Raw genomic sequence first — 72089 nt, forward strand, 5'->3', positions numbered from 1 at the left:
TCGACGGTATAGGCAAATACATCTTCAAATTCTCTTAACAGCTTGATCAAAGCGTCCTTGATCTCAGAATTCAGGAAGGACCCAATTTTCAATGTTCTCTCTGGACGATCTGGCCTTAAACAAATTTCCACCGGACTTTCTACCGGCTCCGGACGTTCTAGTCCCAGACTCATTATAGCCATGATCTCCTCAGATGAACTTCTCTCTTTAATAGCCAAGCACTTTCTTTTCTTGCTGGGAAGAGCATGGACGGCTTGCTCTCAGGGAGAGGTAGCTCTTGAACCTTCTCAACTTCTTGCTTTAGCTCAACAATCTGACCTTTTACCTTCTCGGCCGAATCATCCTCCGGACCTTTGGACGCTCTGCCTTCTCTTTCCATGATGATGGTTTAAGAGTGGTGAGGTAGCATTCTCTAGCAGCTTGCTGATCTCCATAGAGAGATCCAATCTTCCCCCTATCACACTCAAACTTCATTAGCATTAATGGGTCACATAACAGCCTTGATGTGATTTAAGGTAGGTCGTCCGAGAATGACATTATAAGCGTCAAGTCTCGTACTACCAAAAATTTCACAAAGAGCGTCCTTGCAGCATCTTTTCTCCAACCCTGACGGGTAGGTGACGGTCCCCATGGGATGGATGATCCCTCGCCGAAACCATTATAGGATGATTACAGGAACCAAGTCATTTTTATCAAACTTCAACCGAGATAAACAATCAGCACTGATTATATCAGTAGAACTTCCGGTATCAATCAGAAATCGCCGAGGTTGGCAATCTTCATTCCACAACTAGGGGTCATCATGCGGCGTCCTTATCTTCCTCGGTCCAGCTCGCTGACCACTATTTTGGGAAAGGATCAGACTCGGCCTGGTTAGTGAGCATAACCTGACTGAGTTCCCTTAAATAGTTTTTGTGGCGCGATTTGTTGGACCTCCGGCCGCAAATCCTCCTGAGATGACCATTACTACATCATCATCCGTGCTATCCCCGTCCATCTTTCTTCCTTGACGGTTATCTCTTTTCTGGAACTTCCTTCCTGACGAAGGTAGGTAATTGTTCATCTTACCTTTTCGAGCCAAATCTTCTAATGCTCTCTTCAAGTGTTTGCATTCATTGGTTTCATGTCCACAATCCTTGTGAAAATGACAATACAAGCTTTTGTCTCTATTACGATAGGGCGTCTTCATTTCGGCCGACGCCTTTAGCTCATGCTGATCTTTAATTTCCATGAGAATGGAATATTGATCTTTGTTGAACTCTATGGTTCAACTGAGGCCGCCGGCTCAGATTGCCTACTTCTCTTGGACGAGGTGGTCAAAGAAGTCATTGCCTAAGTTTCAGCTTTCTTGGGCGGATTCTTTTTTTGCTGAACACTTCTTCTACCTTCTTCACCTCTGGCTGTTTTGCCTCAGCACAAACCTCCGTGGCATGAATGAATGCTTCAGCTTCCTTCAAAGCTTCCGTCAAAGTGGTGATTTTCTTCTTGACCAAATCAAACTTAAAGCTTCCTGGTCTTAAACCTCTGATGAAGGCGTCAAACGCCACCCCTGCATTCAGATCTTGGATCTGCAATGCCTCTAGGTTGAATCTCTTCACATAACCTCTCAAGGCCTCTTTAGGACCCTGAATCACCTTTCCCAAGTGCATGCTTGTTTTTTGTTCTTGACGGTTAGCCACAAAGTGACTAGTGAACAGGATACTGAGTTGAGTAAAATTGTTCACTGAGTTAGGCGGCAAATTGTTAAACCATTTCTGTGCTACTCCCTTCAACGTAGCTGGGAAATTCTTACACCATGTAGCATCGTCCACCCCTTGGACATACATCTGATGCTTATAGGCTGATAGATGATCGTCTGGATCTGTTGTTCCATCAAAAGGTTCAATGGTTGGGAGCTTAACCTTTGGGAAAGGAGGGACTCCATAATTCTGACCGAGAAAGGAGTTGGCCAGTTGATCTGGAGTGCCCCAACCTGACCCTCAATGGGTATGTGCTCCCGGCGATACTCCTTTAGTACCGGATTAGAAGAGGTGTTAGCTAAGGCCTGACGCCTATACACCATTGGCTGCAAAACTGTTTTCTCTTGCCTAGGCTGAAAAGCTGATGGTCCATGGCTTCGCGCCACTATTCTGGACAGGAGTCTCAATGACGGATCCTTCATATAAGGAGTGGAACTAGAGACCAAGCGCTGCTGAGCTGCCGCCCTCTTGGCTTCCAGATACTCCCTAGCATCAGTCTCCATCTTGTGGCCAGTAGGAGGAATATTGTCTCCTGGACGGACTACCAACCTCCAGTCCATCTTCCTCCTGGAGTCACTAACGTCTGGCTGTTTTCCCTTGGAAAGCGGCCTAGTCAACTCTGGCCGAGGTGGCCGACTAGTCCCTGGACGACCCTCTTGGGATCTCCCTTTGAGTGGCGCTGCTGCCTCTCCTCCTGGACTTAGCTGAAAGAACAACATATTGCTCTTAATCTGTTCTTCCATGACAGCGGCCATTCTGGCCTGGAAATCATTCAGCACATTCTCCAAGTGACCAGCTGTCACTGGACGGTCAAGGTTTTCAGATGGACGACAGCATGGTCGTGATCCCGTCCATGGGGTGGCCTCTCATCATCCACAGTGTCTTCCACCTGAACTCTAAAACTTTTGTTCCTTGCGACATTCGATGAGTGACAGTCCGTCATTGTTGCGTCTCCCCACAAACGGCGTCAAATGTTACGTAGCATAAAATTAGTAATTAAATATCACAACTCTCAATGATAGGTTCTAAAACTGGAGACTTGTGCAACAATGATTGGCTCAAATCCCGATGCAAACTTCTGACCAACAACCTGCAAAAAAGGGACCCACCCTGGAGGTTTGGGTGGTATTTCCCCCTCCGATGCTTAAGTCAGACAACAGGGATATGAAGAAACTTTTAGAGAGAGAAAGTAGAGAGAGAGAGAGAGAAGAATTTATGGCAGAATAACAGTACTATGCTCTGAAAAGCGTACCTTTCACCCTGAAATCAATGACTATTTATACTGTTTGAAATGACTGTTGTACCTTGATGTCACCCTAATTGGGAGCATCTGATTGGCTAAGCAATAATATCAGGACACGTGGCAAGCGCTGATTGGTTAGTACATTTTACCTTTTAGCTGAATCAGGCTTTACTTCAGTGGGCCTAAGTACAATTTTAGGGCCATAAGGGAGCTTTTCAGTACACCTTTTCCTCAGAAAGGTGTACTTTAGCCCACATAACCTGCAGGCCTTTGTACTTTCCTTGGCCTAAACAGATGCCACATGTAGGGCTGAGATAGCGCCACGTGTCATAAGGATAGCCGTTGATTTTTAGGTTACACCAAATTGGGTTAATCATAAGATTATATGAGGTTACTCGTAGATTAAATGATATTACTATTATGAATTAGTTGGGTTTCTCATATGATAAAAATGGGATTACTCATATTATAAAACAGGATTACTTTTGTGAGCAATTTGGATTATTTGATCAAATAGGGTCATCATATGATTAAATAAGGTTATATTGTGAACTAATGAGGTTACTCGTATGAAAAAACGAAGTTACTTTTGTGAACAAATGAGGTTACTCATTTGAATAAATGAGGTTACTGATCAGTTTACTTTTATGAATGAATGAGGTTACTCTTATAAGCAAATGCGGTCACTTTTATGACTTTTTAGGGTTACTCGTATGATTAAATAAGGTTGCTTATATGATTTATTGAAGTTACTTGTATAAATAAATAAGGTTACTAGCTAGTATGAATTAATTGGGTTACTCATAAGATTAAATGAGGTTACTCATAGATTAAATGACATTACTAGTAGCAATTAATTGAGTTATTCGTATGATAAAAATGGGATTACTTACATAATAAAATGTGTTACTTTTGTGAATAATTTGGGTTAATTGATCAAATAGGGTCATCATATGATTAGATAAGGTTAATATTGTGAACGAATGAGGTTACTCGTATGAAAAACTGAAGTTGCTTTTATGAATAAATGAGGTTACTAATCAATTTACTTTTATGAATGAATGAGGTTACTCGTTTGAATAAACGCGGTTACTTTTGTGAACATTTGGTGTTACTCGTATGATTAAATGAGATTATTCGTATGATTTATATTAAAGTTACTTGTATAAATGAATGAGGTTACTAGTATGAATTAATTGGGTTACTTACGAAATTAAATGAGGTTATTCATAGATTAAATGACATTACTATTATGAATTAATTGGCTTACTCAAATGATAAAAATGGGGTTACTCCACTACAACAAATTGCCACTTGTGCCACGGTAAGCATCGTGGCCCAAGTTAAAGAAACCCGTGGCTATGTAATCTAGCCACGGGAATTTTGGAATGTACTCCCGTGGCGCAAGTGGCCGTGGCTAAGATTTTGCCACGGGAAAATAGAGGGTGTGGCGTAAAATGAAATGTATGCCACGAATACTCCCGTAGCTAAATATATCCTTTGCCACGAGTAATACTGTGGCTGCAAAGCCTTTGACTCAAGTACTATTGTGGCTAAAATAATCCTTTGCCATGAATTTTACTGTGGCTAACAAATCTTTGACTACAATTTTCTCTCATGGCTAACCAATTCAATATGCATAAGATCTCCCGTGACAAGAAAGAGAGTATACGATTTTATATATGTTACCAATTTCATATGCCAAATATATATTATTGTGCAAATAAATATATAGTAAACCATAATTTTTAATATGGAATAACGAAATATTATTATTAATATAAAATTTCTAATATCTTTACATTAAAATGTACTTGAATAAAAAGTTCCATTGGCAACTAAATAAAAACACAATATTCTCCAATCTTTTTACATAGAAAAATTATAAACTACATAGTACTTTGATTACAACTAAGAATGTGTCTTGTACTTGATAATATGTACCCTCTTTCTCCAATCTGTAACAAATCAAAAGAAATTGTTAAAATACAATAGTGACATCCATTAGTCTTGCTTTGATCGAACACAAATTAAGAACCAAACAAAATACATTAACAATATTAGTGTCAGGTCAAAGAAGAATAGCTGTAAGCAATATCAGTTGCGCAAATAAGCTTCCCATTCAATCTCTTACCTACACCCTGTCTTGCTAAGACAAGGGTTCTTGAATAAAATGTCTGCAGAAACTATTGACAAGTGACAACCCCCAATTATTTAAAAGCATTGCTAAGATGGGCAATTTTACAAGTAAATAATTAAGAAAGACTAATTTAAGAACAACAGTTTCTTACCAAACATAAGATACAAAGAGAAATTTGGTTTGTTGTTTCAGGTTGACCATATTCATGTACTATTAATAGATGTGTTATGGCTAGCAATTCTTGTCATGCCTTTTAGTTCACATGGTTTTGCTCGGGCATGATAAGAAATACAGCATGCACTGATATGCAACTTTAGCAATAGATCAAAAACAAACAATACCAGTTGATTTGGTAGCTGGAAAGCAGAACTAATGTGTTTAAGCATCCCCCATTGTCTAATTCATAGTACTTCACAACAACAAGAAATTTGTATATAAATAAAATATATAAAATGACCACATTTGATCCCTCTTCTCATTTTGGCAACTGATAATCTGTTACATAGTACTTGAACTGTCATGCGCTAGGAAATTTTATCATAAATATGTTTTTCTCTTATAGAGTATTAGCATATAGTAATGGCTAGTGCTATAATCATGTTAAGCTCTAATTAAGTAAAATGGGAAACACGAGTGATCCCAAGTCTACAGCCAATTTCCACATCAAATGGGCAACAAAAATATGAGAAAACTTCAAGAGCCCATTTTCCACATTATAGTGAGATATTTGTATGTAAGCAACCTCAGCCAATCCTCTGTAGAATTCATTTCTGCTCGTTTCAAATTTCAATGCACTGACAGCAATCAGTCAACCCCATCTTCTGTAACTGAGTTTCCTAGAAGCTCAATCACTATTAAGTGGTATTAGGATCTTCTCCACTACTTTTACTCCATTTCTATCTTCAAACCAAAGCATCTAGCAAGCAAAATATCCCCAAAAACCCCCTGGCCCTAATATACCTCGAGCATTCTCTAGCATTGATCTAAGAAATGGTCAGTTCCTATCAAGGAACCCAAAAACCCTGTGGAATTAGTCTACTAACTGTGTTAGTAAAGCCTGTTAGCTCTAAGAAGTGCACAGCCCCCTCCCCTGCACCCTTCCTACTGCACAGCCCCCTCCCCTCCCCTGCACACAGCACTGCACAGCCCCCTCCCCTGCACCCTTCCCACTGCACAACCCCCTCCCCTCCCCACTTCCCACTGCACAGCCCCCTCCACTCCCCTCCCCTGCACACAGCACTGCACAGCCCCCTCCCCTCCCTGCATACTTCCTCACTCCTGCCCCTCCAAAACAGCACAACAAACTTATTTGTGCTTGACTACTAGATAAACTTACAAATCATTGAAAAGTTTGTTTGGGGGGATGCTATTATCACATATTTTTATTTATACTTAAAATTAAAGTAATTTTTAATGACACTTGAAATTCAAAGTCTTATTAAAGGAGAAAAAACATTAGCTTGTTTTTATTTTATCTCATTTACCTTAACAACCAGCCCCTTTCACAGCCAATAAAACCCACAACATTCACCCCATAAAACCACTTCATTTCCACTAGAATACCCTCTAAACATCTACAATAATAACACCAATTATACAGCAGCAAATATCACCCCAAAACCTGCAACGACACCAATGTATTACCTCCAAAACCAGCAGCAAAAAGCAGTGGCAAACCACCCCTAAGCAACCCTTAAACTTACCCCTAAACAACCTCGAATATTTCTATTATTATGAAAGATAAGTACTTACTTTAAGCCGAAGAACCATCACTCGAGGAATCATTATCTTCAAACGTATCCAGCCCAAAAGTTTGCAGTATACGCTTGAACTTGTTCTCCCAAACCTTATTGTTTGCAGCAATTTTCCGATTTACCTCATTCCTGGTATAAAAATCATTAAAAACCTTTAAAATACAAACTTTCTGAAATTCCAGCATTTATAAAAATTTATAAATCTTCTGAAAATACATTTAATGCATATAAAAATCATATTCTAATCAAAACTCATATTTATACTTTAAATATATAGTTTCTAGTGATTTAAAACCCTAAAAACCATATTTTTCACAATAAAACTGAAAACAATAAATCTGAAATTATTATTTTTATACATATGAAAACCGAAAATATATTGTTCATATAAAATAATAATTTAAAATCATAAACATGCAAATAACAATAAAATAATGTAAAAATTAATACTTTAATGGAATCTTAGAGAAGAAGAAAAGAAAACAACCACAACAAAGAGGAGGAAAGAGGCGCCGGCAGCCTGTGGCAGCAGCAAGGGTGGCGGCAGCAAGAATCTTGGCTTCAAGAAAATATTTGTGACGTTTCTTGTTCAACAAGAAACGTTACTTAGCGAAGAAGAAACGATTTTTGAGAGGAATATGAACTCACGGCACAAAGGAAGAGGAGAGAGAGAATGTCGAGTGAGAGGAGGAAAAATATGAATAGCGTGATGTATATAAAATAATTGGGTTGGATAAAATAATTGGGTTTTAGGATATTTACAAAAAAACTAATCCTTTTAGGTTTAGGAGAAGAGATAAGATTTAAAAAGATTTGATGACTAATAAGATGATCAACTTAGGACTTTAATCATCAATAGGACTCTTTTCCTTTTTATCCTTTTAGGAGTTTCGATTCCATTAAACTTCTTTTTAAATAAATACTTTTAATACTTAAAGCTTTTATTAAGACATGCTTAATTAAAACATTTTCAATTTTATTAAGCTATGAAAATATTTTTAGTTGACTTTTAAAAATAGTCAACCCTTTTAAAAGTAAATCATTTTCCAAACTCATTTGGATTTAAATATAACTACATAAATACTTTAATATATTTTGAAAATCCTTTAAAAATGTGGGGGATTACAGTCTACCCCCCTTAAAAGAAGTTTCGTCCCGAAACTTAACACAAAACCCTCGTACTTTCAAAAGTTTGAACTAAACATTTCGAAAACTTTTGGAGAAAAGGTAGTGCCTCTCGTGCACTTTCCCATTTTTAAAACACTTGTGTTACTTATGAACAATTTCCTTATGCGGAGACTACTTCTTTTGCACTTAACATGTGCAAATTGCCCAACATAGGCATACATATGCATGAAAATCTCATAAAATACACAAAAGCGCGAAATTTATCGCATTCTACCCCCCTTAAAGAAAACGAGTTACGCCCTCGTAACTCACCTCAAGGAATAGGTCTGGATACTTTTTCTTATATCCTCTTCGGCTTCCCACGTTGCCTCTTCTGACTCGTGGTTAGACCAAAGAACTTTGACAATATGAACATCCTTGTTACGCGTACTACGCACTTTCCTGTCGAGAATCTTGACAGGTCTTTCCTCATAAGTGAGGCTACTATCTATCTGAACTCTTTCAGGCTCTAACACGTGGCGCTCATCAGGGATATAGCGCTTCAGTTGGGATATATGAAACACATCATGCATCTTTTCAAACTCCATTGGCAATGCCAATCTATAAGCTACTTTCCCAATGCGCTCCAAATCTCATATGGGCCTACATATTTAGCACTCAGCTTGCCCTTTTTCCCAAATCTCATAACGCCTTTGGTGGGTGATACTTTCAGGAATACTTTATCACCTACAGCGAACTCATCTTCGCGCCGTTTTAAGTCTGCATAACTCTTCTGCCTATCTTGCGCAGCTTGAATTCGAGCCTGAATCAATCTAACATTCTTGACGGTCTCCTCAATAAATTCCGTCCCCAACACTATATTCTCACTATAGTCATTCCAGCAAATGGGACTTCTACACTTCCGTCCATATAACGCCTCAAAAGGTGCCATCTTTATACTCGCATGGTAACTATTGTTATAGGAAAACTCAATCAAATCTAATTGGTCCTCCCAACTTCCTTGAAAATCTATAGCACAAGCTCGCAACATATCCTCCATAGTTTGGTTAGTCCTCTCAGTCTGACCATCGGTCGCAGGGTGAAAGGCGGTACTCATCTTTAATGTTGTCCCAAGGTTTGATTGGACCTTTTTCCAAAACTTAGATAGAAATCTAGAGTCACGATCCGAGATAATGTCCTTTGGAACTCCGTGCAATCTCACTACATGCTTGATATAGGTTGTAGGAGTTGCTTCTTCTTCCATGTCTCCTTAATAGGTATGAAAACAGCGGACTTGGTCAGTCTATCCACTATAACCCAAATGGTATCATTTCCACTCCTCGACTTGGGTAAGGCAGTCACAAAGTCCATAGAAATCGAATCCCACTTCCATCCAGGAACCTCTAGTGGTTGGACTTTCCCCATGGGTCTCTTATGGTCTATCTTCACTTTCTGACAGGTTAGACACTTAGACACATATTCAGCTACTTCTCGCTTCATGTTCGGCCACCAATAAATCACCTTAAGATCCTTATACAACTTGTCACCCCCAGGGTGCACAGAATACAGATTATTATGCCCCTCATCCATAAGACGTCTCTTAAGGTCATTGCACTTCTGTGGTACACACCATCTCCCTTTAAACCTTAGACTCCCATCATCATGAATCTTGAAGTCTACTTCCTTACCTTGCTTCATTTTCTCTTTAATCTTATCTAGATGCTCATCCCCGACTTGACCCTCAATGATCTCATCGAAAACTGACACTCCCAAAGAAAGATTACTAAGTCTAGCCTTCACTTTCCCCAGGATTTAAAATTTCTAGGTTCAACCTTTGCATATCTCTACACAACTCCTCAGGGACTATCAAAGCACTCAAGCTATGACTCGATTTTCGACTCAAGGCATCAGAACCACATTTGCTTTCCCCTCATGATACTGGATGTCTAGATCATAATCCTTAATCAACTCTAGCCATCTTCTTTGCCTCATATTCAAGTCTTTTTGGGTAAATATGTACTTCAAGCTCTTATGGTCGTAAATATCTTGCAAGTTGCTCCATAAAGATAATGTCTCCAAATCTTCAATGCAAACACTATGGCAGCTAACTCTAGATCATGGGTAGGGTAATTAGCCTCATAAGGTTTCAATTGACGCGACGCATAAGCTATTACCTTACCATTTGTTGCAACACACAACCCAAACCATTCTTTGAAGCATCACTATAGACCTCAAATCCCTCATTCCCATCAGGTAGGGTTAAGACAGGTGCAGTGGTTAAACGATCCTTCAAGATCTGAAAAGCTTCCTCACACTTCTCATTCCACTCAAACTTGGACTCCTTTTTCATCAAATTAGTCATAGGTCTTGCTATCTTCGAGAAATCTCTCACAAATCTCCTATAATAGCCAGCTAAACCCAAGAAACTCCTAATGTCAGACACACTCTTTGGAGTTGGCCACTCACTCACAGCTTGAATCTTAGCAGGATCTACAGAGACTCCTTCCTTAGACACAAAATGACCCAAGAATGCTACTTTCTCCAAACGAAACTCACACTTAGAGAACTTGGCATATAGTTGGTTCTTCCTCAAGGTTTCCAAGATAGTCCTCAAATGTTCATCATGCTCGGTTTCATTCCTCGAATATATCAAAATGTCATCAATGAAAACCACTAGAACTTATCTAAAAACTCATGAAAGATTCTATTCATCAAGTCCATAAATATAGCAGGAGCATTTGTTAACCCAAATGGCATTACAGTGAACTCGTAGTGACCATAACGCGTTCTAAAGGCAGTCTTAGGTACATCCTTATCAGCTACCCTCAATTGGTGATATCCTGAACGTAAGTCAATCTTCGAGAACACACTAGCTCCATTTAACTGATCGAATAGGTCATCTATTCTAGGCAAAGGGTACTTGTTCTTAATGGTAACATTGTTCAACTCCCTATAGTCTATACATAATCTCATACTCCCATCCTTTTTCTTTACGAACAAAACAGGAGCTCCCCAAGGCGACGCGCTAGGTCTGATATAACATTTATCTAAGAGTTCTTGCAATTGCGTCTTTAACTCACTCATCTCAGGAGGTGCCATTCTATAAGGTGCCTTAGATATAGGTGCGGTTCCAGGAACTAAGTCTATGGTAAACTCAACAGCTCTTGCAGGCGACATACCTGAAATTTCACTCGGAAATACGTCCATAAACTCATTCACTATTGGAATATCCTCAAGTTTTGACTCGACTTACTTTACTCACATCTTGCACACTACAGAAAAACAGCTCACACCCCTTTCTCATCAACTTCTGCACTTGCAGAGCAGAGATCACTCCAAAGTTCTTAGGTTTCCCAAATCGTCTATATGAGGTAAATTTTCCCGAAGGGTTTCTCAATACTACTTTTTGAACTTCACAATCGATCCTGGCCTTGTAATGACTCAACCAGTTCATCCCAAGAATCACATCTAAATCTCCTAAGTTAAACTCGATAAACTCGGATGGAAAGACACTCCCTCCTATCTTCAAAGGTAAGTTCTTAAACAACTTGGCACACCTTATGATTTCTCCAATAGGTATGCTAATAGGCAAATCAAGCACTTCAAAATCTACTAAACCCCAATTGAATTTTCCTCAGTCAAGCCTTGCTCAAATAACAGCCTTTAACTCCTCAATGCGCTATTACCTCAAGTGCAAACTAGACAATGCTATAACTTGCTATAATACTTAGAGATGGTCATACTTCTCATCCTAAGGTTGATGAACTCTTGAGCTTTTAGTTTCCTCATAAAAGTAGGGTAAAACTTTTCTCTTAAAGCAGCAATAAAGGATTCCCAATTAAATTCTTCCATAATACTGAGTCTAGTCTCATTCTCTTTCTACTATAAGTCAGTCTCATCTTTCAGATATAGCATAACTTGACCTACTTTCACACTCTCAGGACAGTTCACAGCCCCAAAAATCTTTTAAAACGCCCTAATCTGACTCTCTAAGAGGATAGGGTCAGCTTACCCCTTAAGGTATGGCGGTTTAATCTTAGCTAGTCTCTCAAACATGTCCCAGCAAAATCGGGATTCTCAGGTCTCTTTTGAGTCAATTTCTTTGCTAATAGGCGAATAGCAGAAGATAAGGCATCATCATTGTTTGACGCTCTACTTCGCAACTGAAATCTACGTAACTCTATTTTGGGTTCCAGCATAACTTACTGTCCTCTAATAAGGCAATAATTGATTTGATCATTAAAGATCGCATCAACAAACAATTTCACTAAGTTCCAACATGAAGTGTTCTCTAATAATCACATAATCGTTCATGTAAAATATATTCACATCAACGTGCAAGTAGAAACAAGCAAGCAAGAATATAATCACATGATCAAAAGAATAAAAAAAATATTCCCATCACGTGCCCAGAATAAATTCTTACTCACTCATATAAAGAAATAATAACTTCTATTCCTCAATCGATAATAAGAATATTTTTCCAATCCAAAATAACCAACTTATTCCTCAATAATATAAAGAATACTCAATAAGGAAATTTAAACCATTATAGCTTGACTACTTTCCAACAACTAATCTTAAAGCATAAATAAATACTCTATAGAGTTACATTATCATTCATATCCTTATTTCCTTTATACGGAGTAAACATTTCATCTCCAAAGTCTTCACTATAATAATAGTAGTAACAATAATAGCTTGAGTTCCTAGATCTAGTAGATCTTCAAATACTTTTGGATTGATGTCCATTTCATCCATCTCTAAAACACTCACATCGCTTAGATAAAGTCTCCAAATAACATTGTAGATGTCCTTTCAGGTTTGCACTCTAGTACAATCAAACTCTTGAATTACTTCATATATCGCTAACAGGGATACCTACTTTTAACCCATAATGCATAATGATCTCCAGGCTAATGTAACTATAACTTTGAGGCTCATGACATCGAACATTCTCATCATCACTCAATATAATTAGGTTATGATGGCTTCCTATCTATTAACTTTGCCTGACAATTCTATTAACTTGTCTGGCAGACATGGTTAGGGATCTACAACAAATAAACCATAATGGTTTAGCACTCTCTCTAACGTGTTCCCACTAAAAAATCATAAGGGTAAACAAAACAAAGGCATGTAAACATAACACTTTGCAGGCAAGAAAATATAACAGTTAGCAGGGAAGAAAAACATTCATGCATCGTTAGCAGGGAAGAAAAAATAATAATGCACTTATTTGCAGGGAAGAAAATAATGATGATGCTGAACTAACTTCTCAATGCAGACATATAATGTTTCTATCTTATATGCCCTTCTTATACTACCCATTCTCACAATGCAATACTATACCTTAAAGGCATGAAAACTAATGCAGACACTTTTTATAAATAACATCACTTTTGTGAAAAAAATTCGGACCCCAAGGTTACACGAAAAATTTCACTCGAAAAGAAAATATATATTTTTTTTTTGCGGACTCAACAAATTTTCGGAAAAAAAAAAATTTCGAACTCGTAAAATTTTCGGGAAAAATTTCGAACCTCGAATTTCCGTGAAAGGAAATTTTCGGTGCATATCAAGAAAATTTTGGTTCTTAAAAAAAAAATTTATGAAACCTAGGAGCAATACTAAGGTTTCCTTCAAATAACCAATAAGCTAGGTAACTTAAGAAGCTAAAGTCACTTAAAAATAATGAAAGTTTAATACATAAAAACGATTTTAAAGACGTTTAAAAGGGTTTGGGACGTTTTTAAAGTTGCTGTAAATTTTTAGTTCAAAGTATTTACTTTGTTATTTTATTTTCTAGGCGGAGAATTCATAGTAGGGGACTTTTAGATCGAAAAAGTGGCCTACCGTTTCGTTTACACAAGGTACGTACATAGTCTACGTGCTATATGGTTTAGAAACATGCCTTAGGGATGTTTTTATTTATTAGTATCATGTATAGGACCTTGTTGTTCATATATATGAGTTACTGAAATTGTTTTACATGATATTTTGCCTATGTGCTACATGTAAACTAGAAGTAGTTATGAATATGTATGTTTGTATGGAAGTTTGATGCAAGCAGATAAGTTCAGTTCATGTATTAATTCGTGAGTGAATTAATGTAAGTAAGTTGAATCATGTGTTACATAGATTCATGAGTTTCATTTATTTATCTTATAAGAACCGTGGATCTTATTTGGTAAATATGAGTTATACCTATATAAAGGTACAGTTTACTGTTGGCTAGGTTCAACAGGCAAGTTAGTAAAGAATAAAAGAAGTTAAAAGAGTCTTGAATGGTAAGTTGTGAACACTTGTTGATTCTAAGATTAAAAACGAGTTTTGTGATGTTATGTGATTATTAGTTGTGAGTGTTATGTGCTTGGTTGGTGTCAACACAAGTATAAAATGAATGCAACGTAAAGTGAAACGAGAATAGTGTTATATGCTTATTATTATTTATTTCTACAAGTTGTGTTGTAGTATCATGCTTAGGATTATTTATGTCTGATATGTAGTACTCAGCTTTGCTGATTACGTGCTTGTTTGTGTGTGTGATCATGGCTTTGCCTATTGATCCTGTGATGATCCTTCTGGTGAGCAGAGTCAGTATTGCATTGACATTACAGGTTTGCAGATGCATCACATTGGGAATCTGGAATGGAGAGGCTTATACTTAGCATAGTTTAAGTTGTTTTCGTAGGGACATCTTTACTTAAGTTTGAGGTTTTTAGTTGGTGTGTTTTAGTTTCCAAACAGTTGTCATTTATTTCATAAGTTTAATAAAGTTGATTTTATTTTAGTAAATTGTTTTCCGCTGCAAAATTCTGAGTAAGCCGAAACGTTATCACACGGGCGATAATGCCTGGGTAATTCTCTAGATTGTTATAAAAGTATTTTCCAGAAAGAGAGAATTATCGGGGTGTTACATAATCAAACGAGTAACCTCATTTAATCAAACGTGTAACCCCAAAGGTTCACAAAAGTAATCACATTTGCTTATAAGAGTAATCACATTTATTTATAGGAGTGACACCCTTTTATTGTTAAAAAGTAACCACATACTCATAGAAAGTAACTCCATTTGGTCGTAAGAGTAACTCCATATGTTCATAAGAGTAACTCTATTTATTTATAAGTGTTTGTGCATAAGGGTCAACTTCAAAATGTCATATCTCAAAGCACACTTAATATTTTTGGAATATTCAAGTTGGAGATGAAAAATTGGCTCGATAGCTTTCCAACCCTTGGTCAAAAGCTTGATTCTAATGAGAAATGAGTGAGATATGACCATTTGAAAAATCAGCTGACGGACTAATAAGTAATAACGTGTCGCGGGGCCAGTGTAACTTTCTGCTGTGTGGCTGGCCGCATATAAGAATTTGTGAAAAATGGTAGAGGGACGGGGGTACGTAAATATACTCATTTGCTAAACGTCGCCCTGGATTTTCCTACTAACGCCCTGTATTTTAGTACACAAATACATGAGTTGTATTTTAATACTTTCACTCCCTCACTCTCCCACTCCCACTCTCCTTCACTCTCTTGACCCTCCCTCACTTCTCACTCTCTCTCTCCATCTCCACTCTCTCTCCATCTCCAAAGAGTATCAATGAAGTTCTCCGGCGAACGGCGGCAGTGATTGGCGGCGGCGCGAATTCCGGCAACACGGCGACAGTGACTGGCGGCGGCGCATTTCCGGCCTCCGGCAAAACCTTCGCGAACATCCAGGCGTGGCGGCAGCGAGTTTCACGGCAAGCATTTCAGGCCTCCAGTTTTTTTCTAAATTTTTTTTGAATTTTTTTTAAGGAGGCGTCCACCATGGACGCCCCACCACCGGTGGAGGCGCCCATGACAGGCGCTCCACCACATGGTGAGGCGCCTGCCATGGGCGCCTCCACCGGTGGTGGGGCGTCCATGGTGGACGCCTCTTTTTTTTTTGAATTTTAAAAAAAATAAATTAAGGGGACGTCCACCATGGACGGCCCACCACCGGTGGAGGCGCCCAAGGCAGACGCCTCACCATGTGGTGGAGCGCCTGCCATGGGCGCCTCCACCGGTGGTGGGGCGTCCATGGTGGACGCCCCCTTAATTTTTGTTTTTAAAAAAATTCACTGTAATTTGAAAAAAAAAACAGAGAGGAAGAAGATGGGAAAAAAGTAGGATGAGAGAGAGAAAGAAATTAGGATTCATGGCAGATTTTTAAAATATAAATTAGGACGCTAGATAAAAATATAAATTGATGATGGGTCGAAAATTTTCTTCTGCTTCGTAATACTGTGTTAGAAGTCACAACACAATCAACTCCATGGCAAAAATTAACTTGTTTTTTTAAACTTTCTTTTTTAATTGTTTTATAAACATGGCAGATTTATAAACATGGCAGAAAAAATCTGAAAAAATTAAGGTGAGTCAAGGGAGGAGAGAGAGAAAGAAATACAAATATATAAATACGGTATAAAAATACCGTATTTAGGGCACTACTAGGAAAAACTAGGGCGTTGTTTAGCAAAGCCCTAAATATATCCCATAAAAATTTAATAAAAAAGAAACAGCTTTTCCCCCTCCCTCCTTCCCCCAAAATCCCCACCCTTGTCCTCTCGCTTTTGGGGTTTTTGCTTCGAGTGAAAATTCTCTCTCTTCGTCTCTTCTGTAAAATTAGCGTCAATCGCTGTCGAAAATCCTTCTGATCTTTCCCCTAACTTAAAATTCTCTCTCATCTTCGAGTTTTGATCCTCAATTTCATTTTCTACACTTCACTTTTGCTTTTGCTCCCATATTCTTCAGTTGATTCTGGCATTAAATTTGGGGGTAATTGATGGAGGATTATGCGGATAGCGACAATGAATTTTACTATAATGAGGAAGAAGAAGATGATGATGATAACTCATTGAATTCAATTCAAGACGTAAATAATCATGTCTTCTTCAGCCATCCGAGTGGTTCCTCCATCAAGGTTTTTTTTTCCTTTCAATTGTCTATTTTTTGTTAGGGTTAATTTTTATTTATTTGTCGTACTTTGTAGTTATAATTTGGCAGTAGGGTTTAAGTGTTAGTCTTTTTGGTGCGTTTTGATTCAAATTAGAGATAGATTGAGGATTTAATGTAATGCATATAATGTAATTTAGAGGTTTTGATATTGGATTATGTTAATTCTTGAACTAATGGTTTTAAAGGGTAGACAAATTTGTCACATGAGTACTTTATTAGTCTTTTTAGCTAAGGGTGGTTTTTGGTTAAAAAAAACCGAGGTTTTACTTCGTGTAGTAGGTTCTCCTCAGCTTTTTAGTCAATGTATTAACCTAAGTTCGGGATTATGTGTTTCTTTACTGACTTTCAGATTTTTTATTGGTTTGATATATTCTAGGTGATCACAAAGGAGTCACTTCGAGTGGCACAGGTCAATAATTTCTCATTGTCTCCTTTTTCAATTCTTTATGTGGCGTTACCCACTTCATGGTGTAATGGGTTCTGTTATTTGTTGCAGAAAGAAGACTTGCACAGAATAATGGATTTGCTATCGTTGAAGGAACATCATGCAAGAACCCTTCTTATACATTATCGTTGGGATGTTGAAAAGATATTGGCAGTGCTAGTGGAAAGAGGAAAAGACCACTTGTATGTGGATGCTGGTGTCAGAGTCACAGATAATGCTAATCCCTGTTCGTCGTCTTCTTTTCTTGTGTGTGACATTTGTATAGAAGAACGACCTGCCAATAAATTTACAACCATGGACTGCGGCCACTACTTTTGTAATGATTGTAAGTCTCTTTTCTGAATGAAACTATGTGGAGCTTATGCTCAATTATTCTTTTGAGTAGGGAATTAGGGATGACATTTTTTTTCGAATTTGATCCGAGTTCGACTTGATCTGGAGAAAGAAATCTGATGTGAATCAGAAAAGTGAAAAATCCGATTCTTTGCACTATTAAAAAGATTAAGAAAACTATAGTACCCCCATCCCATTTTAGTTGTAATTTGGATGTCCCAACAAAGTTTTCAATAATATATGATATTTTTTATTTAGTTATTTTCATCCCTAAACATGACAACTAATATGGGGCCGAGCAAGTATGATTATCTTCTTAAACTTTAATTTTAGTGGTCTTAAGTGGTAATATTGTTTGAGTCGCCCTTAAATTCTAGTAAATGTAATTCGATTTGTATCTGAGAAATAAATTGAGTCCAAATCCAATTTTTTAAAAATTTGAGTCCACATAGAGGTTGGTTGGATATGGAGTTTGGATAAACCAATCTGACACATTGTCATTCCCATTCATGAGCAAATGTTGCTTTTGCATGTGTAAGTATACCATAGTTTGCTGAAGTATATCACTCGAGAGGTTTTTGTCAACTTCATAGATGATAATTGAACTAACTTTTTGATTACGAAGGAGGTGGATAGACAATATTTAATGGATTACTCAAAAGTTGGCACCTTTTGTCTTCTAGGATGCCAGCCTCCGTTGTCACCAATTAGCTTCTCTCATCTTTATTTATATAGCTATGGCCATATGCCCTTTCCAAAATGTATTTTTCCTAAATTTATAAAGTGCTTGCTTCAAATTTCTCCTAATTGTGCTATTTGCTTTATTACAACTCCAGCATGAGTAGAAAATCACCTCAATAAAATGACCGTCGGACTTCATGGTGCTAGAACACTCCGGAATCTATTATGAAAAACTTTAATTTTCTGTTGGAGATAGTTGCTAGAAGAGATTGCTATGTTTACCTCATGTTCTTGCAGGCTTAGTTCTCTTGGATCAACTTATCTGAGTATGTGAGAACCCATCTGTTGGATGTGTCTCTATCCTCAGACGGAGTTGTGTATGAAACTGGTGTCAAACTCAAGCTAGTGGGTGGCGAGTGTGGGGGTGAGGATATGCTGGTGTTTAGTGTTTATTGTGGTGATCAAGGATGGTCATGGTGTAGAAGAGTTTGGGGTTTCCAAATCCCAAGGGTGATGTCGGAGGGGTTGGGGCTTGATTAGGATTGAGAGGTCTGGGGTAATTTGAGAACTGGAAGAAGGGGAAAATATGAAACACACAAGTCACAATAGCCAAAAACTACATAAGGGAAACGAGTAGGACGGTCTTTGTGAGACAGAAGAAAGTATACAAGAAAGCTGGCACATATAGTGGAGGAGTTTTAGTGCTTGTCAACTTGTATGAATATTACCTCTCTATTTGTTGGAATATGGATAAGATTTTTTAAATTGCAATTATTGTGCTAATATTTGCCATCCTACTTAACCTTTCTTGTATATTGCTCTTTTCTCAGCTAAGTGGTAGATTTTAATGCAGAATGAAAGTTAATTTGTGACACTCCCTTCAGCATGTGTTGAACATATATTGATCAAGTAAGGTGGAGAAACAGTCATGGGTAGGATTCAAGATAACCCCAATCTTTTTCTTATATCCTTAACGGCCCGTTTGGTAGTTGGTCATAAATGGTGGTAATGGGAATGAATTTGTGTGTAAATTTGTGAAAAATATCATTGTCCATTACCATGGTATTGCTAACTTATCCTAAAGTGTCCACTTTCCTTCTTGAATTTTCATTCCCATCCAATACCACCTTGTAGGGTGGTAATGAGTGGTAATGAAAATTGCTTCCCCTTGGAGACAAAAACACAAGTTTAGGGGTGAGATTGCTTGTCCATGGAGAAAAAAATGCCTCCCCATGGAGATTTTAAGGGTGCTTCCCTAATAAAATTACACTTAAAATCCATTCCCATTACCGCAATTTATTAACGACTACCAAACGGGCCGTAAATATATATAGTAAGAGCCTAAGGGATGGGAATTTTTTGGTGGGGGAGGGGGAACGGTGTCTCTTAGTTTGCAAATTATGCAATGAAAGAATGAATGTATGGCAATAGGTTTTTTCTAAGAAACCTTTACATATGTGCTCAAGTCGCCTTCTGTCTGGTGAACTTGTGATTATTTAGGTAATGCGAATGAGGTTAATGGAGGGAGGTGAGTAAATATTACTCAGTTTGTTTGGAAGACGCAGTAATGGAGAGAGTTGGTGTGCCATGATCTCTCTTTCTCGTATTTTAACTCTCAACTGTGGAATATGAGTGATTTGACTCATTGACTGGATATCATTGTGATCATGTAGAACTTTTATTTCCTTAATGTTCCTATATATTTGTTGGAGCCAATCTATAATACTGAACCTTCTTCCGAAGTTAGATGTACCAAACTAATATAACTTGTATGTTTCTATTATTGTCTTTAAATAACTAGGTTGGACAGAGCATTTTATTGTCAGAATCAATGAAGGTCAGAGTCGACGTGTTAGATGCATGGCACATAAATGCAATGCGATATGTGATGATGGAAAAATAAGAAATTTGGTTAGCATGAGGGATTCTGCTGCGGCTGAAAAATTTGACCGCTTCCTTCTGGAGTCCTACATAGAGGATAACAAAAGGGTGAAGTGGTGCCCAAGTGTTCCCCATTGTGGAAATGCTATACGTGTTGAGGAGAATGATTTTTTTGAGGTTGAATGTACATGCGGTCATCAATTCTGCTTTAGCTGTTCATGTGAAGCTCACTCTCCTTGTTCTTGTCTAATGTGGAAGCTTTGGGCGAAGAAATGCCAGGATGAATCAGAGACTGTTAATTGGATCACCAGCCACACTAAGCCTTGTCCTAAATGTCACAAACCTGTGGAGAAGAATGGAGGATGCAATCTTGTTGTTTGTGTTTGCAGCCAAGCATTCTGGTAAGCACTTGTCTGTGCATTCTGCTAATGAGTTATATGGATCTTATTTTGAACCACATTTCTCGTGCTCTCATGCTTTTTAAAAAATATAATATCTTGACTTAGCATAACAAAATTTATACTCCATTTCCATAATATAATACTTTTTAGGTTGTTTATTTCTCCCCTAAAGAAAAAAGGTTTTTCATATCTAGCAAATTCTATCTTTCTCTTATCCAAAGCTCTATATATGTATCTTAATCTCTATAAAACTCTATTTCCTAAGGAGCAAATTTTTTTTTGGTGACATGACACACTATGGTGGCCTGCCCTATGTTCTCGAAAACATCATCCTTCATATATAAAGGGCGAAAGGGAAAACAAATTGATTTGATGGTATCAATGTAGAGCTATGCAAACATTTTTGATGCATTATGAACATATATAATAGACTAACTTTATGGGACAAGAGGGAGGGTGTGGGTGCACTGATGTTTTTCTTGACATCACCAAATTTATGTGTGACTTTAGTTCTCAAATCGTGCCTACTCGCAAGAAAAACGTTGATGCACAAAAAATTGCATCTACTTTCGTACCAGCTCCTTATGATAGGTTCAGAGATGCCTGCTCCTTGAGCTGCTTCCAGTGAGGTGTGAGACTTAGTGTCTTGCCTGACCTTTGTAGAGATACACATGAGAGAAGACATCTGAGTTGAAAACAGTGCAAGTCCCAAACTTCTTCAGATTAAATTTCACCTAATTTTTAACATTTAAATTCGAGAAAAATTTCTCAATTATTTGCATGATATTACTTCAACCATAATTCGAAACCCTACTCTAGAAAAAAATTCCTCATCCGTGATTTTGGTACCCATTAACCCATTGGATGTTATTGGTGGTTGCGGGTTATGTCATAGATTGCCGGTGAGCCATCTCAAGTGATTTCCTCTGTTACTCATCGTAAATCAAGTGTTTTCTCTCTCTTCAGTTTGTTTTTCTGTTACAGTTATCACCCTTCTCTCTTCATTTTTTCTTTTCCTCTTTGATCTGAAAGTTTCAGCTCTCGTTCTCTCTCTCTCTCTTCCCCTTTCCCTTCCCCTTCTTCGACATGTGCCTGTCAAAATTAAGTGTGTGAGTGACAGTGTATATGTATGCGTGAGCATGCATCTTTTTGTGTGTGTCTATGTCTTGTATGTTGTGGGCGTATTGTCTCGAATGAGAAAACTTACATGACATGTGTAATCTCTGAAACAGTGCACCCTAAAACTGCTCTTTTTTAAATGAAAAAAATAAGGAGAAATTAACGCTAATAATTCAAACTATTAGTGGCTTCTCAAAGTAATCCTCACTATCTAGTAATGCATAATAATACTATGAATTGGCTTACTTCTTGAATTCACCATTGTGACCGGTGGCCTTTTTTAGTGACTCAAAAACCCTCTCTCATTACCTCTACTCTTTCTGTTTTAGCACCATCAACACCCTATCAGAACCCAAACCTCCATCCACCACACTAACAGAGCACCATATCTCTCCCACCTATGAGCCCATCTTTTTCCCTTTCTCCCTCCCAGCCACCCATCATCAAACACAATAAGGAGCAACGCATCAGCTACTATTGCAGAAGCATCAAACAGCAGCAGAGCAGAGAAAGGGAACGCCAGTGGTAGAAACCGTAACCAGCAGCCGGCAGCTGGAACAACTGAGGAGGTAGAATTTGAGTGCTAATGGTGGAGTTTTGGGTTTGCTAGAAAAGGACACTTTAAGGTGAATACCACGGCAAAAAAGGTTTCTATGTCAGTTTGTTTCGGGATTGCTGCTTACAGATAGGGTAAATTTCATCTCTATGATTTTATTCTTCCACTGGTGCTCTGATTTTTTAGGCTGCAAAATTAGCTTGATCCAAATTTTGTTAAATGCAAAGGCTATTCAAGTTAACCTAATTACTAGTTTCTACTGTATTGCTCCTTGTGCATGGGTTTGCTTGACAGTTTCTTGGCTGTTTCTGGAATTTCCAATTTTGAGATAGTGAAGAGGAGGTTTTGAGTTTGATGTTATCAATTTCCATACTAATACTCTCATTGACTTTGGTTTGAAGTTGGCTGTTCTTCTTGTTTCGGAGATTTTTGTGTTGACTATGGATGTGGCTGGTGCAGTGAAGGATTGGTTGTTAGTGGCCCTTCTTTGGTCTCTGATTAAGGACACTCTTACTTTTGTGAAGTTGTTGGCATATGTTTATCAGTGTATGTTAGCTTTTCTGGCTGTTTGTATCATACTTATGATGAGTGCCAGAACTTGAAAGTGAATGGGAGACGCAGTGGGTTGGTTCAAAGAGGAAGGAGAGTGGGGCGTCTGCTTGTGGTAGCTAGAAAAGGAAGAAGAGGAGGGCAGTGATATTAGGGCTAGAGAAGGTAGAAGGGAAGATGCGGGGCGACTGTTTGTGGCTGGAGTCCAGTTACGAAGAAAGCGTTCTGTACATTCTGCTGTGGTTCAATGGAAAAGCAATTCATTCTTTGGCCTATCCATTTCTTTTTTCTTTTGAGGATAACTAGCCAGTAATCCGGAGCCTATTCTTTGGAGTTTGGCCTCTTTGTTTCTCCCAACAAAGTGCTGTTGCATCGACATAATTACACTAACATTATAATCCTAAGTCGTTTGGTTGAAGAATATAGATGAAACAGAGCTTATTAATCAGGAAGTTCGTATAATTTCGTGAAAAGCTACACTAATCTATTTGAACAACACAAAACTGTATGTTATGGTATGAAAGTAGTTTGGATCAACTCTAAAAATAAAATGACGGAATAAAGAAATTTGAACTGTAAAGGTATGCCAAAACAGGTTTGAAATTCTTCATCTATTCAAACAGAATGCTAGGAAGAGAAGTTCTGGGGTCATGGCCTGAGGAAGGCAGATGGGGAGTAGAGGGAGGATGTTATTCTAAAGAAATAAATAAAATTTGGCTCAATTTGATCGTGACATGTTGGCATTATAACCAGTTTACAAGAAACTACGACCCTCTAATATAGGGTGATCCAATAGTTGGGATAATTTGTGACTTAGTTGGGGTTTATCAGCATTAGTTTTCCCTTCGCAATTGTGTATGTTTATTGTCTCAAATCTCATTTGAGAAAGCAAATATTAAATTGATATGCCTAAATTTTACAAGATTTCACCAAAAAAACTACCTTTTTTTATGTGCTTATCGTAGTTGTCTTGCCTCCCCGTTCTTCAATTTGTTAACTACTTTCCCTATTGTAGACACCAAACAGTAAGGCTCCTAACAGTATCTTTATAAACAGTTCCTATTTATGTTGTCGGACTCAGCTAATCATCAGGTGAACTTGTGTCCACCCAAGACAGCAGAGATGGGGGTACAAAATTTTTGTCATTACTCCATCTCACCATCAATGAAGTTAGTATGCAACTTGTGTTATGTGGACTCGAAAATTCTGTAAGCCATGCACTAAGAAATAGAAGGCGATATACTTTCAGATCCGGGGGTCTGATAAGAAAACCATTAATCTTCCAATTGAAGGTCAAACTTACGATATCAAGTAGCAAGGGGTAAGGGTTTTTGGTCTTGGTGGTTGGTCGAGTAAGATGTTATGGTCTATGCTCTAGTTTCCTACTTTGGCGGCAGCTCACATGGTTGTCCATTTGTTTGTTTTACTCGATCATTATATCTTCTCTCTCCTTGGTGTAGGGTTGAGCTCTACTGTTTCCCCTTTCCTCTCTTCTTTTAGTTGCTATTTTATTGATACTCAGGAAGGATTGAGGAGACTGGTCAAACAGTAACTGGGATAGGAATATTTCTCCTGGGTTTTTGGTACTCCTTTCATTCCAAAGACATTAAGGGGGTTCATTTATTTGACTCTTTGGAAAGAGAGAAAAAGTTGTTTAGAAACACAAGTGTAATATGATGTACCAAGTGGGGTGACGGAGGGGACAAGATGGAAAAAGTTCACCAATGAAGAATAAAGCAAAATATGGTAGAACTTTATGGAACAGACTAAAATGGATCAAGGGAAGGTCTTTGGGAAGTTGGGGAGTATCGTACTTATTTGTGTTCCTCACTACAAATTACCAACTCACATGATCTCCTTTCGATTGCTCCAATACACTTTTTTTTTAATTCACACTAGAAATAGTAGAAGAGTATATTTTATTGCTACATATCCATACCAAAAATAAAAAATAAAAATTGGACAAAATAATTTATTATGGAAAGATGTATATTATAATTTCATATTTTAGTCGCCGTTTCTCCCTACCTGTGTCTAAATCTCAGAAAGAGTCCTCATGTCTTACAATATCGGGCACTGCTGAGCTCAATGTCGGACTCTTACCCGTGTCTAACCCTCTTAGTCAAGTTTAGGTAACATAGGGATCTAATTGCTGCCTCCTTCTGGTATTGCAATATTTTTGTCTTTGTGAGACGAAAATATCGATAGAGACAGAATCAACTTCAACTTGCCAAAGGCTTCACCTTCGTTTGACTGATTTGTCTCTTGTCCTAGGCCACAGGCTATGAGAACGTTGTTTGGGGAAGTTGCAGACTGATTGAACTACATATACTCTAACGGCCCGTTTGGTAGTTGGTCATAAATGGTGGTAATGAGAATGAATTTGTGTGTAAATTTGTGAAAAATATCATTGTTCATTCCCATGGTAATGCTAATTTATCCTAAAGTGTCCACTTTCCTTCTTGAATTTTCATTCCCATCCAATACCACCTTTGTAGGTGGTAATGAGTGGTAATGAAAATTGCTTCCTCTTGGAGACAAAAACACATGTTTAGGGGTGAGATTGCTTGCCCATAGAGAAAAATTGCCTCCCCATAGAGATTTTAAGGATGCTTCCCTAATAAAATTACACTTAAAATTCATTCCCATTACCGCAATTTATTAACGACTACCAAACGGGCCGTAAGGAGTGATAAGGTGGGAATGCAAAAAAAAAAAGTGCTCGTACTCTGATTCCAGAATTGCAGAAAATTGAATGATGTCTGGTTTGCCGTAATAGCATGTCAAAATTGTAGAATAAACTGACAATAATCATGTTTTGAAGTTATTGCTTGTGTGAACTGTTTTCGTCTCTCAAATACACTCCTTTTCATTCTTTGAGTTACTCCCGCCGTTCGTTTTTGCATAGTTTTCAATGACAATGTTTGAGCAACAATATCTTGAAATATGCATCATAAAAAATGAGAAAATTTAAGAATTTGGAACTTTATGTTGAGACAAATCTAACAAGATCCCACATGTATGTTATGTTGAGATCAATATAACAAGATCCCACGTGATCAAAGTTTCTCTCTTTAAATGGAATATTGCAAATAGGAACATGAAATAGGAATGGAGTGAGTCAATAAATTTAAATTAATGAAAATTAGGGTGTTATCATTGAAAATGGAAAATTGACCTAGAGGAATTGGCCAAAATTCATTTTTTTAATAGGCGCAAAGAGAAATTAGGACATCCTTCTCTCAAGGGAGAATTGACCAACATTCATATCCTTAATTTATGTTTATAATTAATCCAAGAGTAAATAAAAATGACTTGGGTCTGGTAACGTATCTTTAAATGTATAATATACTATATCTTCAAAGACATAATTGATTTCAAAAGTTTTGCCAAAAAAGAAAAATACAGATTTTTTAATTACTAATACCTTTTCCACAACTATAAATTTGTATATTATACTTTTGGAAATTTTTATTGTCAAGATTATTTATATATGAACTTTTAAATTAATATTTTATGTTTCTAATACTCATCTAACTTCTGATTGGAAGTTGATTTATATTCCAGTGTGATAAAGGGCAATATTTTTTTCCCCTCCAATCTCTTTGATTTGTTCCTATATATCAAACTTGCAGTTACTAGCTCATTTATTCCTAGATTTGCACAGTAGTTTGGCTTCACAGCCTATTTAAAAATTTGTGTAAAACTACCAGCTTGATTAACCTCATTGACATGTTCCATTTTCTGCTAGTCCCATTGCAAGTTATTTGATCATTTAAAGTTCTAGGATTGAACTTTTATCTTATAGAAGTTGACTCAGCGGCACACGTGGCAGTTTATATGCACAAAAATGCTGTCATGTTGATTTGTTGACAATGCAAGTGTTGATGTCACCTGTGAATATTTATAATACTTCCTCCGTTTTTTTTAGATGTTACACTTTTCAAATCACGGACTTCTAGGTAATTTTTGAAGAGGAGAGAGATAGAGATAATGAAAAACAAAAGGGTCCCATGTGAACATGTGATAGGAGAGAGATAGAGAGAAGTTATTACCCAAAATAGAAGTGTAACATCTAATTTAAAACTTCCTAAAATAGAAAGTGTAAATCTAAAAAAAACGGAGGAAGTATGCAAATTGCAATCCACCTGGAGCACTTTATACTTCTTATGTGAATTAATGTTCTATCTGGCCTTCGCAGTTGGCTTTGTGGTGGAGCGACAGGTCGAGAGCATACATGGTCTTCTATTGCCGGTCACAGTTGTGGGAGATTCAAAGAAGATGATCTTAATAAAACTGAGCGTGCAAAGAAGGACTGGTGGCGTTATATTCACTATCATAACCGCTATAAAGCTCACACAGATTCATATAAGCTTGAAGCTAAGCTGAAGGAAACTATACAGCAGAAGATAACAAGTTTGGAAGACAGGGAAACAACATCTAAGGATTTCAGCTGGGTCACAAATGGGCTCTGCAGATTGTTTAGGTCCAGGCGTATTTTGTCATATTCGTACCCGTTCGCTTATTACATGTTTGGTGTTGAGCTGTTTCCTGATGAATTGACAATGGAGGAAAGGGAGATAAAAAAGAATTTGTTTGAAGACCAGCAACAGCAACTGGAGGCCAATGTTGAGAAACTCTCGTTGTGTCTGGAGGAGCCATTTCATACTTTTGAAGATGACAAGGTTATGGAAACAAGAATGCGGATCATAACAATGACGAACATAGTAGACAACTTATGCAGGAAAATGTGGGTACAGCAACAAGTTTTATATTACATTTTACTAGCAAATGCGTTTCCTTTTTGTTCTGTGATGCTTTTTGTAGTGTGTGAAAGAACGGTCCTTGTGATCAATATTTTTGTGTTGAAATGTTGGTTGGATATTTTTGCTTATGTTATTGTGCACTTTATGCAGGTACGAATGCATTGAGAATGATCTTTTAGAATCCCTCCAGCACACAACCCACAAAATAGCCCCGTATAGGTCGAAGGGTGTGGAGAAAGCATCACAGCTTTCTGATGGGCAGATCCAGAACTATACTTGTGATAAATATTCCGGCTCAAATGGTATGGACTCTTAACTTTTTAAGATAGTTGATTTTGTTTATGAAACTAAATTAAACCAGTTCACTGTATTGTTTGTGATAGTTAGATCTATCAAGTTTTTGCCCTACCCTTATATCTGACCTGAAGGTGTCTGGAGATTTAGGAAATCAATTAAGCATAAACCTTTTAAGATTACTCGAAATTGAAAATGTCTGGTATAGAAGTCTTGTCTATTTCTGTATCCTAGAACAATGATTTAGTGATATTATTATATCATGTTAATAATTAGAGGTGAAAGCACAAGTTTTACATGATGTGTTTTAGTTTCTGTTACAACGTTTAATATCTGTCACGGCACAGAGTAAATTTATTTTATGATATTTACTTTGATTTCTTATCTTGTGTTAAGTTATCTTTCTATTTCTGTTTTCTTTTTTAATATATAGTTTTCATGAGGTAGATTTCGTGCCATTGTGATTCTTAAACCTTATTACAGCTTGCAGATGAATTTTTAAGTACATAAGGAATAGATTACTCATCTACTACAAAAAATTGATGAGTAATTATGAGACAAGTAAAAGGCGGTATGGATCTTTTTAGTTAATCTGAACCCACAAGCTCTTATTAGGATGGACCTACTTGATGCTTAAATTTGTCTGGGCGATATCCTCATTAAATTTGAATCAGTCAACCTGTACTTTTACCTAGACCTGTTTGACGGGTCCAGTTATAACATCTTTTGGCTTTCAGTTATTTTAATGAAGAGAATGTCAAGATAGAATAAAGCCAATTGGTCTTTCGAAAGCTACTGATACATACATATATAGGAGTGAGGGGGTCAAATGAGCCATCTACGAGCTTGATTCTGAATCAAAATGAAAGTGGATGCTCTTCCAGAAAACGTGCGAGAGCAGAGTCTTCTAGCTTGGGTCCCAGTCAAGTTGAGAGTGGATACTCCTCCAGCAAACATGCTAATGCAGATATTGGGGACAGATTTTTTGATTTGAACTTGCCTGCTGATATGATAAACAACAGCTGAATTATTCATATCTAACGTCATTGGTTTTTGATATAACCCATAGCCTGGAGTGTGCAACCGCTGATTCTGATGCCTTGGTATATACTCGCAATAACAAATTACGTTTTGGAGTTCAATGTTATTAACCCCTTTTTTGGTGCTAGATGAAGTCTACTATGTACAGGGCCTTTGAGCTAAGTATCCAGGAATTATCAAATTATGTAAAGTTTAACAAGTACTTAATGCAAATATGTCGTTAATTTTTAGCCTTCCAAATTTTTGTCTTTACATTTATAATGGATCTGTCATAAGTTGTGGCCTAAAACTGGTATAGACTATAGAGTGAACTATTTAACTGATCGATGCATTCCCAGTTGATGCACACAGCTCTCGAGTTTTGCTCCAATTTTAAATTGATATGCATTATTCAAATGCATATCAGGGGGATCTTGGTAAATTACAAAATACTTTATATACTATGTATAAACTACCTCTGCTTCTCAATACGTGAAACACTTTCCTTATTTGGCATAGTCTGAACAAGTGCAACCAAGCTCAAAATGGTTAAAAAAGGTTCAATGTTATTACAAATATGCTACCAAAAAACAAGAGGGAATTATAACTTTTTTATTTGTTTCACCACTTGAATTATCGTATTTTATTGTGATTTCAATTTTCTCTCTTTATATTTTTTGATATTTATCACTTTCTCTATGTTTCACTTACTGAGAAACGAAAAAAGTATAAAACAACAAAAAGAAAAAATTGACAGGATAATTCCCAACTTTTACCTATCTTATTAAAATAATTAAAACTTTGGTTTATTCAAGAGTAATTTCAACTTTTGGGATGATTTTTTCAAAATAATCTAAACCACTAATTTTTTTTTGTCTATGTTAACCCATCTTAACTTTACAACTAGTTATTAGGCGCGATTATGTTCGAGTAAGGAAAATTTTCATTTATTAATCTTATACTTTGACATGATAACACTAAAATCACTTTATCTAATGGTTAATACTCAAGTATATAAACTTCATGTCACGGGATCAAACTCTATACTATGCAATTTCTAATATTTTTATTGTATGTTGATTACATGGAGTAAAACGTACTTAGATAATATAGATATTAAAAAATTAAAATAATTATAAACGTATGTTCGAATTAAATTGTTTATAACAATGATAAATAACTAATTGAGAAAAAAAGACATTAATACGACACACGCATAGCGTAATTTATTTCTCAAATATGGTATGAATAATGTGAGGTAAGTAGATCCCTATTATATTAGTGAGATAGGGAGAAGTCGGTATAAAAAATTAAAAAATAGCTTTTGCAAAAGATGACAAATCATAATAGCTAGGGCTTCTGATTGACAAGTGTAAAAAGGATGTCATGAGTTTTAGAATATGAGCGGAACCATTACGCAAACTGGCATTTACATGTATGAGAATCCAGCAATCTATAGCTAGTATTCAGAAAACTATATTAATGTTAATTCACATATATAATATATTAGTATATTTAGTATATATGTATATTTTTACATAAAGTTATAATCCATCTCTGGTGAAGCTTGCAAAGGACGCTGCTCTTATCGAACCTCAGTGTGCCAAAGAACCAGCCTATGGCTTCAATCAAAGACAATCCAACTTCTGTAATACTTGCCCTTTTCCATACGATTCCTCCGTCGTTTCAATGAAGTGCAATCGGCATTTGCCATGAGTTAGGAGGAACTCCATTTCACTCTCAAAAATCTACATTACATTCTGAATCCACACAGAAAGTTCAGACACGGAAATCATAATCTTGAGCGTCGTATGCATTTAATGGGATTAAAATGCATGGAGTGCCTCCTTGTTGGAGGAAATGGTGAATGACGCAAGGACGTCAATGACCCTACATCCCATTCCTCGATGTTCTTTGGGACACATACATCAAAGAGTATTTGACCAAGAACTCCGTTAGCATTAATCCTTGGCGGGCTAGGTAGGTGGACGAGGGCAGGCTTCTCATCTTGAACTGATCCAACAGCTCCACCTCCATGATACTCAAACGAGCTTTTGGGCACAATGGCATGTTCTGGTAGGTCAATTGAGAATCTCTTGTAGATGTCATTTGAGCTGGCTGCGGCTTTCCTTAGGTCACCCAGTGGTTCAGAGATCTCATCACGAGAACCCTCAAAGCCCATCATCCCACCTTCAAGCCGCGGTATCCTTTGTGAATGAACGGCAGATGCCTTTCTCAGTAGCTCAGTCACAGCACCCTTGTAATCAACTGGATGCTGTCGATAATGACCTGCAATCATAAAAATTTGGTATATTGTTAGCTACTATGAGTAATCTCTCTTCAAAATGACCGACCACCATCTGTAGTAGAGAAAACGGATTTGGCAGCTTCTTCATGGAAAGGACAGGACTTCGCATAATAAATTAAAATTTTCAAAAGCAAATCATAATGCAAGCGCACATTCAATAAGAAAAAAAAGGTTCACCAAGTTTTACTTCTAATGCACAACTCGTTCAGTATACTTTCATGTAAAGTCAATGCAGTCACCGCAACATGCAAAAAACACCATACAAATCAATTTTGCACATCAAATCCGAACCAAGCAAACTAGCACTACGTATAGTCAGCGCTTGAAAGTTGACTAGCAAACACACCCACCATTGCCAAATTCATCTTACACAATCAAGCTTAGCACCTTCGCTTATCCTTCCAGCCTTGGCTGATAATCAAGCATAAAAGCTCCAAAAAACATGATAAGCACAACACCAAAGAATGTGCTTGAAGCTATGTTTAAAAGCCTCCAAAGAAATTAAACCTCGGAGTCTCAAATTAAAATAAGAATTCTAAGCACACTAAACAATGGCCAACCAAGTCCAAAGGGCCCAAGTAACATGGCTAACATACAACTAAGGGTGACACACAGCCGAATAACAAAACCAATTCTACTGACTATTGAATGGAATCAACACAATATTTAAGCTAAACAGTGAAGCCCACAAATGGCCCCTTTACTAGCAAACTAAATGAAATTAAGCTAAATAAACTAACCATGCCCGAATTGTGAAGTTAATGAACTGGGTAGGACTCGTAGTTTTTAAACAACTTCAATTTACATCATTACAACATGTATCAAAAGCCAAACATGGGGATGGTAAGAGCACAAAGCCTCTCCATAAGCAGAATTTGTTAAACTTATGATAATTGATTCAATTTAGAAACGGACCTACATGAGGCGAGCTGATCCACTTCACTAATCTCACATCACCACCAAGTTCCTGCAATCGGCGTGCAAAATTGCAAATAGTTTCACAGGGAGCAAGAGCATCATCTTCTGAGCACATAATTAGGTATGGTGCTCCCATGGTCTGCATTAATTCTGAATATTATACAACGAAAGAACACGAAAGTATTCAAACTTTACAAAAATTGATGATACATACAACTGAAGAGTATAGAGTCTGCCAGTACTCAGCTCGTTGTGATTCAAACCTACTAAGGAAGAGGCCATCCAAACCAGAAGCAATACCATTTGCTATCCACGACACAAATCTTGGTGGGTCCGACACTTTAAGAACTGATGGGTGAACAATAAAACGAGTACCCAAGTCACTGGTAAAATCCACGGGACTGGAGTCAAAAATGTGGCCGGCAACGCGATCTCTAACCACTTGATATTTAATCTTCATTGACAAGGTAAAAGTAAGATGTATATTGGTCATAAACATAAATGGTACAAGGTAAGAACATAAATGATGGCTTGGATTAATATCTAGAAAACTGAACATTTAGAGTGAAATTGTCTAACAAAAGAACTGCTAGATAAAAGAATATACCAGATTTTCATGTCTCTCACATTTACCCTCAATGATCTGCCAAAAGGGAAAAGAAATTCATTAACCTGATGCAACAAGAATTGAGTAAAACCTTAAACTCACAAGATGATAAGACAAAAGAGAGGGCAAGCACCAAAAGCCAAAAGGGGAGGGATGCTGAAAGTAGGTACGTCTATTAAAGGCCTAGTAACAAAATTGGAGATTTTTCAAACAATTCTTCATACCCAGAACCAGTGAAACAAGGGACGCGGGACGGAGCCACGTTTCCCGATCTGGATCGTTCGTTCCCGATCGCGGAACAAACGCGACCCAGATCGCCTCCGTTCGCGAATCCGATCGCCTAAGGCGACGTCCCTGATTTCAAGCTTTGGAGTTTGGGAGTTGAAGGTTTGATAATGGAGGTTATGTTGATGAAGGGGAAGAAGTTCTGAAGAAGGAAGAGGAGAGAGAAAGAGACGTAGAAGAAAGTGGTATAAGTGGCAGACCACTGCCTATTTGCATCTGGTGGAGTGTAATTTTAATGATATAGTTGTATACCACATTACCACTCTTTCTTTATTTACACGGGGTACTTTTTTACTGCCTCTTCTATTTTTTGACTTTTCAACTTCTTTTTACTGCCTCCTTTTATTACTTTTTTGACTTTACTTTTTTTTACCAATGATACAGCTGTACACATTACCAATAATGAGCAATTTTTTTACTTTTCAACTTCCAATATTTTTTTTTCTTTTTCAAATCAAAGACCAAGTAACACATTTAATCATTTATATTATTATTTTCAATTATATTTTGATAGGATTACTAAGAGTTCTAAATATTTTAAATTTATTAAATAAATCAGTAAAAAAATGACCCAACGTTCCCGATTCACTCAAGGTAGCGTTTCCTGTTTCCGTTTCCGTCCCGCGTTTCGTATCGAATTTCGTTCCTTGTATCATTGCCCAGAACCACTTTGTACCAACCTTCCATACCCAAGTATCACTTCCACAATTAGAGATAAGAGGACCTTTACCTTACCTCTCTCACAACACGCAAAGGTACTCCAGGCCTATATCAGCTGGACTCAAGTACGTACTGGGTATGGGTATCCTGACTTGTTGAAGCTGAATATCAAGGACACGGATTTTACAAAAATAGGATTTCGGAAAGTAAATTTGGCATCAATTAGCATATCTACAGATTTACCCACTAAACAATATCCCCAACATCTTGGTTTTTCATATAGTATGAAGTATTTCATTAGAACTCTGGATATTTTTTGCTTTCCATACAAACTATTGCATCAATAAAAGAATTACCCTCGACATATGTGCTTGAACTAGTGCAACCTAACATAGTTTGAGATACAACATCATCGATACAAAAGTAATGACCTACCCATGCAAAGTTGATCTAGGAATCAGAAATCTCAATGAGATTGAGCCCCATAAAAACAAGCTATGAGGTAAATTATAAGACAGGAACAAAAACTGATGCACATGAGGTTCTAGGCTTATGTTCTGCTTGTGATGGGACTATGGGAGAACTAGAATAACTATGATAATGGAACAGTCTAACTGAAAGCAAAAAAACAATTTGCTCCATATAACTCTTGAACTTTCTCGGAATACTTTGCCAACCCATATTGGAATTTCGCCAAAGTATTAATTTCCTTTGAGTTAAAAGGGTGAGACTTTTCGGTTCCAAATTTATGCTAATATCATTGTTAATTTTTTATGCATAGATCCTTACTGAGTTGGATGAATCATGGCCTATCGCTGAGCAATTAACAATGTCATGAATATTTTGTCTCCCTCCCGACCATGGAGAGAAACATGTATATTGAACGAAAATGCTGATCAGGTTTCACAGTTTGGACCATGGTGTCAAAACAAGGTCGCACTGTATCTTATCTCCCGTGTCGTAAAGGTTTTCAATCTACCGAACCGATATTACCCGCATCGTAAAGGTGTAAAAACTGCATTTTAGGCGGGTTTTAGGGATATTTCATGGTTTAAGCCAATATTCAGCAATACGACAACCGAATCATCCCCGCATCACCATGACTGTTACCGCAACCGTAACCGTATTTTTGAACTATGGTTTGGACATTTTATTTAATATTCTGACCCTTGTACCTAAAGCCTGCAGACCACATAGACATGATTAATCATGATCAAGGGCCTCTAATGAATTAATAGAATTTCCTGAAGGAATTACCCCCCCTCGCCCCCCCCCCCCCCAAATAAAAAAACAAATTTAAAATGTTGGAAGGAACAAGATGGAAGACGCAAAGGGCAAGGAAACTATCAAGAATTTAGTCAGAATCTCATTCTTAGAAGAGAGTAATCAATAGAATTCCATAGACCTTTTGCAGATGCCATCTAGTATCTACCTACTGCTTATCGGGGATAGATTGCAAACCTATCAATGCAATAATGTTTCAGGTACCTATTTGCACACTATTACTAAAGAACAATTTTCATGAGAGACACTTTTTATTCTAACAACTTAGCCTAATATAATTGAAAAAGATGAGTTGAACTTCCGATTAAGCTCATTAGATTTGTCTTAGGGAGCTGAGGCAATGTTAATAATATATGCCTTGTTCTCCCATAAGTATTCTCTCGCGGAGCAAATGTCCAATATCTTTCTCAAGACACTTTCAATGTCCTAGCATCTCTATTCTATAAGGGAACACCAAAGGACTTTGGTGTCCTCCGAAATGCCTAAAATACCCCTATGGAATTAATATTTAAATTGTCAAAAAAGATGTCATTGTTAGTGATGAAATAAATACCAATTATATTTTTTGTACATCAACGCACACATCACATGCTAATAGGACTAGTATCACCACAATAAAGGTGGTGAAGCTCATAATACATAAAATCAGAGCTGGATTTGAAAGCCAACTTGTTCCCACATATGAGAAGTAGCTAAAAACTGAATACCTGGAGAACTTTATACATGCAAGCCTTTGGACCCCCGGAAAAGGATGCAAAAACAACAGGGCAAGGACTTGTCTTCAGCTCCTTCAAAAGAAAACAACAATCTGTCAGCATAATCTGCCAAGTAGAGTTCCAAATTTTCATAAGCTTATATGGTAAAAAATGTAAAAAGTTTGGCACAATATTTTAGGTGTATGTTGGAGGGCATTTTATTAGTAGCTGTGTGAAAAAGTAGATAGGATGGACTTTTGTGTTGTTAAGTTCTAAACTATTCAAGTTTCTGAACTTTTCTGAAAATGTATAAAAAAAAAAAAACAGACACCTAGTTGTGTGAAGAAAGTAGGAAGGGGATTGGGCACAGGAGTTGGTGAGAGAAAAATGTTATTTTTGATAAATCTGTGGTCCCATGCCCAAATTAGAAGTGGTATCCTATTTCGGCAGACTTAAAAAGAAAAGTAAGTTATACGGAATGCAGTGAGTATATTAGTAATACATTATAGGTATTGGCAACCAGTTCCTGTATAAAGGAAGTCAAGATGACAGACTCCGAGTTACTCCACAGTGACCCACACTCACTACTAAAAGTTATACAAAAAACAAAAATGTCTAAAACAGCCAGAGCTTATCAGAAATTACACAAAACAGTTTACTTTATGGACAGATTAGCACGAGACCCATCTTGATTAGAGTCCACTATAGTACTCACCTCTATAAGCTCGTCCAAAATGTTTAGAGCCAATAGTGTGGCCTTTTCAGGGAAGAACCTGCAATATGCCAAACAATAACATGTCTAAGAGGTAAGCAATCAGCAATTAGCTAGCAGCAATAAGCAGAATGCCAGACATTCAGTAGAAAGGAAGTTTCACAAGATACTACTTCATATCCCTAGGGTGCCTTCAAGCAAGATGTTGACAGCACAGAAAATTGTACTTCATAACTGCAACAACACACCAAAGTCCCATGGAAAGAGCATTATCTCTTTATGAACTTCTAAGAGAATTATACAGAGAAAATTGTAGAAAAAAGAGATGTTACACTGGATGGCTCATCATTGTCTAAAAGATAACTCTTTACCCCTCTCCTCAACATTCTTTTATTATCAAGCATCACCCGTTCCATGATAAGAGCTATTAAAAATAAATTGTTTAAGAGCTTACCTAATGGCGGCTAAAGCTCATAACCTTGCCAGTTTACTAGTCTGTGTGAGATGTTTTGTTATTATCACTACCCATGTTACTTATTGAGAGATAGTGATGTATCCTGAAAATTTTCCCATCACATATTACGAGTGATACTTATTTCATAACAGTTATGAACAAGTTTTGTTCATAACAATTTTTTATTTTGATATTTAAGTATAATTGCTGCATATCAAATCCCGAAAATTGTATGTTGATCAATTCCACCATCTTGAGATAGCTGGTCGATGATCTGAAACCTTGATTTCCATGTACAAAATTTGCGATTCTATATACATTCTATGACTAAATATAACCATAAACCGAATATACAATCAAAAAATGTTACAAAAAAAGCATTCTTTATGGTTATGAATTAGGACCTCCTCGATATAATATTACGATGTCCAACAAATGACAGTAAACACTACACGTTATTTAAGACCAATTTAGCTCGGACAGACATCTTTGTAGCTCAGCGCACCTATAGAGCCACACTATGGTTTGAGTAAAAATATCTTAGAAGATGCGATAAATGCAAAATCTGTTCGCACATAAGTGTTCCTCCTACTTCAAGGAAGTGCTTGACATGTATAAGCAAAAGGACTAAGGAGGGGGAGATATATTCAAAGGAGAATCTCCAAGTTCCCAAATGTGAGGAACAAAAGACTGTTCGTCATAGTAATAAACTTTTTTTACTCAATCCCCGCTCACCCTCAAAATTTCCCAACTTCCTCCAAAAAAAAAAAACCTATTGTGCCTTTTACTCCGATAATTCCAGGTGAACTAGAACATTAAATCAAATTTCTCAGGGATCAACTGATCAGCACAAAATATACACATTCAATAATTCTTTTTCAATGCAGAAACACCTGAACAAACAACAAAGAACCACCCCCACCCCCCCCCCCCCCCCCAACAAAAAAAAGAAGCTGACCACTAACAATCTATGTTATATACAATATACCTCATCATCCTCACCTTCAATCTTGCAATTCAACTATACATAAACAACTAAAATCACCACAATATCACAAGCTGCAGGTTCGAAAATCAACAAGCAACGACTAATAGGGCCTGTTCCTTATTGTTTTCTGTCTCCAATTTTGAACATTTGGAAACCAAGAAAAATGTAGTTTCCCATTTTTAGTTGTCGGTTTTCAATATTGTCATGTTTAATATAAGTACACCAATTTTAAGTTTATTATACCTCTTATACAATATGAGTATATGACTTTTACATTCGTAAAACCAAATATTTGTAACTGTGAGTGATCCCGAAGCAACCCTCAAACTATATAAAAATTTGAACCCATCAAAATCAAAAGAATTAAAGAAACAAAAAGCGACGAAATTGAGCTTACGAATTGAGGAATTGAGAGTGACAAACAAGAGAATTCCAACCCAAAGAAGCGTAGAGATCGATGTAATGCTTCAAATGTCTCTCTTCACTGGACATCCAAGCGAATACAACAACTATTCCTTCTGTATGTCTCCCACTCTCTCTCCTCCCCCAATAATACCTTCCTCCAAAACCCCACATATTTTCTGGGTAGAATGCAAAAGACCCACCAAAAATTTAGCCACTTTGTTCAAGATAACTTCAAACCCAGTTAAATTTCAAGCATATTTTAATGAAATTCTGGTTTGACGGGAAAGAAGAGCTGAAATTTCTCTTTCTCTCTCATAAGACTGGATTTTTTTTATTTTTTTTTTTGGGTTTGGAGGGGGGTGCTGGATTTCTGGGTGTCTCTTGTTTGCAACGTTGCAGGTTTGGTGGACTTTGTTTGGTTTTTGATGTTATCGGGATTAAAGATTACAAATAACTAGTTTGGTTTCGCTGCTGAGCAAGTATGTGACTCATGATACCTGTGCCACATAATCGTTGAGGAAAATCCAAGTATTAGTTTTTAACCAAATCTCAACTCTCAAGTACACCATGTAGGGGTAAAACCGTAAAAGTTTGGTTTACAGTCTGGAATAGGGATTTAATTCAATCCGATTCGAACAAAATTTGAATTTTAATTTTTCAATCCGAATCCAAACTAATTAGATTTTGAATTCGATCCAATCCAATCTGAATTTTCATACTCTAGATTGGATCCAATCTGAAAATCCGATTTTTTACTGCTATTTCCCTAGGAACACTACAAGAGGGGGGTGAATTGTATGTGTAGAAATAAACGTAACTTTTTGCGAAAATTTAAACTTAAACAAATAAACAAGCTAGAGGAACACAAGGGATTTTTACGAGGAAAAACTTCTTGGGCCCAACAAGAAGAAACAACCTCGACCACTAGAGATTTTAACCTCAACTCTTTCACTAATTAGGCCAAACAACTTTGTTACAACCTAATTCTATTCTCGAGCCGCACCTTGAGTTCCTAAACTCAAGTTCCTGATCCACTGTTCCCTTAACAGCAGTTCCTCTCAACTTCACTCGAAATTTTCTCACTCTTACTAGCTTTACTCAAAGCTTCTCTCTTACAGAACTTCACTCAAAGTCCCCTTACCCCAAAAATCAAAATACAATTGATCGAAATAAGCTCAGTGAAATTAGAGTAAGTAAGCAAAGAACAAATGGCTATTATGAGAGAATGAAGGCACTGACACTTAATTAGTTAAACTCACTAAATCACTTAGTCAGACACAATTTGGAACTTACTTAGAAGACTTCAATATTTATAGTGACAATAATATAGAACGTGGGAATTAAAACGTGTATTTGTGAAAAACCATTATCCCATGATGTTCCTTCCCTTAAGGAACACGTTCCGTAACACATCCCATGATCCCATGATCACTGCTTAGACGTGGACATGTTTTAGTTACTGCTCCTAGAATATAGGAATTACTTGAGCATTACTCGAAAATTAGTTTTAATTTAAAGCAGTTTTAATATTAAAACTGAAATTAAATCCTTAAGAAAATATTATCTTTTGAATAAAATCCTTTAAAAATCGAATAATATTTTTCTTATCTTTTTCGAAAAACAAAATCTTTTCCTTAAAAAGATTTTCCATAAAACCAGATTTTCTCTTAGATTAAAACGGTTACCTATTTTTTAGGCATGATTTACTCAACTTCCATTAGTGAACCGTTATAATGCTTCGAGCCTATGTCTAGTTCCTTTTATTTATAAGTTCCTTTGACTTATTTATTTAGCGCCAATTCGTCTGTTCCTCACAAAGGAACAGACTATCATTCTCAAATAAAACTGCCAATGTTCCTTACCAACTTTACTTGTTCCTTTACAATGGAACTAGAAAATAAAAAACGGCTTGCTTTATTCTTCTTGCTCCAATGCTGCTCCAATATCAATTAGAGAAACATCTTCACTTAGTCTTCAAAATCCTCACTTGATTTCTTCCTTGACTTAGTATTCTCTTTGTTCCTTTCAATGATACCTTAAAAATCATAAACTTAAATAACTCATTAGTCCACTACTTAGTTTGCATCTTTGTTCCTTTGTCATCATCAAAACTAGGGTTCAACATTTACAACTATAGTTTTTCGATGAAATAAATTAAGCACAACAACAACCTAGTAGATATATAAAATGAGTAATTAAGTGGTGTTAGAGTTTTAGGGGAATAGTTGAATTGCTACGCTAACTGAGCTATGGACCAGCTTTTAAAAAAAAAAAAAAACAGTTAAGCACTTAAACCCAATACATATACATATGTCATTTTGTACGGAGACTTTTCTAGTGGATGTTCATTATGTGGTTCTGATGACCATATCATTGATTGTTGTCCTCTTCTGACTTTCCTTAAAAAGGAAGTGAAGGTTATGCTAATGAAAAACCCTAAGCAAATCGTTTTTCTGATTATTGAATTAAAAAACTCAAATTTCGTGTGTTGAAATTCCATTTCATGGTTCTCAATTTACGTGGAGGAAAAAGACCTATAGGAGTAACAACATTTTTGCATGGCTAGATCATGAATTTGTTAGTATAAACTGGTTAGATCTTTTCCTTAAAGCTCTGATTAGTAATCACGTTTTCTCATCATCGGATCATTGTCCTATATCTTTATCTTTTATTGAACAAAAAAACCTTAAAGCTCCCCCCTTCAAATTCGAAAATTGTGGTGCCAAAAAAAACGACTTTGATACGTTAACTAAGAAAACAAGTACAATGTTTCAAGGTTCTTACATGTATTGCTTAGTACAAAAATACAAAATTACTTTAAAAAAATGCTAAAAAATGGAACAAAACGAGATTTCAGAACATATTTCGTCAACAGAAAGATTTAGATAAGGGTCTTAAAACAGTTCAGGCAAAACTAATACAAGACCCATTGAATGATCAACGGAAACAAGAACGATTATCAAGGAAGAAACACAAGCTCTTATTGTATCAAAACACGTTTTGGCAACAAAAAAATAGATCTAACCATTTATCTTTAGGCGACGATTATAATACTAAATATTACCATGCTTTTGCTAATATTCGCAAAAATAGAAACCAAATGAAATTATTAGTAGATAATAATGGGAATAATATATCACCAATCCAATTGAGATATCCCATCTACTCTCGTCAGAGTTTGTTAATAGATTCACCAAAAATCCTGAATGTCGGTGTAACAATGAGGTTGATTTTTCCTTAATTACCCCAATTACTCCCTCCGGGCTTTATTAGTTTACCCATTTCTTTTGCACAAAATTTTAGAAGAAATAATATTGTGGGACATAAAAGGAAAGAGAAACTATTATTTTATGTTAAAGTTGAATGTATGTGTGATGGAAAGTTAGTGGTCCCATTCCAAAAATAGAAACAAAAGAAATGGATAAACTAATAAGGGACATCCCAAAAAGAATTACGGGTATACCAATAATGATCGAAGGTAGTATATCTGAAGAAGACAATGATCAAGTGACATCTATTTTGACTAATATAGAATTAAAGAAGCTACTTTTGATTTAGCCCCTTATAACGCTCTGGGACCAGATCTTTTTACACCTTTTTTCTTCCAAAAATATTGGTAGTTGGTGGGCAATTATGTTATTAGAGCTATTAAATCCTTCTTCTATTCAGGTTGAATTTTAACTAAGATCAATCAAACTTTCATAGCTCTAATTCCCAAAGTGGAAAATCCTGATAAACCGTCCCAATTCCGTCCTATTAGTCTTTGTTCTAATATCTATAAAATCATAGCAAAAATCCTTGCTAATAGGCTTAAAATTGTCTTTGGCAAGATTATTCATCCTTTACAAGGAGCTTTTGCTCCTGATAGACTTATCCAAGACAATATTCTAATTGTCCATGAAGTTTTTCATTCTTTCCGTAAGAAGCAAGGTAAAGAGGGACGACTATCTATTACGTCAAACATGGATAAAGCTTATGATAGGCCAAAGAATATTCTTAATAAGCTAGATTGTAGTTATAGAAGATTATTTTAGAACAAGGATAGTACATCTAAATCCCCTAACTTGATTGGTTGGGATCGAATTTGTACCATTGAAGAGTTTGGTGGTTTAGGATTTAGAAAGGCTAGTCACATTTGTGACACGATTAGCAAAATCTATACGATTTTTTCACCCTATACCCTTGACAATTTATTTTGCACCATATATCCTTTCAACTTTTGAAATTCACCATATACTCTCCACTTTTCAATAAATACATCAAACTACCCTTTTGACTAACGGGATTAGACTTCCGTTAGTCATTAACCCCCAATCCCCCCACTAAACCTAATTGACTAACCTAAACCTAAGCCAAACCCTAACCCTTAATCTAATACCCTAACCACCCAACCACTACCCCACCCCTTACCCCCACCACCCCACCACCCCCGAAGCCCTCCTCCCCGTTTGTAGTCGCCCCTCCCTTTCCCCCGTTGACCCCCTCCCCTTGCTGTTGTCGCGAACCCCCTCCCCACCTGCAGTCATCCATCTTTCGAGCTAACTGAAGGTTCTTGTACACGTTCCACCAGTTCGATGCGAGCACCTTGTTTGAGAGATCTATATCGGAACTAAGAGTTTCAGAGATTTCACTAGTAGAAAAAGGACGATTTGCGTCGCATGAAAGGCAAAACGACACAATAACGTAATTTGCATCACACGTAAAGAGGAGTGTGACGCAGAACATGGGTACATAAGCACCAGATACGCCCCATTTATGTCGCGCGTGCCTTAGGCGCGTTACAAAAGCCAAATTTGCGTCGGATCCCCTGACCCATACGATGCAAATCATCTCTTTCTTGAAAAAAAATTCAAACTATCCGCGTCGCACGTCTTTTAGGTGCGTTACAAAAGACCCAATTTGCATCGCACCTTAAAATGTACGACGCAGATACCAAGGCCACGAGGCCCATTACCGTTTTTATTTCAGAAACCCTAATAGATACATCCACTAGTGGAAAAAACTCCATGTGCTACTTGTCAAGTGCTTGGGTTGAACAATCAACCCAAGCACTTGTGAAATTTTCTCTCTTTCCCTCTCTCTCTCCCTCTCCCTCCCTCCCTTACTCAACCCTAATTTCAGAAACCCTTTCATTTCATGCGACGCTGTCACTCAATTTTCTCTCTCTCCCTCTCCCTCTCCCTCCCTTACTCAACCCTAATTTCGCTGAACCCTCTCTTAGCCGCCATTTCTCTTCAAACCCCACCATCTCTTCAACCATTTGCTTCTTCACTTCGAACACATCAATTCGTATTTTCTCAATTCAAGTTCTCAAGTTCTAAACTCCGTTTTTCGGCGAGCGCCATAACCTTCAGCGAACGAACGACACCGACAACACCAACAACGAAGGGCGACATTCAAAGTAATTAAAGAAGAGCATTGAACGAAAATTGAAACAAAAATTGCAATTAAAGTCTCTCAAATTCTCGCTGAACAATTTATCTTATTCAGGTTCTTTTCAATTCTCTTGTAATTATGAATTTCTTTGTTTTGCTAAATATAAATTTATGGTATTTTTTCTTTTTAATTTATAATATAAATTAAAATGAAATTTATTGAATTCCAGATCTACAGACCAAGATTTTATATTTCGAATTTACAGTGAACGTAAATTCGAAGAAGAGCAGCGAACGAACAAAAAATGCGAAGAGAAGATCACTATTTTTGTATAATTCCTTTGTTAGTTTGTTTAGATTTTTTTATTGTTTGTTCAGATTTTTGATAGTTGTTCAGATTTTGATAGTTCATATTTTGGATAATTCCTTTATTAATTTCAAGATTTTGATAGTTCATTTTTTTTTTGAACTAAAATAGTGGTTCCACATACGGAAACATGTATGTAAACGTAGTTATTAAACCTTAATTAATTGAACTTAAAACCTGAACTTTTTTTTTTGGAACGTAAGTAATATTAAGCCCAAAACACCAAAGAACACCTAGACATTGCAGCAGCAACCATTCCTAATCACTAGACATGCCCAACCTTATAAATTTTCGATCCAATTTCTATCTCTATCTTTAACTTTTATACTTAAAATTTGTAAAATTCTACTTTTCACACGAAACTTTACATCCTGCACAATTTTGTTAATAGTCATAATTACACTATCCCAATAAGCTGTATTGCGATTTCTCCAAACTGTATAAACAATAGCAGCAAGAGCAGCAAGCACCACTTTCTTTTGAAAACTAGTACCTCTGTATCTTCCTCTAATCCATCTACACATCTGATGGATACTTCTGTCCCTCCATGTAACACCAAGCCATTCCATAATCTTCCCAACACATTGCCTGTTGTAGTGGCATTGAAACATCAAGTGGTCTAGAGATTCAGCCTGTTGACCACAGATGACACACACATCATCAACACACATACCAAGCTTCTTCAACATGTCCTTCGTTTTTAATCTGTTTTGGAGGGCTAACCAAAGAATTATTCAGTGCTTGGGTTGAGAAAACCTATTCCAGACAGATGTGCTCCACTGTAATCTCCTGTTATCACTATTTATAGCAGTGTAGTACTTATTTATACTGAACTTAGGATCTTGCAGCCACTGATCTCCATTAAGCTTCTTAGTCATTTCAGTTTTGCTTGCTAGATGTACTTCCATGCCCAGCTAGCATTAGGAGGCGCTACATAGCTGCTCCATTGATGCTCCTTGATCATTTCATTCACCCACTTCACCCACATGTTGTCTTTCTTTTGAGCAATGCACCAGGCCAACTTACTTACATCATCTAAGTTCCAATGCAAAGTGTTTCTAAAACCAAGGCCACTAGCAGCCTTTGATTTACATAACGTATCCCAGCAAACAGTCCCTGTCTTAGAATCAGTATGAGTCCCACTCCACGGATAACACCTGCATATTCTGTTCACTTCATTTAGCACACTTCTTGAATGATAAATAGTTGCCTCCAGTAGGTATGAATGCTCATCAGCACACTATTTACAAGCTGACATCTTGCAGCAAAAGAGAGATGCCTAGTACTCCAGACTCTTATCCTACTGATCATCTTATCAATCATAGCCTGGCAATCACTAGCCTTCAGCTTTGTGGTGGATACTGAAACCCCTAAATATTTAAAGGGGAGACTACCAACATGAAAATCACTTACATAAGTTACTCTCTGAATTTCCTCCTCACTCATACTAACATAATACACTTCTGATTTACTTCGAATAACTTCCAACCCCAGAAGCATTAGAAAACATCTGAAACCCTTGCAAAAGAGTATAGATTGATCTAAAGTCTCCATTACAAAAGAACAACAAATCATCAGCAAAGCATAAATGTGCAAGTTTCAGGTCTTTGCATCTAGCATGAAACTTAAAACCATCCTGATCACCAATGTAATCTATCACTCTGGCAAGATAATCCATACAGAGAGCAAAGAGTAATGGAGACATAGGATCTCTTTGTCTCAACCCCTTCTGAGCACCAAAAAACCCAGAAGGAGAACCATTCACCATAATTGAGAACTTAGGAGTTGTCACACATGTCATGATTTGCTACACAAAATAATTAGGAAATCCCACCCCTTCTAACATTTGCTAAAGAAATTGCTAGTTAAGAGTATCATAAGCCTTCTTAGATCTAATTTCATCATACAACAAGCTCTGGAAGCTCTCCTATTGTATAATTTGATTAAATCCTGGCAGAACATTACATTATGTAAGATGCTTTTTCCAGCAATGAATACCCCTTGACTAGTAGACACTATATCAGGCAAGATTTTATTAAGCTTCTCACTAATTAACTTAGTGATACATTTATAAAGTACCAAGAAACATGCTATAAACCTAAATTCAGTCACACTGCCAGGACAATTAACTTTAGGAACTAAAGTTAGAGTAGTGACATTGAATACCTTTAGCAGTTTCCTCGTGTTAAAGAAGTCAAGAACAGCCTCAGTAACATCATCTCCAACAACATCCCAGCATCGTTTGTAAAAGAAACTATTAAACCCATCTGCCCCAGGAGCCTTATCATCAAGTTTGCTGAACATAACTCTTCTCACATCATCTTTTGTGAACTGACATTGCAGGATCCTCTTCCCAGTAAAGAGGTTCTTGAAGCTTCATTTACCTTCTCATAAGAATTTACCCATTCACCAGCTCCATTGTGAATAGCATGAACTCTTTCTGTCGTCTTCTTGCTTTGATGGCTTGATAGAATATCTTAGTATTCTGATCACTACATTTTCGCCAGTTCAATTTTGCTTGTTGTTGCAGCAGAGACTGAACATTCTTCTTAGCTCTCTGAACCTTCTCTTGAGCTATTTTTTCCTGAGCTATGATTTCCACATCTCTAGGATTCTCATGCAATTCATCTTGAACTTTGCAAGTTCATCTGTGGCTTTTATTAGTTCAACCTCAACATCACCAAATCCCTGTCTCTTCATATTCCTTAGAGCATCCTTAACACTTTTGAGTTTCTCCACAACTTTAAACATAGGACATCCCATCACAGGTTTCCTCCATTCAACCTTAACAACTTCTAACATAGCAGGGTAGTTGCACCACATGTTACAGAACTTGAAAGGTTTCTTCATCAGAGAATTAGCATACACACGTAATAGAACAGGGATATGATCAAAGTTACCTTCAGGTAAGAAAGCAACTTCTGCCTGATCATATTCATCAATCCAATCAGAGTGAGCAATAACTCTATCTATCCGAGAAAAAACTCTTGCTGAGCCATCTTGCTTATTATTCCATGTAAAATGTCTACCAGAGGCTTTAACATCACTTAGCCCACAATCATTAATTCACTCCAGCATCGACCTAATTTCTGAGACTCTCACAATACTACCAATCATATCCTCAACATTAGACAACGCATTGAAGTCGCCCATTAACACCCAAGCATCATCACACCTCCTTGCAATATCCCTTATACCAGCTCACAAAGGACCCCTGCTATTATGATCATTAAAAGCATATATAAATGTGCAACTAAACCCCAGCCACCTTGAGTAGACTTAACCTCAGAGTAATTAAACTGACTAGTCATAGCTAAAATATTCACATGAAAAGCGCCTGGACACCAGCCTATGATTATCCTGCCATTTTCATGACATGAATTGTTGTGGGTAAAACACCAACCTCGGCACAAGTTGAGGTAGACTTTGCCGAAATTAGGTGTTTTCACCCTAATCTCAAGGAGACCGAACAACTTAACATTGTGGGAATTAATAAAATTCCTCACTTCAATCTGCTTGGCTTTGCTGTTCAATCTCCTTACATTTCATGATAGAATACTATCCATTTGGTTTAGGGGTTATCAGCCCCTACCCCTTATCCTCCCCTGGTTGTTGCTCGGTAACCTCACTGTTTACATCACCACCATCCACTTCATTGTTCCCAGCATCATCGTCTTTGCTAGTTTCTGCATCTTCTAGCAATGCATTAAAAGAATTATGCACTGGAATAACAGTCACCTTAGCAACTGGAGCAACAACATTACCCACCGTTCAAAGCCCTCATTATCAACCACAACTTTCTTCTTTTGCACCCACATCTTCTTTGTTGCACCTTTCCTGCATTTATCTTCCCCATGGCCTATTCCATCACATTTCTTGCAAATGGTTGGCTGCCACTCATATTCAATCTTCTATTTCACCACACACCCATGTTCATTGCAAAAGCTAATTACATCAGGGAGTTTCTGCTGTAGTTGAATTTCTACCATTACCCTCGCATAGTGGAGTCTATCATTTGCTTTTGTAGCCTGATCCATTTTAACAACATGTCCAACCAATCCATCATTCTTAAATAGGCTCTTCTCACCCCAATATTTAAGAGCTAGTCCAGGCATCTTAATCTAGATGGGGACATTATGGATACTAGTTTTCTCAAGAAACATACCAGGTTCCCAAATTCGTGTTATCAACGGTTTTTGGTCAAAAAAATGAAATCCTTCAATAGTAACCTTCAAACAAGATTCAACATAAGCAAATCTAACACACCCCATGATCAATATTTATAGTGACAATAATGTAGAACGTGGGAATTAAAACTGTGTTCATGTTGAACACCATTATCCCATGATGTTCCTTCCCTGAAGGAACACGTTCCTTAACACATCCCATGATCCCATGATCACTGTTTTGGACGTGGACATGTTGTTGTTACTGCTCCTAGATTATAGGAGTTACTTGAGCTTTATCCGAAAATCAGTTTAATTTAAAACAGATTTAAAAATTAAGTCTTTTAAGAGAATATTATCTTTTAAATAAAATCTTTAAAAACCGAATAATACTTTTCTTATCTTTTTCGAAAAAAAAAATCTTTTCCTCAAAAAGATTTTCCATAAAAACTGATTTTCTCTTAGATAAAAATCGGTTACCTATTATTTAGGCATGACTTACTCAACTTCCATGATTGAACTGTTATACTGCTTCAAGCCTAAGTCTAGTTCCTTTTAATTGTTAAGTTCCTTTAACAGATTTGATTAGTGCCAATTCGTTTGTTCCCTAGAAAGAAACAAACTCTCATTCTCAAATAAGACTGCCAATGTTCCTTACCAACATTACTTGATCCTTTACAATGAAAGTAGAAAATAAAACGCCTTGCTTTATTCTTCTTGATCCAATGCTGCTCCAGTATCAACTTGGGAAACATCTTCACTTTAGTCTTCGAAATCCTCACTTGACTTCTTCCTTGACTTAGTATTCTCTTTGTTCCTTTCGATGATACCTTAAAAATCATACACTTAAAATAACTCAGTAGTTCACTACTCAGTTTGCATCTTTGTTCTTTAGTCATCATCAAAACTAGGGTTCAACAAACCACATTTTAAAAGATCTAGCTACACAACGTACCTTGATATTGCACAAAAAGTATACTAGTATCTCCACTTAGTCTTAATCTTGAACGATCTCCTAGCAAACCAATAATAAAAATCTAATAAGTAACTTATCACATGAACTTAATTACGAATGTAAACATGAATAACCTATCATGAGCATAATATTTTTGAGTAAGAAACATGGAAAATCTTTTTCTTTTTTTAACCCAAAGAAAATTAGAACTTGAATAAAAAATATAAGACTAGAATAGATAAGAAGAGAAAGAAGACCTTGAAGTATGGATTCTCCAAAGTTTTTGTGTGGAAAAGATGGCTAAAGGTGTGGGGTATTTATAGGATTAGAATAGGTAGTACTTAATTTTCAAAATTAAAGAGTTTGTAACCCTCACCATAAATTAGGAGATTGAACCAAGATTTGTAGCTTTCATCATAAATTTGAAAGTTCTAGGAAAACAAAACCCTCCCATTTACTTCACAATCCCGTCAAAAATAATGGCCTAAAATTATTTTTTTTTGGTTTTTTTGAATAATTTTGACTAGGATTTAAAACCAAAAGTTTAATAAATCCAATTTTAGCGCCATCTTCCGCCAAAATAATTTAAAACAAGTGAAATTGCTAAAATACCCTTTGCTTAAAATATTTATTTTAGAAAATAAATACTTTAATTACCTAAATAAATACTCGAAAATATGGGGTATCCCCCTTAAAAGAAGTTTCGACCTGGAAACTTAAGAAAAGAAGTCATAATCACTTCCCACCAACGGATTTAAAATTCAAAATTTCAGTTTCTAACTCAAATGCTCATGTCTAAAATGCATATAATGACTCAAAATTATGCTAAAATGCAATAACTATAGTAAAAGAGCGAAACTCTATCGCATTCTACCCTCCTTAAAAGGAGTTACGACCCCGTAACTCGACAACTAACCTTGCAAAACAACGTCGGATATTTCTTGCGCATATCCGCTTCTTCCCATGTTGCTTCCTCAGTATGATGGTTTGACCATAATACTTTGACTAATCTTACATCCTTAATCCGAGTACTTCTTACTTTACTATCAAGGATTCTTACAGGTCTTTCTTCGTAAGTCAAACTATCATCTAATTAAATTGTCTCAGGTTGCAGCACATGAGACACATCCGGAATATACTTCCTTAACTGAGATCTATGGAAAACATCCATGGACTCGACTTAAATCATTTGGCAAATTCAACTTATATGCCACTTTCCCGATCTTCTTTAACACCTCATATGGCCCGATATACTTTGGGCTTAACTTTCCCTTCTTCCCATATCACATCACCCCTTTCATTGGAGATATTTTCAACAATACCTTCTCCCCAACCTGGAACTCTTGATCCCTTCGCTTCAAATCAGCATAACTCTTCTGTCGATCTTGAGCTGCTTTGATCTTTTCTTGAATCACTTTCACCTGCTTGACCGTCTCTTCGAGGAACTCGGGGTCCAAGCACCACTATTTCATTAATATCATTCCAGCAGACTGTTGTTGTAGGAAAATTCTATCAAATCTAGGAAATCCTCCCACAAACCCTACAAGCCTCAAACGGAGCCATATCAATACTTGCATGATGACTGTTGTTGTAGGAAAATTCTATCAAATCTAGGAAATCCTCCCACGAACCCTGATACTCCATAACACAAGATCGCAACATATCTTCTAAAGTCTAAATTGTTCGTTCTGTTTGCCCATCTGTAGCCGGAAGAAAAGATGTACTCATTAACAAATTAGTACCTAAAGCCTTCTGCAAACTCTGCCAAAAGTTGGACAAGAATCATGAATCACGATCGGAAACAATGTCCTTAGGCACACCATGATATTTCACCGCCCACTTCACATATGCTTTAGCCAGTTGATCCATCGACCAAGTATTCTTCATAGGTATGAAAGTTGCAGATTTAGTTAAACGATCTACCACTACCCAAATTGTATCATTTCCAGCCTTAGTTCTTGGTAATGCAGACACAAATCCATTGATATAGAACCCCAATTCCAACTCGGAATATCCAGAGGTGGAACCTTCCCTTGCGGCCTCTTGTGCTCAAACTTGACCTTTTGGCATGTGAGACACTTAGCCACGAACTCTTCTACCTTTCGCTTCATGTTTGACCACCATAACGTTTTCTTCATGTCCTTATACAACTTATCACCACCTGGGTGTATTGAATAAGGTGAGCTATGAGCTTCTTCCATTATTTTCCGCTTCAACTCTTCTCTATTACTTGGTAATACACTACCTCCCCTTGAACCGAATACTTCCATCACCGACTATCTGGAAATCTGACACCTGACCATCCTGGATCTTCTCTCGAATCTTTTCTAACTTTTCATCCTTTGATTGACCCTCCCTAACCTTATCATAGATTGAGGGTTGAATCGACAAAGAACCCAATAATTCTTCAACACCGCCTTCTTCTGGTACCTCCAATGACATTTTCTGAAACTCGGCACATAACTGACTTGGTAGCACCATTGCATTAACTGAATGACTCGACTTTCGACTCAATGCATCATCAACAACATTAGCTTGCCTTTCATGATACTGGATCTCCAGATCATAATCCTTGATCAACTCCAACCACCTCATCTGCCTCATGTTTAACTCCTTCTGAGTGAAAATATACTTTAAGCTCTTATGATCCGTGTACAACTTACACGTGGCCCCATACAAGTAGTGTCGCCATATTTTCAAAGAAAACATTATTGCAGCTAACTCAAGATCATAGGTTGGATACTTCATCTCGTATGGTTTTAACTTCCTGGAAGCATAAGCGATGACCTTCCGGTTCTGCATCAATAGACACCCTAACCCAAATTTCGAAGTATCACTATACACCTCATACTGCTGACTTTCATCAGGTAGAGCCAAAACAGTTGTTGTAGTCAACCTTTCCTTCAATGCCGAAAAAGCTTCCTCAAATTATGGAGTCCAGACAAACTTACATTCTTTCTTCATCAGGCTAGTCATTGGTCTCGATATCTTTGAGAAATCCTTTATAAATCTTCGATAGTAACCAGCTAACCCAAGGAAACTCCTTATATCAGACACCGTCTTCGGTGTTGGCCACTTGCGCACCGCTTGAATCTTAGTAGGATCCACCGAAACTCCTTCCTTTGAGATAACATGTCCTAAAAATGCAACCTCATCCAACTAAAACTCACACTTAGAGAGCTTGGCATACAACTTATGCTCTCTTAGGGTGGACAAAACTTCCTGTTGAACCCTAGTTTTGATAATGACAAAGAAACAAAGGAACAAACTAAGTAGTGAACTAATGAATTATTTAAGTGTATGGTGTCTAAGGTATCAATGCAAGGAACTGGGAGAATACAAAGTCAATGAAGAAGTCAAGAGAGGATTTCAAAGGCTAAGTAAAGAAGTTTCTATGTTGATACTGGAGCAAGCATTATATCAAGAATAATAGAAGCTAGGCGTTTTATTTTCTAGTTCCAATGTAAAGGAACAAAGAAAGAATGGTAAGGAACTGTGGCAGAATATTTGAGAATGAAGCGTTTGTTCCTCTGTAAGGAACAAACTCAGTGGCACTTAGCAAATATGTTAAAGGAACTGAACTAATATAAGGAACTAGACTTAGGCGTGTACTTAGTAAACGATTAAAAGATAATGGAGTAAGTCATGCCTAGATTATAGGAAATTAGTTATTTCTAATTTCAAATGATAAAATCAGTTTTAAAAAGAAAATCTGTTTTGGAAAAGATTTTATTTTTCGGAAAATAAGAAAATAAATATCCGGTTGTTAGAAAGATTTTATTTCAAAGATATTATTTTCTTAAAGATTAGAAATTCAGATTTAAAGATAAAAAGAGTTTATAAAAACTGATTTTCGGATAATGTTGAAGGAACTCCTATTATTTAGGAGTAATGGCTGCATTTTATCCACGTTCATTTATAGTTCATGGGATCATGGGACATGATGTAAAACGTGTTCCTTAGGGGAAGGAACATCATGGGTAAATGGATTAAAACGTGTACTCTAACATTAATCCCACGTTCTTCATGATTAACACTATAAATATAGAAGTCTAGATAAGTTCCAAATTGTGTCTGACTAAGTAATTAAGTGAGTTTAACTTATTAAGTGTCAGTGCCTTCATTCTCTCATAATAGCCATTTGTTCTTTGCCTTCTTACTCTAATTCCACTAAGCTTATTTCGATCAATTGTATTTTGGTTTTTGGGGTAAGGGAACTTTGAGTGAAGTTCTGTAAGAGAAAGGCTTTGAGTGAAGCTTGTATGTGTGAGAAAACTTCGAGTGAAGTTGAGAGGAACTGCTGTTAAGGGAACAGTGGTTCAGGAACTTGAGTTTAGGAACTCAAGGTAGGGCTCGAGTTAGAATTAGGTTGTAACAGAGTTGTTTGGCCTAATTAGTGAAAGTGTTGAGTTTAAAATCCCTAGTGGTCGAGGTTGTTTCTTCTTGTTGGGCCCAAGAAGTTTTTCCTCGTAAAAATCCCTTGTGTTCCTTTAGCTTGTTTATTCGTTTAAGTTTTAATTTCCGCAAAAAGTTACGTTTATTTCTACACCTACAATTCACCCCCCCTCTTGTAGTGTTCCTAGGGAAATAACAATTGGTATCAGAGCTAGAACTCACGTAAGATAGGAAACCCTATTGAGGAAAAGATCCAAGGAACAATGAATACCACCGAGAAACTTGAAGAAGGTTATTCCACTCAAAGGCCTCCTATGTTCAATGGGAAGTACTACAACTATTGGAAGAACCGCATGGAGATATTCATCAAGGCTGAAAACTATCAGGTATGGAGAGTCATTGAAGTTGGTGATTTCGAAGTCACAACTACAAATGACAAAAATGAGGTAACTCTTAAACCCCTCTCTGATTATTACAAATCTGATTTTGAAAAAATGGAAGTAAATGCCATGGCTATTAAACTATTGCATTGTGGACTTGGACCCCATGAACATAATAGAATCATGGGATGCAAATCCGCAAAGCAAATATGGGATTTACTAGAAGTAACCCACGAAGGAACTAATGAAGTTAAAAGATCGAAAATTGATTTACTTATGAATCAATATGAACTGTTCTGCATGAAATCCAAAGAAAGCATCCGAGACATGTTTACTCGTTTTACTAACATTATAAATGAGTTGGCTTCTCTTGGAAAGTTTATTTCATCTGAGGAACAGGTTCGAAAGGTTCTTAGGAGTCTTCCTAAGGACAGATGGATGGCTAAAGTCACGGCTCTTCAAGAAACAAAAGACTTCACTAAGTTCAACTTAGAACAGCTGGCAGGGTCACTTATGACTCATGAGCTTCACCTTGATATTGAATATGGTGAAAGCTCCAAATCAAAATCAATTGCTCTCAAAGCTGATGATGAAGATGATTCGGACTCTGAAGAAGAAGAAGCAGCCCTCATGGTTCGAAAATTTTGAAAGATGTACAGGAACATGAAGAATGGAAACTTCAAAGGTAAAACTAAGAAATTTTCTAACAAAGCTGCTTGTCATAAATGTGGAAGTACATATCATTTCATCAAAGAATGTCCTCTTTGGGAAAACGACAAAACCAAAGAAAGGAACAAGGAACGCTTTGCTGAAAGGAACAAAGAATCAAAAGCACCTTTCTCTAAGGCAAATGTGCGCAAAGCTATGATAGCTGCTTGGGGAGATTCAGAGACGGAAGAAGAAGAGGAACAACCAACTGAAGAAACAGCAAACCTTTGCCTCATGGCAAACATCGACGAAAAAGAAGATGAAGAAAAAATTGAGGTTGGAGTGAGGGGGAACAACACTTGGTATCTCGATAGTGGTTGTTCCAAGCACATGACAGGAGACAAAACGAAGTTTCTCTCACTCACAACCTATGAAGGTGCAGTGTAACATTTGGTGATAATAAGAAAGGTAACATTGTTGCTATGGGTAAGGTTGATGACTATGAGATAGGGTTAGCGCAACCTAGTCCAAGGAACACAGATTCACAAGAAGAAGAAGAAGTGAAAGAGGAAAGGAACGAGGAATTCGAAAATAATGAGATCAATGATATTCCTGTTCCTCAAGGAGGAGAAGATGCTCCTGTTCCTCTAAATGAAGGAACTGAGTCCACCGAGGCTAACAGAGGAACAACTGAGCAGAGTTCCTCATCCACTCAAGGAACTCATGAGGAACAACATGTTCCTATAAGAGAGTTTCAACCAAAACCTTGGAGATTACAAAAGTCACATCCTGTGGAACTCATAATCAGCGACATATCCAAAGGTACGCAAACTAGATCTCAGTTAAGGAACTTTTGTGCATTTCATGCGTTCCTATCAATGATGGAACCAAGAAATCATGAAGAAGCCTTAACTGACTCTGATTGGATTATTGCAATGCAAGCTGAATTAAATGAGTTTGAAAGAAACAAGGTATGGCATCTAGTTCCTTCATCTAAACAACAAAAAGTAATTGGCTTAAAATGGGTGTTTAGAAACAAACTAGATGAATATGGAACCATTGTAAGAAACAAAGCTAGACTTGTAGTAAAAGGTTATAACCAACAAGAAGGAATTGATTATGAAGAAACCTTTGCTCCTGTAGCTAGATTAGAAGCCATTAGAATCTTAATTGCATTTGCTGCTTACATGGGATTCAAATTATATCAAATGGATGTTAAGTGTGCATTTTTAAATGGCTATCTAAACGAAGATGTATATGTTGAACAACCCCCTGGTTTGAAAATAACAATCTCCCAAATCATGTCTACAAGCTTGATAAAGCTCTTTATGGGTTAAAACAAGCACCTAGATCATGGTATGAGAGATTATCTAAGTTCCTTTTAGAAAACAACTTTAAAAGAGGAAAGGTTGATAAAACCTTGTTCCTAAAATCTAAAGGAACTGATATTTTGCTTGTTCAAATATATGTTGATGACATCATATTCGGAGCTACTAATGAAACATTGTGCAAAGAATTCTCAATCTCATGAGCAATGAATTTGAAATGAGTATGATGGGAGAGTTAAATTTCTTTCTTGGACTACAAATCAAACAAACTGAAAAAGGTATAATTGTTCACCAACAAAAATACATAAAGGAACTATTAAAGAAATATGGCCTCGAAAATTCAAAGATAAATCACACTCCTATGGGAACTTCAACTAGATTAGATGAAGACTCCATAGGAACAAGTGTTGATCAAACAAAATTAGAGGAATGATTGGTTCACTTTTGTATCTAACTGCTAGTCGTCCAGACATAGCTTTCAGTGTTGGTTTGTGTGCTAGATTTCAAGCAAATCCAAAGGAGTCTCACCTCACTGCTGTGAAGAGAATTCTTAGATACCTTAAAGGAACAGATGATCTTGGACTCTACTATCCAAGAAGTGATACATTCGAACTAAAAGGATATGCAGATGCAGATTATGCTGGAGATCTTGTTAATAGGAAAAGCACCTCAGGTATGGCACAATTCCTTGGTCATAGTTTAGTTTCTTGGAGTACCAAGAAACAAAACACAGTTGCTTTATCCACTGCTGAAGCAGAATATGTAGCTGCTGCTGCATGTTGCTCTCAAATGCTTTGGATAAAACAACAACTTAGTGACTATGGAATAAACTTTGAATGTGTTCCTATTTATTGTGACAATACAAGTGCTATAAGTATATCTAAAGATCCAGTGCATCATTCTAGAGTAAAGCATATACATATTAGACATCACTTTTTAAGAGAAAATGTCGAAAAAGGTTTGATCAAACTTGAGTTTTGTCAAACTGATTATCAGATTGCTGATATCCTAACTAAGCCTTTGCAAAGAGATAGATATGAGAAATTAAGGCTTGAGTTAGGGTTAATAAAAATTAAGTGATTGTTCCTATGTCAATTCCCCCATGTTTGAATCAATTTGAGTGACTTTGTGTGCTAAAAATAATTGTGTTTAATTGCCTAAGACCATTGCAAATTGGAATGTTGCAAAACATAACATGAAGTCAAAGAAACTAAACAACTCACAAATGTCACATAATACTCCCCTTACTGTTCCTAAGGTCAAGAAACATGCATAGTATGAAGGATATTGATATGTAGCATTAGTTGTTCCTATAGCACAAGTTCCTTAGCATTTATTTTCTTTCAAAAATTAAAATTCATAAAAACCGAAAAATCAGATAAAATCCCAAAAATAAGGGGAACCAGTTTAATTAAATCTTGGTTCTTTTTATCTTTTCGTTTTCTTTCTTTTATCTTTATTTTTATTTCTTTTGCCTTATTTCTACATGCAAAACTTCCTTCTTCAAATCTATCTAAAGAAACCGTGTTCCTCTCAAACGCTTCATCTTCACCAAATCCGAAACCTCATCACACCCTTTGATACTCCATAAAAACCTCCAAACCTTCATAAATCATGGCAAAAACTTCAAGAAACTCACCTTTTCCAACACCAAAAACAACCGACACTTCAAAAATGGAAATTTCTTCATCTCCAACTAAAACCCTTGAAACCGACATAATTCAAGAAAACCCCATAGAGGAACAGCAATTAGAATCTCCTAGAAGGAGCATGAGAAGAAGAAAATTGATTGGGGAAGACGATGAAGAAGAAACCCCGGAACAATCTCAGGGGGAAGAAGAAGAAACTGCACCTGTTCCTTCCAAAGGAACTGTTTCTTCGTCTTCCAAGAAAAGGGTCGAACGAAGTGAATCTAGGTATGCTTGGGCTTTTGCGTCGATTTAGAATGGGCAAATAAAATTGAATTTCTAGAATTAACCTCCATTCTAAAGGAACAAGGCATGGAATTCTTGTTTGAATTCGCCTTTAATAATGCTCTTGTTCCTCTAGCTATGGATGAGTTTTGTGCAAATTTTGTTAATACTAATGGAACTTGCACAACTGAAGTTAGAGGCAAGAAAATAAGGTTTAATCAAGCAACTTTAAGCAAAGTATGGGAAGTTCCTTGCAAAGGAACTGATTTGTATTTTAAAAGGAAAGGAACTGTTTCCTTTCCGAATTTTCCTCAAGACAAAATCTTAGAATATTTTGGAGGAACAGCTGGCCAAAACAAACTTAACCATAATCTACTCTCTCCCCTTCACAAAGTACTGTTTAACTTGGTTTGGAGAGCACTCATTCCTCGAACTGAAAAGAGGAATGAAGTGGGTCTCTTGGATATGTGTTACATGTTTTGCTTGGACCACACATACAAATCAATTTCCCTTCCCTCTTCATTCAACACTTAACCCATTGATTGAAATCATTGTGTTATTGGACGGGCCTTGATAACTTCTTACTTCATCATTTGAAGTAAGACTTACTGGTTGGACCACATAGGGTCAAACAAGGGAACATTTGAATGAGAAGACCCTAAATGGACTTGGTTGTCGTCCAAGAAGGTGTTCTCATTCAAGGAAGAATGGCTTCCAGTTCCTCAGGAAAAAGAAAATGCCCAAACTGGACTTAGAAGATGATGATGTAATCTTGGATAACCCTGTTCCTAAGCCGGAGGAACCGAAACCTAAGAGGCGCAAACACATTGCCACTAAGCCTAAACCCTCTGTTCCTTTGAGAGTGAGAAAGAGCACTCGTCGAAAAATTGCTCCTGTTCCTGTTCCTTCCAATGAGGACTCTCCTTTAGTCCTTTCGGATAATGAGGAACAGGTACCCTCTACTCTCAAGGAACCATACCTCCACCATCTCCCAAACTCTCTGTTCCTTTCACAAAAATACCCTCCATTTCACCTTCGTCCTTCTCTGTTCCTTCAGTTTTGAGCAGTTGAAGGATGAAATAAAAGGACCAAATCCTTTTGCTTCCACCTCCACAACTCTTCCACCCACACCACCATTTCTTCCTCCCATTTATCACCCTTCACCTTCTGTTTCCATTCCTGGAACAGATGAGCCTTCCACTCAAACCTCCCCAGTTCCTTCACAACATCCCCATCTGCCTCTAGTTCCAAGGGTAAGGAACAGGAAAATCCGGATGACACTAACTGGGTTAATGAATCTGCCTTCCTGCACAACATATGATAAAATTTTACAATCATCTTCATTGGACTTTGGATGCCAAAACTGATACTATGTAAGTCTTATGAAGAAATTGAGTGATACCGTGGTTGCGCAGCAAAAGAAGATGGAACTATGGCTCGTACCTTGGAGGAGCTGAAGGAACAGGTTGAACTACATCATGGGGTGGTGATGAAAAAGTTGGAAGATGTGGTTGAAGAAGAAGTTGTAGAGGAACACCATTCCCCTTCCCTTTCTCAGTTTCTTTAAATTGTTGTTTTGTTGTTCCTATTTCTTTCATTAAGGAACACAACTTTTGTTTCTTCTTTTTCTTTTCTTTCTTTGTTTTGTTATGGAACAAGTGCTATATAATCAATGACTTTTGCTATATTGTCTATGTTTCTAAATGCTTTGCATAATTTCTTCCTTGGAATGGCTAGTATTATGTGATTGATGTTTGAGCAAGTTTACTCTTTGATTTTCTAACTTAACCACTAATGGTGCTTGCATATTGGTCTTAAGGTGTTAAATCAATTCATCAATTCATGCAGAGTCTATTCTTTTTGAGGATGACAAAGGGGGAAAAGGATTTAAGGAACAAACTGTACATAAACTTAAAAAAATGAAAAATTAAAAAGTTAAAAAAATTAAGGTAAATGAAAAATCAAAAATAGGTTAAGGTAAATGAAAAATCAAAAACTTCAGTTACTCACATAATTGTGTTTTATTTTTCATTTTCTTCTTTATGTTTTATTTTCATTCACTTATATTATTTGTTATTTTCCTTAGTTTGTACCTTTGTTGTCATCATCAAAAAGGGGGAAATTGTTGAACCCTAGTTTTGATAATGACAAAGAAACAAAGGAACAAACTAAGTAGTGAACTAATGAATTATTTAAGTGTATGGTGTCTAAGGTATCAATGCAAGGAACTGGGAGAATACAAGTCAATGAAGAAGTCAAGAGAGGATTTCAAAGGCTAAGTAAAGAAGTTTCTATGTTGATACTGGAGCAAGCATTGGATCAAGAATAATAGAAGCTAGGCGTTTTATTTTCTAGTTCCAATGTAAAGGAACAAAGAAAGAATGGTAAGGAACTGTGGCAGAATATTTGAGAATGAAGCGTTTGTTCCTCTGTAAGGAACAAACTCATTGCACTTAGAAATATGTTAAAGGAACTGAACTAATATAAGGAACTAGACTTAGGCGTGTCTAGTTATAACGTTAAAAGATAATGGAGTAAGTCATGCCTAGATTATAGGAAATTAGTTATTTCTAATTTCAAATGATAAAATCAGTTTTAAAAAGAAAATCTGTTTTGGAAAAGATTTTATTTTTCGGAAAATAAGAAAATAAATATCCGGTTGTTAGAAAGATTTTATTTCAAAGATATTATTTTCTTAAAGATTAGAAATTCAGATTTAAAGATAAAAAGAGTTTATAAAAACTGATTTTCGGATAATGTGAAGGAACTCCTATTATTTAGGAGTAATGGCTGCATTTTATCCACGTTCATTTATAGTTCATGGGATCATGGGACATGATGTAAAACGTGTTCCTTAGGGGAAGGAACATCATGGGTAAAGGATTAAAACGTGTACTCTAACATTAATCCCACGTTCTTCATGATTAACACTATAAATATAGAAGTCTAGATAAGTTCCAAATGTGTCTGACTAAGTAATTAAGTGAGTTTAACTTATTAAGTGTCAGTGCCTTCATTCTCTCATAATAGCCATTTGTTCTTTGCCTTCTTACTCTAATTCCACTAAGCTTATTTCGATCAATTGTATTTTGGTTTTTGGGTAAGGGAACTTTGAGTGAAGTTCTGTAAGAGAAAGGCTTTGAGTGAAGCTTGTATGTGTGAGAAAACTTCGAGTGAAGTTGAGAGGAACTGCTGTTAAGGGAACAGTGGTTCAGGAACTTGAGTTTAGGAACTCAAGGTAGGGCTCGAGTTAGAATTAGGTTGTAACAGAGTTGTTTGGCCTAATTAGTGAAAGTGTTGAGTTTAAAATCCCTAGTGGTCGAGGTTGTTTCTTCTTGTTGGGCCCAAGAAGTTTTTCCTCGTAAAAATCCCTTGTGTTCCTTTAGCTTGTTTATTCGTTTAAGTTTTAATTTCCGCAAAAAGTTACGTTTATTTCTACACCTACAATTCACCCCCCCTCTTGTAGTGTTCCTAGGGAAATAACACTTCCCTCAAATGCAGCTCATGAAATCTCCTATCCTTTGAATATATCAAAATATCATCTATAAACACAACCACATATTTATCCAAGTATGGCCTGAAAACCCTATGCATCAAATCCATGAACACTGCAGGTGCGTTGGTCAGACCAAACGACATCACTGTAAACTCATAGTGACCATACCGCGTCCTAAATGCAGTGTTAGGAATATCACCCTCAGCAATCCTCAATTGGTGATAACCTAACCTCAAATCTATCTTCGAGAAAATTCCCGCTCCTTTCAACTGGTCAAATAAATCATCAATTCTCGGAAGCGGATACTTATTCTTGATCGTCACATTGTTCAACTCCCGATAATCAATGCACAACCTCAAACTACCATCCTTCTTTTTCACGAACAATACAGGTGCACCCCAAGGAGATGAACTAGGTCTTATATACCCTTTTTCCAATAACTCCTCCAACTGAACTTTTAACTCTTTCATCTCAGCTGGAGCCATTCTATACGGAGCCTTTGAACTAGGTCCTCTTCCTGGCATCAAGTCTACGGTGAACTCAAGATCCCTAACCGGTGGGACACCCGGTATCTCTTCAGGCTACACATCAGGAAACTCAGATACGACTGGGATCTCCCTATTCTCATCTTCCTTTTCAATCCTCTGAACTCCAAATAAGAATAACGGACACCCCTTCTTCACATAAGATTGAATTCTCATCGCATACACTATCTTCATTCCCTTCTCCTTCCCAAGCTTCCTATAAGTCACCCTTTCTTTCTTAGGACCGACTAAGGAAACCTTCTGGGCCTCACAATCAATATGAGCCTTGAATCTTCCCAACTAATCCATCCCCAAAACCACATCGAGGTCTGACTAATCAAACTCAACTAAGTCGGATGGAAAGTTCACCCCAACTATCACTAAAGGTACTTGACTATGCAACATAGTACAATAAACATTTCCCCTTATGGAAATGCAATTTCCAAAGAAATAGACACTAGACTGCTTAATTGGAGCTTGTCTACTAAAGTGCTAGAAATAAATTAATGAGATGCTCCCGAATCAAATAACACTTTGACAGACAAGGAATTAATAAAAAAGGTTCCAACTACTACCTCAGAAACATTCTGAGCCTCACGACGGTTCATGACGAAAACTCTGCATTTAGACTGATTCCCCATCCCTAGTTTAACATCATCATAGGAAGAAGCTAATTTTTGTTGATCATTCGGAGGTGCCTTACTACCCGGGTTAGGTTTGACTGCAGGTTCTCCACCAACTTCTCTAAAGCACTCATACTCACGGTGCCCCAATTTCTGACAATAATGGCATATCACCAAGTTGCCTTGACAATATTTTCCAGGGTGGTTCTTATCACACCTTTTGCAGAAAAAGGTTCGCTCAACTTTCTTGCCATTCCCTTGGTTTCAATTAGGCTTCCGACTAGGATACCTATTGTCTTTTTCAGTTTTGTGAAATCCACCATTAGGCTTAGGCTTCTTATCTTCAATTTGTTAGTTCCCATTGTTGTTATACTTCCGCTTTTCCCCAGAGGATGTCTCTTCAATCTCTCTTCCTTTAATCGCATATAAGTGAGCAGCTCTACCATAAATTTCATCAAGAGTCTCAAAAGTTACTCCTCCCAGCTTACTTTGGAGAGTTAAGGTTAACCCTTGCTCAAACCTTTGGGCCTTCAAAGTCTCAGATGGTACTATCTCAGGTGTGGAACCTCATTAACTCCAAAAATTTGCTATAATACTCATTAATAGACATAGTCCCCATCCTCAAATTGGTGAAATCCATAGCGTTTTGCTTCCTTAAGTACGCGGGATAAAACTTAGGCCTCGGAGCTTCTTTAAACTCGTCCCACCCAAAGTTTGGATCCTCTAAAAGATCATCTTTTCTTTGTTTCCACCATAGGTCTGCCTCATCTCTCAAATAATAAACAGCATTATTAACTCTAAGGTTTTCAGGGCACACTATGGGATCAAAAAGCTTATCAAAGTCTCGGATCCAGTTTTCTAAGCTAGCTGGGTCCTCTTTCCCATGGTAAGTCGGAGGTTTGACAGCTCCTACCCTCTTAAAGACCTCACCAAAACTATCAGTCTCACTCTGCTTGATTTCTTGATTTGCTATCACTTGAGTGATGTTTTCAGTGATCTTTGCTAGCCTTCTAACCATAGAACTCATACTCTTTCTCCTTCTTTCTGCCATTCTGCTAGGAGTAAAAGTGTTTAAGTAAATATATATATATAAATATTTAGAGAATAATTATGTATCTACCAAACAATTCAAGAAATAACTATGCCAGTATCACTAGTTCAAAATATAGCAAACACATATTTCGTACATCACGGCCAAATATGAGGCCTTATTTATAACAAGTACTAGAACATTTGAGTGTATTAAAATATTCTTAAGACAACTAGGCCGTTTCATGGCAGAAACAAAACTATATATTCCTTTGGTTACTGGAGACTTCAAATGCTGGGTAGCTCGCCTCAATAACATTCTCCAACTCGTCAATAGCCATATAATCATATTGGCCTGGGTATTCTCGAGGGGTATATTCTGGGATATCAGGCTCGGATGAACCTTCATATCCCATGCTATCAACTGAAGAAATTATGGATACTGGGCTAGGTAAGTCAATATCAATGGCATCCCTACCCCTTTGGGCTCCATCTATTTCTATATACATTAACTCGGTGTCAAAATGAAGAATAGTGGCTAACCAAACTCCCTGGAACTCATGATTATATTTGTTCCACTCCCGAGATGGTAAGACTACATTAGTGTACTTATCGTGAAGGATTTGGTATTTAATTTGGGTGTCTGAGGAAGGTGAATTAAGGCTAACAGAATTTGGTAGGGTTCCTCACTGACCCATGGCTCCCAGTCAAATGCATTAATACCACTAGCCTCAACAATAACATCTATAAAATCAGGGACCGTTTTTCCTTCCAAAAGAAGTTCTTCAGAATAATACATGTCCCTCATATGGTTAATCATCTGTTAACAAAATTACTCATTAAAAGAAAGATAATACACATAATACTACTATTTGTTGGTCAATGCAGCATGACCTCCTTGCTTATCCCATACATAGGAAATAACATAAACTTTTTCCTCTACTTCCAACAACAATCTTATAAAAGTAAGAAGAATTTAGATATTACAAGAATATCATAACAGTAATACTAATATATGATAACTAAATATAGTCCAAGATTTGTACTAGATGCACCACTTTGGCTTAAAATATTTATTCCAAAAAAAAAATCATAAAAAAATTTAAGTGTACTTGATTTCAAGATATAGAATAGCCAAGGTGACTATAGCTCCCAGGTAAGGAAGTTACCCACAGCGTCGGGGATAGCCTTCCTAATCTTAGACAGAGCTTGTCACCCCAACATATCTACACTCTTCATCTTTCCAAATAAAATTATAAATATAAATATATATATATACCTTTTTGTGGCACTAGCAAGATGCATCTATACAAATCGTCAAAAAGAAAATAATTAAACTTAACAAAAATAATTTCGAATGCAAATGTGAAACTTTATATGCCCATCTTATGTCTACCCATCAATTTTAATGTTCAACTTTGATCTTTTTAAGACCTGAAAAACTGACACCACTTTGTAACACCCCCAAATTACTCACTTTGAAATGAATAATTTAGTAAATAATATTTGAGTAATTTAAGATATTACCCCCACGTGACTAGCACACTTTCGACAACCAACTACTAACTAACAAAATAACTTGCAGCGGAAGACTTTAACCAAAAATAATAATAATACTTCTTTATTAATAAAAGTAAATATTGTCTCAATACTCAAAATAAACGAAACACTCTAATCTAGGTGAAGATCCCCTTTCTAGTATGCTCCCATGCACATTCAAAATTCACCTGCAAAACTGCTTACCAAGAAGGTAAACAGGGCAAAGCCAAATAGGAAAAAGGAAATACGCGTCATTATAAAACTGAGTACGAAATGTATTAGATAAGTAACACATTTGTTAGTTCGTAACAATTTTTCATTTGGAAAACTGTATCACCAATACTTTAAGAATAACTCTTTAAGAATAAACTATTTCCAACACTTTATAATAATTCAAGAATAACATTTTAAGAATAAACTCTTTCCAAACACTTGAATGATAATTCAAGAGTAACCTTTTAAGAACAAACTCTTTCCAAACAACTTGAATTAAAATAATCCTGAAAACAATTCCTCTTCTTATCTTCCCTTCTATTTTGCTAAGTATGCATACCCTCAAGCTAGTCATCCCATCACGGAGCTATATCAAGGGGTAACTATAATTGGCAACAAGTGGACTTCGAAGCTCTTGATATTAATCAAGCGGAAATAATAATAATATGACTCGTAAGTCATGAATAAACCTCCTTTCCTCATAAATAACTATTTGAACATTCAAAGTTCATAAAAAAAATATCAACCTTTCCTTGTAAAAATAATTTAATTTTCCAAAAAGGATCCCAAAACTTCTATATATAAAAATGATTGATAAAATCATTCCTTCTTTTCACTTCCAGGAGTGAATAATAAAATATTGTAACCATTTTAAACCAAATTTCTAAACCAATCCAACCAATAAAATCAACAAACAACTTTATCATATAAAATAAACCACATTTTAAAAGATCTAGCTACATAACGTACCTTGATCTTTGACAAAAAGTATACTAGTATCTCCACTTAGTCTTAATCTTGAACGATCTCCTAACAAACAAATAATAAAAATCTAATAAGTAACTTATCACATGAACTTAATCATGAATGTAAACATGAATAACCTATCATGAGCATAATATTTTTGAGTAAGAAACATGGAAAATCTTGTTCTTTTCTTAACCCAAAGAAAATTAGAACTTGAATAAAAAATATAAGACTAGAATAGATAAGAAGAGAAAGAAGAACCTTGAAGTATGGATTCTCCAAAGTTTTTGTGTGGAAAAGATGGCTAAGGGTGTGGGGTATTTATAGGAGTAGAATAGATAGTACTTAATTTTCAAAATTAAAGAGTTTGTACCTTCACCATAAATTAGGAGATTAAACCAAGATTTGTAACCTTCATCATAAATTTGGAAGTTTTAGGAAAACAAAACTCTCCCATTTACTTCACAATCCCGTCAAAAATAATGGCCTAAAAAAAAATTTTTTTTTTGGTTTTTTTGAATAATTTTGACTAGGATTTAAAACCAAAAGTTTAACAAATCCAATTTTGGCGCCATCTTCCGCCAAAATAATTTAAAATGAGTGAAATTGCTAAAATACCCTTTGCTTAAAATATTTATTTTAGAAAATAAATACTTTAATTACCTAAATAAATACTCGAAAATATGGGGTATTACAATGTATTTTTTTTAAAAGTGGAGGGTATATGGTGAATTTTAAAACTTGCAAGGGTATATGGTGCAAAAAGAAACATATTAGCATAACTATTATGATAGAAACATACTTTGAAAGGGAATGCGGATGTTAGCAATAAATGTTACCTGAAATCCTGCTTACCAACTTTGATAGTTGGGGGGGCTGGGGTTGTAATATCCTATATCCTTTTTAAGCTAGTCAAAAATAGTTATATTAATAAACGTTGAATTACTTAACCTTATTGTAATACCCCATATTTTTAGTATTTATTTAAATAATTAAATATTTATTTTCCAAAATAAATATTTTAAGCAAAGGGTATTTTAGTACTTTAATTGGTTTTGAATTATTTTGGCGGGAATATGGAGCCAAAATTGGATTCATTAAGATTTTGGTATTAAATCCTTGTCAAAAAATTTCAGAAAACTCAAAAAAAAAAAAAAAATATTTGGGGCCATATATTCCTACGGATTTATGGTGATTGGAGGGAGTTTTGTTTTCCTATAACTTCCAAATTTATGATGGAGGTTACAAATCTTGGTTTAATCTCCTAATTTATGGTGGAGGTTACAAACTATTTAATTTTTGAAATGAAGTACTACCTATTCTACTCCTATAAATACCCCATACCTTAAGCCATATTTTCCACACCAAAACTTTGAAGAATCCATAATCTCTTACTTCAAAGTTCTTTTTTCTCTTTCTATCTATTCTAGTTTTATATTTCTTATTCAAATTTCAATTTTCTTTGGTTTAAGAAAAATATTTTCATATTTCTTACTCAAAAATATTATGCTCATGATAGGTCATTCATGTTTAAATTCATGATTAAGTTCATGTGGTAGATTGCTTATTGGTTGGTTATGAGAAAGCTCAAGTATAAGAATAAGTGAAGATACTAGTATTAGTTTGTGCAAGATCAAGGTACGTTATGTAGCTAGATATTTTAAAATATGATTTTATGTGATAAAGTTGTTTATTGATTTGATGGTTGGATTGATTTAGAAATTTGGTTTGAAATGGTTACAATATTTTATTATTCACTCTTGGAAGTGAAAAGAAGGAATGATAGCATCAATAATTTGTATATAGAAGTTTTGTTAACCTTTTTGGAAAATTAAATTACTTTTACAAGAAAAGGTTGATTGGTTTTTATGAACGGTGAATGTTCAAAAAGTTATTTATGAGGAAAGGAGGTTTATTCATGACTTACAAGTCATATTATTATTATTTTTGCTCGATTAATATCAAGAAATTCAAAGTCGACTTGTTGGCAATTATAGTTACCCCTTGATATAGCTCTGTGATGGGATGACTAGCTTGGGGGGTGTGCACACTTAGCAAAATAGAAGGGGTGATAAGAAGAGCAATTGTTTTTAGGATTATTTTTAATCCAAGTTGTTTGGAAAAAGTTTGTTCTTAACAGGTTATTCTTGAATTATTCTTCAAGTGTTTGGAAAGAGTTTGTTCTTAAAAGGTTATTCTTGAATTATTATTCAAGTGTTTGAAAAGAGTTTGTTCTTAAAAGGTTATTCTTGAATTATTATTCAAGTATTTGGAATGAGTTTGTTCTTAAAATGTTGTTCTTGAATTATTATTAAGTGTTTGAAAATAGTTTATTCTTAAAAGAGTTATTCTTGAATTATTGGTGATAGAGTCTTCGAAATGAAAAATTGTTACGAACTAACAAATGTGTTACTTATCTAGTACATTTAGTACTTAGTTTTATACTGATGCGTATTTCCTTTTTCCTATTTGGCTTTGCCCTGTTTACCTTTTTGGTAAGCAGATTTGCAGGTGAATTTTGGATATGCATGGGAGCATACTAGGAAGAGGATCTTCACCTAGATTAGAGCGTTTCATTTATTTTGAGTATTGAGAAAATATTTACTTTTATTAATAAAGAAGTATTATTATTTTTTGTTAAAGTCTTCCGCTGCAAGTTATTTTGTTAGTTAGTAGTTGGTTGTCGAAAGCGTGTTAGTCACGTGGCGGTAATACTCCTAAATTACTCAAATATTATTTACTAAATAATTCATTTAAAAATGAGTAATTTGGGGGTGTTACAAAGTGGTATCAGTTTTTCAAGTGTTGAAAAGATAAAAGTTGAACATTAAAATTGATGGGTAGACATAAGATGGGCATATAGAGTTTCGCATTTGCATTCTAAATTATTTTTTAAGTTTAATTGTTTTCTTTTTGACGAGTTGTATAGATGCATCTTGCTAGTACCACAAAAAGGTATATATATATATATATATATATATTCTATTTGGAAAGATGAAGGGTGTAGATATGTTGGGGTGACAAGCTCTGTCTAGGATTAGGAAGGCTCTCCCCGACGCTGTGGGTAACTTCCTTACCTGGGAGCTATAATCACCTTGGCTATTCTATATCTTGAAATCAAGTACACTTTAAAAATTTTGAAATAAATATTTTAAGCCGTAGTGGTGCAATTAGTACAAATTTTGGATCATATTTTTTTAGCTAACATATATTAGTATTACTTTTATGATGTTGTTCTTGTAATATTTCAATTCTTTTTGCTTTTATATGATTGTTGTTGGAAGTTGAGGAAAAAGTTGATGTTATTCCCCATGTATGGGATAAGCAAGAGTCATGCTCCATTGGCGAGCAAATAGTAGTACTATGTGTACTTTTTTTATCGCTCGAAAATACTCAGGCCAGTCTAATTATATAGCCATTGATGAGTTGGTGAATGTTATTAAGACAAACTACGTACCAGCGTTTGAAGTCTTCAATAACCTAGACATATATAGTTTTGTTTTGGCCATGAAGCGACCTAATTGACTTAAGAATATTTTGATACACTCTAATATTTTAGTAGTTGTTATGTATAAGGCCTAATATTTAGCCGTGATATATGAAGTATGTGATTGTTATGTTTTGAACTAGTTATACTTACATGCTTATTGAATTGTTTGGTAGTTACACAGTTGTTCTATGAATGTTAGTTCATATTTATCTTCAAACACTCTTATTTTTATGAGAATGTCAGAAAGAAGTAGTCGAGTATAAGTTTTATGGTTAGAAGCTAAGGCTAGCAATGATATCTGAAAACATCACTCAGGTGATAGCTAATCAAGAAATCAAGTAGAGTGAAAAGTTTTCATAAGGTCTTTAAGAGGGTAACAACAGTCAGACCTCCGCCTTACATGGGAAAGAAGATGCAACTGGCTTAGAAAACTGAATTCGAGAATTTGATATGCTTTTTGATGCTATAGTGTACCCTAAAAACCTTAGGGTTAATAATGTTGTTTTATTATTTGAGAGATGCGGCAGACCTATGGTGGAAACAAAGTAAAGATGATCTCATAGAGAATTCAATCTTTAGGTGGAACGAGTTTAAAGATGCCTTGAGGACTAAGTTTTATCCTGCGAACTTAAGGAAGCAAAAGGCTATGGAGTTCACCAATCTAAGGATGGGGACTATGTCATTTAATGAGTATTTTAGAAATTTTTTGGAGTTAATGAGGTTCGCACTTGAGATAGTACCATATGAGACTTTGAAGGCCGAAAGGTTTGAGCAAGGGTTAACATTAACTCTCCAAAGTAAGTTGGGAGCATAGGAGTAACTTTTGAGACTCTTGATGAAATTGGTGGTAGAGTTGCTCACTTATATGGAATTAAAAGAAGAGAGCTTGAAGGGACCTCCTCTAGGGAAAAGAGGAAGTATAACAACAATGGGAACTAGAGATGGAAATGGATCGGGTTCGGGGCGGATGGACCATCACCCGCATCCACCACCCGCCACCATCCACCCCACCCGATCCATCCACCACCCGGCTCCACCACCACCCGAATCCATTTATCCGTCATCCACGGGTGAAACGGATGGATCGGATGATAAACGGATGTCCTATATACTCCTATGTAATACTTAATATTTAATTATTTAGTGCGCCCGAACTGCAGAACTAGTTAATACATTGACGAAATTACAAGGCAAACAGCAGAACTGCAGAAGTGCAGCAAAACAGAAGCAGCAAAAAAAAAAAAAGAAAAAAGAAGGTGAAGCAAAACAGCTATGGCAGCAGAATAGAAGCAGCAAAAAAAAAAAATTACAAGTAAAATTACATTGAAATGAAAAGCTAATACACAAAATCATTCTAAATCAATCTGATGAAATATGTGATGAAATCAATCTGACGAAATGAAACAAAAAAAAAAATTACATGTAAAATTATATTGAAATGAAACAGCTAATACATTGACGAAATGAAAACATTCTAAACAATTGAAATCGAGGCTCAAATCAATCTGAATTCACTCAATCCACCATCATCTCTATCAATCTATCACTAACTAGTTAATAATTTAACTAACAACCAAAATTCGAGTAAAATATGGAAGAACAACATAGGACAAAAAAGAAGAGCATACCGTCGTCCACTCGTCCCTTCGCTTCGCCGGCGCCGGCACTGATGGTGATTGGTGGATTGAGACGACAGTCAGAGACTGAGAGAGAGAGAGAGTAGAGAAATTAGGATTTGAGAAGAATGAGAAATTGAGAATTGAGAGTAGAGAGTAGACGGCTTGAATGGGATTAGGGGATTTAGGGGAAAACTGATTGAGTATATGGGCCTGGGCTTATATCACCATATGGGATTATTTCAGAAATTTTTAAAAAAGAAAGTTTTTTAATATAACCGGGTTGTCGGGTCGGGTGGTGGATGAAATTTTCCCACCCGAATCCGATCCACCACCCGAACCCGATAATCCACCAACCGCCAATCATCCGTTTTTCCCGGGTTTTTCACCCATCCGTTTATGCGGGTGGAGCGGGTGAGCGGGTCACCCACTGGATATTTCCATCTCTAATGGGAACCAACAAAGTGGAGATAAGAAGCCTAAGCCCAATGGTGAATATAACTAAACTGAGAAAGACAATAGGTACCCTAGTCAGAAGCCTAATGGGAACCAAGGTAATGGGAAGAAAGCTGAGAGAACCTTTTTTCTGCAAAAGGTGTGATAAGAAATACTCTGGAAAGGATTGTCAAGGCAACTTGGTGATATGCCATTATTCTCATAAATTGGGACACCGTGAGTAGGAGTGCTTTAGAAAAGCTGGTGGAGAACCTACAATCAAATGTGACCCGAGTAGTAAGGCCCCTCAGAATGATCAACGAAAGTTAGCTTCTTTCAATGCTGGTGTTAAACGAGGGATGGGGAATCGATCTAAAGGCATAGTTTTCGTCATGAACCGTCGTGAGGCTCAGAATGTTTCTGAGGTAGTAGTTGGAACCTTTTTCATTTATTTCCTGTTTGTCAAAGTGTTATTTGATTCAGGAGCATCTCATTCATTTATTTCTAACACTTTAGTAGAAAAG

The 72089-nt window shown here is 36.4% G+C and overlaps 2 protein-coding genes across 3 annotated transcripts; one reads left to right on the forward strand and one right to left on the reverse strand.

Moving 5' to 3' along the window:
* Positions 1-16522: 16522 nt before the first annotated feature.
* On the forward strand, positions 16523-29271 carry LOC104898820 (probable E3 ubiquitin-protein ligase ARI2). Of its 2 annotated transcripts, none has more exons than XM_010685930.4 (7): positions 16523-16930; positions 17342-17374; positions 17462-17735; positions 20226-20706; positions 27132-27680; positions 27847-27998; positions 28805-29271. In XM_010685930.4, the coding sequence occupies exons 1-7, from the start codon at positions 16793-16795 to the stop codon at positions 29014-29016; spliced, it is 1839 nt and encodes a 612-aa protein (XP_010684232.2). In that variant the 5' UTR covers positions 16523-16792; the 3' UTR covers positions 29017-29271. The 2 variants fall into 2 exon arrangements, with proteins under 2 accessions (XP_010684232.2, XP_010684240.2); XM_010685938.4 differs by having other exon boundaries at positions 28728-28948.
* Positions 29272-30344: 1073 nt separating this feature from the next.
* On the reverse strand, positions 30345-38818 carry LOC104898813 (hypothetical protein). Its single transcript, XM_010685922.4, has 7 exons — positions 38319-38818; positions 36483-36540; positions 35780-35860; positions 32844-32879; positions 32451-32690; positions 32234-32375; positions 30345-31299 (listed from the first exon to the last, which is right to left on the reverse strand). The coding sequence occupies exons 1-7, from the start codon at positions 38495-38497 to the stop codon at positions 30803-30805; spliced, it is 1233 nt and encodes a 410-aa protein (XP_010684224.2). The 5' UTR covers positions 38498-38818; the 3' UTR covers positions 30345-30802.
* Positions 38819-72089: the final 33271 nt, after the last annotated feature.

Source organism: Beta vulgaris, chromosome 1 (assembly GCF_026745355.1).
Source record: "Beta vulgaris subsp. vulgaris cultivar EL10 chromosome 1, EL10.2, whole genome shotgun sequence".
NCBI lineage: Eukaryota > Viridiplantae > Streptophyta > Magnoliopsida > Caryophyllales > Amaranthaceae > Beta > Beta vulgaris.

Coding starts and splice junctions, on each gene's coding strand:
- LOC104898813 (XM_010685922.4), bottom strand. CDS start 38,497: ATGTGGGGTTTTGGAGGAAGGTATTATTGGGGGAGGAGAGAGAGTGGG. Junction 35,861..36,482: donor TTTTGGACGAGCTTATAGAG/GTGAGTACTATA, acceptor TTTCTTTTGAAG/GAGCTGAAGACAAGTCCTTG. Junction 32,880..35,779: donor GCATGTATAAAGTTCTCCAG/GTATTCAGTTTT, acceptor CCCTTTTGGCAG/ATCATTGAGGGTAAATGTGA.
- LOC104898820 (XM_010685930.4), top strand. CDS start 16,793: ATGGAGGATTATGCGGATAGCGACAATGAATTTTACTATAATGAGGAA. Junction 27,681..27,846: donor GACAACTTATGCAGGAAAAT/GTGGGTACAGCA, acceptor CACTTTATGCAG/GTACGAATGCATTGAGAATG. Junction 27,999..28,804: donor TAAATATTCCGGCTCAAATG/GTATGGACTCTT, acceptor ATACATATATAG/GAGTGAGGGGGTCAAATGAG.